At 31.9% G+C, this 72,089-nt stretch overlaps 6 protein-coding genes across 6 annotated transcripts; 2 read left to right on the plus strand and 4 right to left on the minus strand.

Moving 5' to 3' along the window:
* Positions 1-18,337: 18,337 nt before the first annotated feature.
* LOC130798547 (protein SPIRRIG-like) lies at positions 18,338-26,681 on the minus strand. Its single transcript, XM_057661585.1, has 4 exons — positions 26,245-26,681; positions 22,645-23,672; positions 20,615-22,235; positions 18,338-20,230 (listed from the first exon to the last, which is right to left on the minus strand). The coding sequence occupies exons 1-4, from the start codon at positions 26,421-26,423 to the stop codon at positions 18,808-18,810; spliced, it is 4,251 nt and encodes a 1,416-aa protein (XP_057517568.1). The 5' UTR covers positions 26,424-26,681; the 3' UTR covers positions 18,338-18,807.
* A 2,545-nt stretch (positions 26,682-29,226) lies between these two features.
* On the minus strand, positions 29,227-32,824 carry LOC130798548 (calcium-transporting ATPase 12, plasma membrane-type). The gene has a single exon (XM_057661586.1). The coding sequence runs from the start codon at positions 32,616-32,618 to the stop codon at positions 29,532-29,534; it is 3,087 nt and encodes a 1,028-aa protein (XP_057517569.1). The 5' UTR covers positions 32,619-32,824; the 3' UTR covers positions 29,227-29,531.
* A 13,771-nt stretch (positions 32,825-46,595) lies between these two features.
* On the plus strand, positions 46,596-48,076 carry LOC130798549 (repetitive proline-rich cell wall protein 2-like). The gene is made up of 2 exons (XM_057661587.1): positions 46,596-46,675; positions 47,241-48,076. Exons 1-2 carry the CDS (start codon positions 46,609-46,611, stop codon positions 47,882-47,884), a joined length of 711 nt encoding a protein of 236 aa, XP_057517570.1. The 5' UTR covers positions 46,596-46,608; the 3' UTR covers positions 47,885-48,076.
* An 858-nt stretch (positions 48,077-48,934) lies between these two features.
* LOC130798554 (uncharacterized) lies at positions 48,935-52,902 on the minus strand. Its single transcript, XM_057661591.1, has 2 exons — positions 51,762-52,902; positions 48,935-49,926 (listed from the first exon to the last, which is right to left on the minus strand). The coding sequence occupies exon 1, from the start codon at positions 52,775-52,777 to the stop codon at positions 52,175-52,177; it is 603 nt and encodes a 200-aa protein (XP_057517574.1). The 5' UTR covers positions 52,778-52,902; the 3' UTR covers positions 48,935-49,926; positions 51,762-52,174.
* Positions 52,903-53,671: 769 nt separating this feature from the next.
* Positions 53,672-60,764, plus strand: LOC130798550 (peptidyl-prolyl cis-trans isomerase CYP63). The gene is made up of 14 exons (XM_057661588.1): positions 53,672-53,828; positions 54,531-54,628; positions 54,728-54,782; positions 55,014-55,102; positions 56,529-56,553; positions 56,662-56,700; positions 56,784-56,901; positions 57,214-57,374; positions 57,468-57,816; positions 57,913-58,010; positions 58,395-58,581; positions 58,760-59,086; positions 59,179-59,256; positions 60,001-60,764. Exons 2-14 carry the CDS (start codon positions 54,551-54,553, stop codon positions 60,293-60,295), a joined length of 1,899 nt encoding a protein of 632 aa, XP_057517571.1. The 5' UTR covers positions 53,672-53,828; positions 54,531-54,550; the 3' UTR covers positions 60,296-60,764.
* Positions 60,765-61,998: 1,234 nt separating this feature from the next.
* Positions 61,999-66,239, minus strand: LOC130798551 (2-methyl-6-phytyl-1,4-hydroquinone methyltransferase, chloroplastic-like). The gene is made up of 3 exons (XM_057661589.1): positions 65,518-66,239; positions 63,964-64,270; positions 61,999-62,335 (listed from the first exon to the last, which is right to left on the minus strand). The coding sequence occupies exons 1-3, from the start codon at positions 66,153-66,155 to the stop codon at positions 62,180-62,182; spliced, it is 1,101 nt and encodes a 366-aa protein (XP_057517572.1). The 5' UTR covers positions 66,156-66,239; the 3' UTR covers positions 61,999-62,179.
* Positions 66,240-72,089: the final 5,850 nt, after the last annotated feature.

A 72,089-nucleotide genomic window follows, 5' to 3' on the forward strand; every position in this document is an offset into this window, starting at 1 on the left:
ATATAATTAATTATATAAGACTATAATTATTAGCAAACCAACTTAATTAAATGCTTTAGCTAACATTGTAACTACAGTAAGTATATGCTATATTTATCTAATAGTATAAATAGTTGCTATATACTCTTTCTGGTCAATTAAAAGCAAAGAAATAAATTGTAAAGGGGATAAAAAAAAAATATAGTAAGTATTATGAATCGGAAAACTATTTAGTAATTTGATAAATACTAATATTTGGAAGAAAAAAAAACTTTTGTTATAATTTGATATATTATAGGAGTAATAAAAATCAATACTCAAAAAGGTAACACATACCTTTAAATGGTTGAATGGTTAATCATGATATCGTGATCCCATCAACAGATGAAGCTAGCAACATGATCTGATCTTTCCTTGAAGCTGATGATCGATGATGATCATATATAATAATGAAGCAGCTAGCTAGGAAAGCTAAGGCAAGTTGAGATCATGCTGGCAGCTTCATCAGCTAGTGGTGCACGTCAATGTACAGGATCATAAACTTGTAGAGAGAGAAAGTGAGTGTTCTTTTAAGAGAGAGAAGGGAATTGAATAGTTAGTAGGGAAGAAATGAAGAACTAGGAAGGTATTTATATATAGGGGGGCCATGGGAGATCAATAATTAGTTATTTTCTGGGAATTTGTTTTATGCTATATAGTTTTCCGTTAGAGAGAAATTTAATTAATATTTTTCACATATTATTTAAAAGATAAAATATATATATATACGTGAAATCTCGTTAGATTCGTTTTAATACATACTTTTTTATTGTGTATTTTTTATAATTTTGTATTATATGTATTTAGAGATATTGAAGTTTAAAATTTACATTGAAAACTGTGAGAAAGTAAATGGAGAAAACAAAAGAAAATGAAGAGGTACTTAAATTTTCATCACATATCAGTATTATCATATGATTATAATTAGATCAAGACTCAACATCGATATGATCCGTACCGTTGAAAAATGCACAATATTTTTATATTTAGTTTGTTTAATATACTTCATCCATTCTCAAATGTTTTTTTATTAGGAATATTCTATCTTAAAGAGAGAGAAATTTAATTAATATTTTTAAGACATATTTAGAAAACAAACAATATCCACGTGAGATTTTATTAGATTCGTCTTAACGTATACTTTTTTAAGAAAATATTTATTAGGCTGAAGTAATGTAAACAAATATTTATTGCTATTTAATTTAATGAGTCATGTATAGTCTCACTACTAATAAATAAAAGATAATATTCGGAAATCCGAACCACTCTTGATGATATTTTAGTGTAGAAGCGGCCTAATTTTTTATTTTTAATAATTTTCGCAAATCATGTACTTAAATATATATTTAGAATTATACTATTTTTTGAGATATTGTCTTACATTAAGATGAACTTAAAACAATAAACTTATATTCTTATAATTTGTATTAGTTAGATTATTGATGAACTTATATATAAGATATGTCTCATAGTGAGACAGGCCTAGAGCTGTTCATTGGGTCATCGATCGGATTAATTTTGAGTCTTGTGTCCAAATTAAATTTTACATAATATTAAGTTAATTTTAAAGTCAGGTTAAGTTGAGTTCGATTACAAAATTGCATAAATATTAAGTCGTCGGATCTATTTTAAACATTTATAGAGACAGCTTTATACAATAATTTTTCTATAATTTTTGTAATTTGTCAACTTGATACTTCTATTAGTTTTTCATATTTGTTTCGATTTTTCATTTATTATTTTCGTATAATATTTAAGGATCACACATCACCGTAAAAATAGGGCTAAAATACAAGTACACAGCTAAGATCAGTTGGTTATGCTGATATGATAGGATCTAATGCGTAATCGTACAAGGATAAATATATCATGCTAATAGCTTTGAGTTAATTGATTACATAGCGGCGGGCTCATAATTTTATTTATGAGTTCTTAAAATTGACTTAATTATTGGACGAAAACAAAAAGTTGGAAAGTCATGACATTTTTATAAAGATAATCAACACTTTTAAGGACTTTTTTTTTAGTTCAATACTTCCTCCGCACATTTAATTTTTTACGCAATTTAATATAATGTGTTATTTTGATTATTTATATATTGAACTATACACGTCTAAAAATAAAAAAAAAATTAATATTACGAAAATATCTAATTAGACGAATCAAATAAGATTTCACTTACCTATTGTTTTCTAACACATTAGTAGCAATATATAAAATAAAGTTGACCGATAAATAATGTCAAAAATTATAATGTAGCGAGTATTTCAAAATGAAATAAGTATAATTTATATTTTATAATGGACCCTGGTTTCTAAACATTGCCAAAATCTTTATATACGTCTACATAAAGTTGTCATGCATACTATCACCTAGAACCTTTGTCGCGAATGGAATATGTCTCATTCCTTTTATTCACACTTTGTTTGACATCATTTTAATATGAAAGTATGCAGAAAAATTTAGCTTGAAAAAATATATTTATATTTGGTTTAACTGTTATTAATTAATAAAAGCCACATTGTCGAATTCCAAAAAAAATAAAAGTAATATAAAATAATAACCATATTGTCTTAAATATGCACTTGTCTATATTTACGTACCATAATCATCTTAATTTATGAAGATGTATATATAATTAGGGCTTAAGGGTTACACTAACTATTTAGTATTCACTATTTAATTAAATTGGACACGTTGAATCAGCTAAACTAAATTAAATAGCCCCTATATCTCAAAAATAAATTTTACTTTATTCATATGAATTTATTATTTTAATCGATTAAGATCAAATCCTTAGAAAATACTTTATAATATTCAATCAAGCCTTTCAAATAAAACTATTCTATAACTTTTTTAGTTGCAAAATTTTATTAGCTAATTTAAATGATGACATTTACACACTGATTATTCTAACTATTAATTTAGACAAGTTTAAGACAGTGATACAATATAAGTCTCTTCATACACAAAATTAATTAAGCATAATTAATTAAAGCCATCAATATCATATCATTTCATATAAATATTAACGCTAAAATCACTTTCAATTCCACCTCAATGGACTACAAATATCGACAATATTCCCTATTAATTTTATATATTTTATGAGAAAAAAAAAAAGAAATATTATAATTTAATTATTAGCTAGGGGACCATATTTGCACATAGTTTTGTTGTTAAAGTAGGGCAAGGTATCTCAACGTAACAACATGATCATGTGATCTTCATCCAACTCTATGCATGAGTCGTTTTCTTTTCCTTTCCTTTTTATAGGTTTTTTCCCTTTTCAAGTCCCCTTTACTTTTTTCAATATATACTAATAAAGATATTTGATAAAAGGTTGTAGCTTATAGTTGGTAACTGATTGACGTGGCTAACATAAACAATTAATTTTACTAATTAGTTTTATTAGCTGAATTTGAATAAGATTTTAAATCCGCTGTTCAGAACAACTTGCTCAAAAATAGCTTAGCTAATATATAATAATAAATTGTTTCAACAAACTAATTTACTAAACACTGGAAGTTAGATGGCCGGTTTGACCACTCAATTCTCTATTTATACCTAAATACGCTAAAATTGTTCTATTATACTAAAGACCCATTGTTTGAAATAAAATAAATTCATTAATAAAATAATCATACTATATTGACTTCTAATTATCAATAAATAATTGATTAAAATGTGATCAAGCGGCACTTTAAATTAATTACAAAGTGTAATTAAAATCAATTATTCAACAACGCAAAGATATTTATCTGTCAGAATATATGTATATTTAGTTTATTCTTAATATTTTATTACCTTAGTTATCTTGTAATATTAGGGTAATATTCTTTTCCTAGAATAGTTGTTTCCTTAGTTAACTCATAATCAGTTGTATAAATTAGGGCTGTATCATTCATTCAAAGTAATATACAAAACAATATTCATTGACCCTAAATTCCGCTTTCTTAAATTCTTCATGGTATCAGAGCCAAAGGTGTTTTCCGGGACCGGCAACACCGTTAGTTATTATCATTTACCTTAAACTACCCCACCTGAAACAATGGCAGAAACCGATTCAAATCAACTCATAACCATAGAACAGATGGAACATATGTTCAAACTGTTTCAACAAATGCACAAATCAAACACAACCCTTGAAACTATATCACCAGGAATTAAAATTGGCCGAAAAACTAAACTACTAGAATTACACAACTTGGTGTAAAATGATGCAGATAGCTTTAGAATGCAGGGGACGTCTCAGCCACATCATAGACGATCCTCCTAGCATCACGGACCCCAATTACAGAACATGGAAGCAGAAGGACTCGATAGTTCTATCATGGATTATCTCAAATATCGACACCGACCTCATAAACTAGTTCTTAGACTACACAATTGCAAGGGACTTATGGAGAGGGATTGAAGTCCTACTGAGCAGTGGAAGGGACGAACTCCAGATCTTTGATCTGAGTTCACAAGCCAACAGTTTAAAACAGAATCAAAACCCTTTGAAGGTCTTCTATGGAAAACTTACCACAATCTGGAAAGAAATGGACCGACGGCAACCGAATCCAATGATACATGCTGAAGGTATCACAATCTTCAACACTTTCATTCAAAAGCAACGATTATTCCAGTTTTTGGCCGGGATCACGATACTTTTGACAAAGAAAAAAGAGATTTGTTAAATCAAGACCCACTCCCAACAGTTGAAATGGCCTATGCTACAATTAGTTGTGAAATCTCAAGGCGTGGGATTATGAACCACACTTCATCACCGGGAAAAATTCCCTCAGAAATAGGGAATGGGTTGACCTTTAAACGCCTGTCAGATGTCTCATTCCGGTGTGATATGGAGGACAAAACTCACCTAAGATGTAGTCACTGTGGAGGAAGCCGTCACACAAAGGAGGGATGTTTCAAATTAATCGGCTTCCCTGAGTGGTGGGAGGAACACCGGCAAAGGAAAGCTGCCACCAAGGTTCAGTCAACTAGAACCGGCGGCAAGGCTCACTTGGTCACCGGCGTTCTTCCTTCCACCAGCAAACCAACCCACTACGCAGAGACAAAAGAAGACATTAATGGCGTCGAAGGTGAAACAGAACACAGAAAAGGAGACGGACCAGAAGAGAGAGAAAAGGGGAAGGGTCTAGAAACAACACAGCCCTCAAAACACTCCCAATCCCGCCCATTTATACCACAACACTCTCACAACCCTAAGCCCATAAATAACCACCGACCCATTTATAAATCCACCCATAATCTCACAAAACCCAAAACCTCATGTGACACCCATTAACTTGGTCTCTTATGTAAACCTTATTTTTCATCCCGATGGATATTTGATTGCGGGGCCACCGATACTATGACTTTTGACTCTTGTGATCTTTTATCCACTAATCCAAAAACTCGCACCTACATTCAAACGGCTAATGGAGAGTGTGTGAGTATTGATCAAGCTGGGCTCGTTACCATTTCTCCCTCTCTCAAAATTAACAATTGTCTTTTAATTCCTAGCTTATCTCATAAGTTATTGTCTATTAGCCAGTTGACTCGGGAATTATATTGTACTGTGCTTATGTCTTCTTCTGGTTGTGTTGTGCAGGATGCTCAGACAGGGAGCATTATTGGTCATGGTACTGATTGAGATGGTTTGTACTATGTGGACAAGGCGATTCAAACGAGTCACACTTTGCTTACCCATGGGTTCTCTGATCAATAGTTATGGACTTGGCATCGACGTCTAGGACATCCATCATTAGGGTATCTGAAACGTCTTTTTCCGTCATTAACTAAAAGTAATGTAGTCTTGGATTGTTAAGCTTGTGTCCTTGCGAAAAGTCACAAAAATTCTTACTCTCCTAGTTCTAATCATAGCAGTGAACCTTTTGTTTTGATACATTCTGACGTTTGTGGCCCTGCTCCTGAGTTTAGTAAACAAAGTTATTCATATTTTGTTTCATTTATTGATGATTGTACTGGAATGTATTGTATATATTTCTTGAAACACAAATTTGAGGTTTTTGATGTTTTTTTCAAGTTCTATAATATGATTGTCACACAATTTAAAGCTAAACCTCAAATACTTCGATCCGACAATAGGGGGGAATACATGAACCAACACATGGAAAATTTCTTTACCTCCCATGGCCTCATTCACCAAACTTTTTGTCCCCACACACCACAACATAACGGCATAGCTGAACGGAAAAATCGTACTCTCCTTGAAATAGGTCGAGCCCTTATGTTTGAAGCCCATGTCCCATCTTATTTTTGGCCCGAAGCTATTGCCTCTGCCACCTACCTCACAAACAGACTACCCTCCAAAACTCTTAAGTTCAGAACCCCCCTCGAAGTCCTTCGTATCCACACTACTGTTCCCTCTTTCCACTCCTTACCCCTTTGGATCTTTGGGTGTGTTATGTATGTCCATTTACCCAAACTTGCTCGGAATAAACTAGAACCCCGGGCTGTTAAGTGTATCTTTATGGGCTATGGTACTAATCAAAAGGGAAATCGCTGCTTTGATCTGACTCAGAATAAGTTGTATACCACAATGGATTGTGACTTCTTTGAGCATTCCTATTTTTACTCCCAGCTTCGTCCTCAGAGGGAGACTACATGTGATGACTTGAGCTGGCTTACACACTCAGTAACTAATGATCTGAACGCCGAAGAGCAAGTAGGTAATTCCACAGACATTGCTACGGAAAACATATTATTACTTTCTCCTCAGGCCTCCCCTACCTTGTCTGAAGAATCTAATGATCAAGAAGTTGTCTGTGAGCCGCAAGAGGTATTAACTGAGCCTGAACCTCAAACTAATGATGATATATCTGGTATTGTTAATTCACCCTGCAGATATGGATTACCTCTAAGGAGCAAAAGAGGTGTTCCACCAAGAAGGTATGATCCAGAATTCGAATCACAGAGATCTCGATATCCTATTAACCGAGAGTTGAGTAACTTGGCACAGACAGCTGTAGCATTCCAAGCCAGTCTATACTCAAGTTCCCTGCCTCGGAGTATTGAAGAAGTCCTCCGAAACCCAAGGTGGAAAGAAGCAATGGAAGATGAGATCTCGGCTTTAAAAAAAAATAGCACATGGGACAAGTGTATGCTACCTAAAGGAAAAGAACCAGTAGGTTGCAAATGGGTTTTTACAATAAAGTATCATGCAAACGGAACTATTGAGAGATATAAAGTTCGCCTTGTGGCAAAGGGGTATACACAGACTTACGGGATTGATTACTCCGAAACCTTCTCTCCAGTTGCCAAGATAGACACCATTAGGGTCATATTCTTCATAGCTGCTAATAAAGATTGGCCCCTCTACCAGTTCGATGTAAAGAACGCATTCCTATATGGCGAGATCGAAGAAGAGGTGTATATGCATGCTCCACCCGGTTTTTCAGATGAATTCGCTCCAGGAGAAGGATGTAGACTTAAAAGAGCGTTGTATGGCTTGAAACAGTCTCCAAGAGCTTGGTTTGGTAGGTTTACCACAACAATGAAAAATTTGGGTATGAACAGAGTCATTCCGACCATACTCTGTTCCTGAAGAAAGGGGATGGTCAGATCACATGTCTAATCATCTAAGTAGATGATATGGTAATAACTGGGAATAATGAAAGGGAGATAAAGGAGCTTAAGAGGAAATTATTCATGGAGTTCGAGATGAAGGATTTAGGGAACTTAAAATACTTCCTTGGTATAGAAGTTTTTCGGTCCAAGAAGGGAATCTTCATCAATCAAAAGAAATATGTCTTAGATATGTTAGCAGAGGTAGGTATGCTTGACTGCAAACTAGTAGAAACACCAATTGTTGCTAATCATAAACTCCAGACAACACCTGGAGAAGAACCAGCTGACAAGGAGAAGTATCAGAAACTGGTGGGCAAACTGATCTATCTATCTCACACTAGACCCGACATATCATATGCAGTTGGGGTTGTGAGTCGATTCATGCACTTACCACAAACTCCACATATAGAAGCAGTGGTAAGAATCTTGAGATACTTGAAAGGCACGAGTGATAAAGGAGTCTTCTTTGGAAAAAACCATCACCTTGACCTCGTAGCTTACACAGATGCTGACTGGGCAGGCGATCGAGACAGTAGAAAATCTACATCTGGATACTTCACTCTTGTAGGGGGTAACTTGGTTACTTGGAGGAGTAAGAAACAAAATATAATATATAGACCTTTAAAAATTATTATACATCATTCATTGGTCATTATGATCAATCAACTATTAAATATATGTAGTACCAAATAGAAAAAATATAGGAGTACTTCACAAAACAATAATAATTAATGATAATAAAATAAGTTCATCTATATAAAGCAATATAAACCATATATGTTAAACCCACATAAAATAAAATATTTTTTCTTAGAATAACTTAATAATATACTTATAGGCTACTAAAATAATCTATGCTTTGTCTTTCCTTAACATACCTTTTGTTTTGATTCCTTTGGTGGGTTTTGGGCAAAAATGGAACCTTTAGATGCATATAGAGACTAGAGTCATATCTTTTCCCCACAAAATCAAAGTATCAATAAAGTGGAAATAAGATGAGTTAGGACAAGAAAAAGGTTGTCCAAGTTATTAGCTTTAAATGGAGCATGCACACATCATAGGAATGATTCACTTTGAGTGCATCCAAATTCCAAAACATAGGCACCATATTTTCATTATATTCCAATCTCCTCTTTGATTTCTTCATATTGTTAATAACTCCTTTTTTTAAATTGATGAAACTAAACGAGTGAAACTAAACTAATTTAATTAGATGAAACTAAAAAAAATTTATGTAGGCCTTAGATTTGTATGAAGTCTTAGATTATCTTACCAAAATGTCATTTATGAATTAACAATATATTGTGTGCAAAAAATATCAACTATAAATATAATGAAACTGATTAAGGAAATATTACTTTATTTATAACTCTTTTATTACAAGTACATAGTTAAAGGGCTATCATAAAATATTTTTATTCTTCCAACAAATAAAATAGAAATAACAAACTTATCTATATTTGTTAAAGGAGTAAGAATTACATGTTGAAATGGGTTAATATCAAAACAAATAAAGAAAGAGAATTCACATGAATGACAAGTAAAACTGATCTATCTATTTGTTCATCTTATCCTCCATTTCCTTTTAATAGGTATAATTAAGCTCTTGCATAGATAGAAGTGTAAATATTAAAAATGTAAATATTAAAAAGAAACATATTGGCCCTAGTATTACTTTTAATGAGCGCTCTTCACACGACATATATTGCTTATCAAAATCTAATTTAATTTAATTATGAAGTAATTAAGATAATCACTAGGAGGTAATTGTCTCTATCCGTACCAGCAAGACAGAAATAGCATACTTTACTCGATTGAACCTTCTTTCTTCTTGTTTAGCAAACTAAAAATATGTTGGGAGACAAGTCCATGTATGTATTATTGCCTACTAATTGCCCATTAATAACCCTCCAAGAAATCAAACATGATAATTAAATAAATTTAAGGGTTATGATATACTTTTTATATAGTTATTAGATCACGTATGATAAATATTAATTATATTATCTGAAAGAATATTAAATCAAAAACAGATATCAAATTACATATCCATCGGTGTAAATTAATGCTTAATGTTATATATGCATTTAATTCTTTATCCTTTAAAAAAAAATTTATAAATCTCGGTAAGAAATATAATTTTTAAAATTTAATTTTAGAAAGAAGATAAACAAAAGCATAACTATTAAAAAGTTATCAAGAGATGTACTTACCTTCTATTACCTTTTTGTTTATTATTATTTTTTTATTAGATGGTAGGCTAGATAAATCCAACAGGCAAAAAGAAATATAATCAAAATCTTGCTATAAAAATAGTAAAAATTGAATTCTTGTCATAAAGATAAAAATAAGACTTTAACTATATATTAGGTTAACCCATATTTCTCTTCTTATTTAGTTCAAATAATTAATTAAAGGTGATATAATGTTATTTTGTTACAACCTTATAAATATATGGTGTATATGATATTTTAAGTAGTTCTCTAAAGTGTTTTGTGATTGTTCTCTTAAACAAGAGATTTGTACCCTTTGATTCATATTATATTTTATAAATAATTGATGACTTGGACACTTGAGTAAGAGTTATAAAGGCTCCTAACATGGCATCCCTTTAAGTGGGCATATGAAATTAAAAGTAAATTAATAAGAGATACAAACGTCAATGATTTAATATGAAAAATTACAATCCACTTTCTTTCATGATCTACGAAATTTTTTTGATAATGCGCCAGCTATCTTATAATGTTAGTCAAAAATCAAATTAATATGATTCAAATTTCATTTCAATTAAGAAATCCTAGGCTAAACTTTTAGCAGATTTACACATGTGTTATGGTCGAAATTAATATATTTTAAAACGGATTAAAATTATAGGGTTGGATATATTAGAATTTCTATTAATATTAAATTTGATGACAATTAAGTCGATTCAGTCTATATATATATATATATATATATATATATATATATATATATATATATATATATATATATATATATATATATATATATATATATATATATTGAGAGAAATACATGGTTATTAGGTTTATCCTATACTAGAGGGTATGAAAATTGCCACTTCTTGAACATTAGGTTTATAACAATTACCACTTCATGAACATAGTATATTACTCCTATTATCTTAGACTTACCAATTTCAAATACATCATCAAAATTCTAATAACTAGACTCAATCTGATCTAAAATCAATTAATTGACTCATTTTTAAGTTACAACTTAACTTCTTTTTATTAGTATTTAGAATTTAGGTGAATGTTTTAGTGATTAAAATTTTATAACAGTAAAGAAAAAATAGTAATAAATTTTTATCAGTGAGAAATTAAACACCAAATCAACCGTTTTGACAAGTCCATTCGAAAAAATATACTAGTAGTATTAAAAAAAAAACATTAAAAAACTTACATAGTTGCTCCATCATGCAGGAAATATATATTGATGTGGATGATCTGTTAACATGTTCCAACATGTCCACCCCCAAAACAAGGAAGGAGTGAGGCTGTCACAGCATGACCTAACCACAGCTACCAATAAATCAAACATGGAGTTTTTTAATCACAATTCTTAAAACATCGCCCCGTTAATGAAATTACAATTTTGTCTCTGGATTTAAAATTTCTTACATATACTCTAATCTCACTAAATAACACCTTTATTACACTTAAAAAACAAAGTTACAACATAAAATTTTTGAAGCAAAAGCTAAGGAATTCAATCTGCAAATAAATAATCGAGGTAATTTTTATTCGAACCGTATTATTTTTTTAAAAAAAAAAAAAAGCAAAAAAAAAAGTGAATCGCACACGACTTGACCGCGGGTCAGTCACACGAAACTCGCGACTCACCCAATTATTTTTTTTTCCTTTTTTTTACAATAATATACTTAATATTATTATTATTATTATTATTATTATTATTATTATTATTAGTTTTTATTATTATTATTATTATTATTATTATTATTATTATTATTATTATTATTATTATTATTATTGTGCTTGTTATTATTATTATTATTATTATTATTATTATTATTATTATTATTAACTTTTATTTTTCCTTTGAATATTATTTTTATTATTTTTGTTGGTGATGTTGTTGTTATTATTGTTATTGTTAGTAAATTTTTCTTTAATGTTATTTTTAAATATTATTTTTGTTATTATTATTATTATTATTATTATTATTATTATTATTATTATTATTATTATTGTTTTTGTTATTATTATTATTATTGTTATTTTTATTATTATTGTTATTATTATTGTTATTATTATGATGATTATTGTTAATTTAGAAAATTAATTTCAATAATAGTAATTAATATTTTGTTAAATTATATTTGTTGATAATGAATAGTTTAATATGTTAATTAATTATTGTCTTTTGTTTATGTGGTTAATTTAACGTAACGTTTGATTATTTTTATTTATTATTAATAGTTAATTAAATTATTGAAATTGTAGTAAATGGTTGGTAGTCAAGGGAAAGGAAAGGGTTTTTTTAGATACTTGTTGAGCGGGAATAGTTCTAGGCCTACCCTACTCAGAGGGGACCCTCATGAGAGGGGGGTAACGGGTTCTGCTAGGAGGGCTAGGCGGGAAGAGGCTGCCAGGCACAGTGAGGCCCAACAGTCGAGTACGCTGCACCATGTGCGCACTCGGTTTGATGACCAAGCTAGCGTGCAGAGTAGTTAGGGGGTTTCTAGTGATGATGATGATGTTGATTACCAAGGCGCTTGTTGGTCGCCCAGTGGATTGGACTGTTGTCCGCGGGGTTGACGGTAAATTTACACGTGCCGCCCGTAGTTCTGCAGGCGCATCTGAGCATGCCGAACGTAGTCACGTTGATGATGAGCCGTCACGGGGGAGCAGGCACTCACAGTCTGCTGGAACGGACTGGTTGGTCACATCGCCCCAGCCCGGGTGACCTACAGATACGCGCTTGATACCCAGCTATGGCGGGCACATAGCTAAAGCTATTTTAGACGGCTCTGAGCGTACGCCTCCGGTTCTGGAGTGTCGTAGTAGAAAGAAGCCGTTGGAGGCGATCATCGGACTGCGGGATATGTCTGATGCGCTTTATGATGTTCTACCTGCCACTCCCCTCGGCCGGCTACCCTATATTATGCACCAGCACATTGACTGTGCTTTGATAACGGCCTTCGTGGAGAGGTGGCAACCGAATACGAACACCTTCCACATGCCATGGGGGAGATGACGATTATGTTGCACGACGTGCAACGCATATTGGGCATAGGTATTGAAGGTTCGCTGCCGGCTGAACCTGCTGAGGGGGAGTGAAAGGGCACTATTGCCGGTCTGTTTGGGGAGCCCATGTCCGAGCTAAGACGGAAAGGGATATTCGCCAGCGGTGGCATCAACGTTGCTAAAGTTATGCAGTTGTGCCACCAGTCCCAGGCTATGGAGAACCAGTGTAGACCCAGCGGTGGCATTAACTATTAATAATAAATAAAAATAATCAAACATTACGTTAAATTAACCACATGAACAAAAGACAATAATTAATTAACATATTAAACTACTCATTATCAACAAATATAATTTAACAACAACAATATTTAACTAATCATTATCAACAAATATAAAACAAATATAATTTAAAAAAATATTAATTATTATTATTGTAATTAATTTTCTAAATTAACAATAATAATAATAATAATAACAATAATATTAAAAATAACAATAATAATAATCATAATAATAATAACAAAAAAAATAATAATAATCATAACACTAATAACAAAAACAATATTTAAAAATGACATTAAAGAAAAATTTAATAATAATAACAATAATAACAACAACATCACCAACAAAAATAATAAAAATAATATTTAAAGGAAAAATAAAAAGTTAATAATAATAATAATAATAATAATAATAATAATAATAACAATCACAATAATAATAATAATAATAATAATAATAATAATAATAATAATAATAATAATAATAATAATAATAATAATAATAATAATAACACTAATAACAAAAACAATATTTAAAAATAACATTAAAGAAAAATAATAATAATAATAATAATAATAATAATAATAATAATAATAATAATAATAATAATAATCACAATAATAAATTAAAAACAATAACAATAATAATATCAATATTTAAAAAAAATTAAAAACAATAATAATAATAACATCAACAATAATAATAATAATAATAATAATAATAATAATAATAATAATAATAATAATAATAATAATAATAATAACAATAATAATAATAATAATAATAATAATAATAATAATAATAATAATAATAATAATAATAATAATAATAATATCAAGTATATTATTTTTAAAAAAGGAAAAGAAAATAATTGGGTGAGTTGCGGGTTTCGTGTGACTGACCCGCGGCGGAGTCGTGTGTGACTAACTTTTTTTTAATAAATAATACGATTCGAATAAAAATTACCTCGATTATTTGTTTGCGGATTGAATTTCTTAGCTTTTGCTCTAAAAATTTTATGTTGTAATTTTGTTTTTTAAGTGTGATAAAGGTGTTATTTAGTGAGGTTAAAGTATATGTAAGAAATTTTAAGTTCAGGGACAAAATCGTAATTTTATTAGAGGAGTAGTGATAAAATAAAAAGGGTAGCGATGAATAATAATACTTTTTAATACTTGTTTGATAAAATAATTCAAGCTAGCCAAGGATAGATCATGTAGGCAGCTTCACTTCTTCCTTTCCTGAGCAATCTTTTGACCTAAATTCATTAAATCATCTGTGTACACCCTCTGTCCCCTTATATATGTATATTAAGAAAATGGTAAGGATACGTAAATGGTGTATATGTATAAGACTGAAAATAAAGAAAAAAATTTGTGAATAAAAATAAAAAAAAGTATTGATCGATAAGAATATTATTCAAAATAGAAATATTATAATATATGATATTAAGGAACAAAACAAAACAAAAAAAATATTGGCAAATTCATAATAAGAGGAGGAGTATATTAAAAAAATGTTGATTGGAAACAGCATATGTTGTTGAAAAGTGAAAATCCATGGGATTTAAGTGTAGAGTGTTTAAAATATAATATGTAATCCTTTGAACTTAATTACATAATACGTCTACTACTACAATAGGTAGGTAGCTACAAAAAAATGATAGGACATGGAACCAACATATATATATATAACAAAAACAAATAAAAAAAGAAAAAACACCATCATATAAACATGAACTTTGCTTTAAAAGTCGAAAAGAGGAATCCAGAAAAGTTTAAATAATAACACAGTTGAAGAAGCCAAACAAATAAAGAATTTCAAACAAATTAGTGGCAATAAATTAAATGGGATTTCATTGAAAATCTATTCAATTTATCAGAAAATAGAATGAGTTTGAGGAGGTTTTGGCAAATAAGATATCTTTCTATAGATGAATCAGAAGACTCAATAATAAACAGAGAAAAATATTTTTTTATTATAAAGTAAACTGATAGTTGTTAGGGTTTTGTTTAGCAAAATACTTGTATTAAGTGATTAATAATTAGTTAAGTTGATTTTTTCAATTATATTTATTTTTTCGGTCATAATAAAATCCCTACATATACACAAAAACGTGTATTTATTTTGACTATAAAACATGTTTTCCAAACGAATTGTGTTTTAGAATATATATATATATATATATATAAATATTATACTTTAGTCTCTAGGTCCTATTTATTTTAGGTCTTTTTAAAATTTGAACTAAAAGAATAAATAATTAAACTTAAGCAAAATTAATATAATTAATACTATAAGTTAATATTAAGATATAGTTGTGAATTGGCTAAAAAAAAAAAGGTATAGTTGTGAATTGGACGCCTTGTATATATTTAGAAAGTACCGTGTGTTGAGAAATGAGAATTGAGATATTGGATGTAGTAGACTTAGTAGTCAGTGATAATAAGTGATGAGCACAAATTAAATGTCTTTATTAATATTGGGTTGTTGTAAAAGCAATCTTCTTCCTACTCCCTTTTATTAACTCTTGTACTTTTGGATCATTCTTTCATCAGTGCACGGACATTCTTTTTTTCAGTAATAAATACATCTTTTACATTATATATATATTGCTTATATGAAGTACATCTCTTCTTTCCTAAATAATCTTTATATTGTGGCAATGCAATGAGTGAAAAATAAAAAGAAACTACAATAAATATTAAAATAAAAACATTGTAGTTAAAGATAATGGAGGGAGTAACTTTTTGTTTCATAGGAGTATTAAATTTTGTTTTAAAATTGGTTGTATCTGATCTAATATTATATTTAATATTTTCCGGTCATAAAAAGTACAACTAGATTAAGGGGGAGATCGAGGATGACACATTATACTTTTACCATAGGAGATGAGGAGGAAACATGCAAGCAAATTAAACCTTCAACTCGAGAGAACATGCAAACAAAACCAAATGCAAGATGATACAAGGCTATACAAGTATACTAATAACACAAACCAAATAGAAAAGAAACAATCTTATAGTCAAAAATTAATAATAAACAAGACATAGATGAATATGACATTAAAAAAATATTTTCTCGATCCGTTCATTACACTTGTTATATTTTCGTATTTAACAATTTTAAATTACTTGCTATATTAATATTTTCAGCAAAAAATAACTATATTAATATCTATGTTGCCCTTGATTTTTTCCTTACTCACACCTCATTAACTTTTACACTTATTTTTTTTATAGGTTATAATAGTCTTTTTAACACAAAAATACAATGTTCTTAGTTGTTGTGCAAAAGTGTTATATAACGGGTAAAATAAAATGGAAGTAATGGGAAATGAAAAGAGAATAAAAGAGTATATAGTTATTTATGAAGATGATGGAACAAAGTAGGTGACAATGTAGGTATAAATGTAAAAGAGGATGAGAACCATTAATTGTCTTTGGATTCCAATAGGCTAAAGGCTACACTGTAGTTGGCAATGGTTAATGCAATTTGCTCACCAAGGTGTGTTCACTGTTCATAAGTAGAGTGGTCCTTAAAGCAACTTAGCTTCACCTAGATAGTGCTGTGCCTAGGCTGTGCATGCAAATTTCAGATGACAGTGATTAATTAAAACCCAATCTTTAAACTTTAAAACCTTTTTATTATATCGCCTTTTTTTTTAATAAAATTATTAAAATGTTTTTAAATTTATTTTTAATTATAAAATCAACCATTATTATTACTAAACTAAATTTATTAATAATAATAAAAATAAAATAAAAAATATTAATTTTGGAAAAGAAAACAATTTTTTAAAATCGGAAAATAAACCTAATCACACGTTTTGTGTTGAAATTTAATACATAATCACTCTTTTGGCCAAAACTTTTGATAAGAAAATCAAATTACTGCAATATTTGCAGCATTAGAACCTAGACTTCAAAATTTTTCCAATGATATATTATATGCCCAATTCCGATAACCGAGCGAGAAATGACAATCGTTTAAAGTTTGTTTGTGCTGAAATTTGATATATGTTCAATCTTTTAGGCATAACTTTTTATAGAAAAATTGTATTGATGTATGGTTTACGGCATTAGAAACTAGACTTATAGAGCTTTCCAACGACATATTATATGCCCAATTCTGACAATTGAGCGAGAAATGACAATCGTTTAAAGTTTGCAAGGATTTTTAACATCTAGTCGCGCGCGACTGAACCGCGGTATGGTCGCGTGAAATGCGCGACCGGACCGCGGTATAGTCTCGTAAAACGCGAGACTCTATAGTTGTCCGGTCGCGCGTTTTTCGCGACCATACCGCGGTCCGGTCGCACACGACTAAATGTAAGAAATCACTGTAAATTTTATACGGTCGTCATTTCTTACTCAATTGTCAAAATTAGGCATATAATATGTCGTTGGAAAGCTTCTGATGTCTAGTTTCTAATGCCACAAATCTTGCATTAATACAATTTTTCTATAGAAAGTTATACCAAAAAAATTGAACATGTATCAAATTTCAACACAAACAAACTTTAAACGATCGTCATTTCTCGCTCGGTTATCGGAATTGAGCATATAATATATCATTGGAAAGATCTTAAAGTCTAGGTTCTAATGAACCAAACATTGAAATTATATGATTTTTCTTTTTAAAGTTATAGCCAAAAGAGTGAACATGCATCAAATTTTAACACAATATATTGATGCCACAAACATATTAATGCTCATTTTTGTTGGCCATTGTAATTCCATTTTAGTGTTAGCTTGTTTTATCAATGAGTGTTTGGAGAGAGTTTTTAGAGAGTTGTTAGAAATTAACGGTTTGAAAAGTAACAAGGGGCAATCTTGAAAGTTTAATATATAAGGGTGGCGATAAAAATAAAAAGGGTTGCGAACTGTAATAATACTCTAATTAAATAAGCAAGATTCAAATACTCTCTTCTATTGAAATCTTTGGGAACACCAAATATTTTATCTTTCATCTAATTAGTCTTAATTACTATGGTGCAAATTTTAAGGAACGACGTTTTTCTATCTAATTTAGTTAGTCTTTATTAGCATAGTGTAAATTCAACGGAACGACGTTTTTCTATCTTCATCTGATTAGTCTTCATTAAGATGGTGCAAATTTAAAAGGAAGCGAGAAGTGATAAACAAGAGAGATCCCTTCTAAATTTGAAAATTTTATTATAATTAAAACTAAAATAAATAAAAGATAAAAAAATTTAGGGTTTTCAAGGATTACAAGAAAAAAAGAGTTCTTAAATATTTGAGTCATTATATAATGTAAACAGAGTATTTGACTTTTTTTATGACTTCTTGTATGTATTTCGTTGTTTTGACATTTCAATGAGACGTATCATGTCAATTTCATATTAATAGAAATTCATCTTTAGATGTGTTTTTTTTCCAAAGTTCTCATTGAAGTAGAGACGTAACCAGAATTCTAGTGACAAAAACTTTATCACCGTTATCATTTTTTGACACCGTATGCCAAACAAGGTGTAGAGAGACATCTTGTTCTTCATAAGCTCCTCGTTCATGTGGATCATACAGTTATTATTTGACACTATACAATCAAATCTAACATGTACTCTTCAAAATCTATTAAAAATAGAGCACATTAAGCCCTAATGACAATACCATGAACAAATTCAAATGCACATAAACCCCAAATTGAGAATATAGAACCAAAAATTAAGAGATTACAAAGGCCAGTAATCCTCCCAAACCAAAGAACTAATGAGATCACTCTTATGTTCATGCCCAAGTTGTTCGAACCGACTTCTCCATTCACTCTCGGCATGAACAACGAACTCATTTTTCTTCTGATAAAAAACGTCGAACTCAGTGCACACCGAACTTTGTATCGCTGCAAGAGCAGATCTCCGTTCAATGTACTGAACCCAATACATACGATCAACTTTCAAAGCAAGCTCTACTTTTTCACCCATCTTAGCCGTCCAATGATCTTCTAACAACACCAATCTATCTCTTCTAAACTTTTCCGATTCTGCAATGAATTGTGACCATCGGATGCTTGCGTATTTCTGTAACACATGCTTGATATCATGCTCGTAGTTCCGAAACCACGCCAAGAAAGTAGACGTGTTTTCTGTTAAGAGTTTGTCGAATCCCCCATTTAGTACATCCGTGGTTTTTCCGTTTTCTGCTTTAGAGATGAGCATTTCTTGAAGGGAGGCTCGGCAATGCACCAACAAGTACTTTAGGATACTCATCGCAGAGTTTCTTGCTTGTGTTTGCTCGTCAGATAAGAGACTGATAAGATTAATGCACAAAGAGCAGTAAAGATCGGTATTTACATTGCCCGAATGGAAAATGATGTCTTTATGAGCGTGTATTAGTTCCAAGACGATGTTCATATTCACCCTTCTTTCGTCTTGTAAAATGAGAGGATTTTCTCGAATGGTTGGTAGGGACGGAAGAAAGCAATACAGTATCATCCGATTGGTGCATTTGAGGATAATATCAAATGGCTTGCTTCCTCTCAAAACAGATAGTAGGCCCGTCCAAGGAAGAGACGATTCCTCTATTTTACAGTCTTTCTTTGCTGAATGCAGCATCGATAAACAGAATTCTAGCACTCTATTCACAGCAGAAGGCTGAGGAAAAACACCCAAATAAACACGATCAATGATCAGATTGCAAAATGATCCCAAATTCGACCACAATTTATTCTTATCCAAAATTTGTTCATTTTTCTCATCACCATATAATAACCGCCTTTCCAAGTAACTCATAACTCTACCGAGGCAGAGTGCCTGGAACGTTAGAGCGGATTCAGAATCCAAATACAAAGGAACACTACCCAAAACGTCTTCCATTATTTCAACTGCATTAGTGTGCTCAATCATAATAACAGACAGGACTTCTGCTATAAGATCCAAGATAGTTGTTGCTCCGACTGAAGTTGTTTCACCACTATGCCGAGAATTGTCGATTTCAAGCAGTAGATGAGAGGTTGTTTGAAAACCCGAATCTTCACTAGAAGTCGTTTGAGAATCAGACGTTGTAGAAGGGAGTTCATTACCTTCAATATCGAGTATAGAATAATTGGTGGAAGTTGGAACATTAAGTTCTTTGGTTAGCTTGAAAGCCATGTATGCCCTGGAGGAACAAAAGAAGTGTAAGGTTGAGTATAATAGAAGCAAATGCTCAAAATAAACCTGAAGTATGAACATAGTGTCAAAGAATCAATTCAACCAAAAGCTTAAGCTGATGATTGAGGCCCTATGATATGTTATATACTTTGACAAGCCCCCTCACACGAGAGCCTTTGGACTAGAAGTGTGAATGCAGCACAGACCCACCTCATACTTGGCGTTAAGTATTTCACTTTAAATGAAGGGTGGTTGAGATTCAAACCCATGACCGCTTGTCACGCTGGCTCTGATATCATGTCAAGTAACCAATTCAACCAAAAGCTTATGTTGATGGTTGAGATCCGGAATATGTTATATAACACATAGAAGAGAACAAGAATAGATATACCTCACTATAGAGAAGTAAAGATCAACACAAATTTCAAGAAATTCTGTTCTCGCGCACATTTTAGAGAAAGAGGGTGACATTTTAGCCGAATTAGCCATAAGTTTCAAAACTGAAGTGGCGTCAACAGCAGAGGCTTCCCAGCCAAGAAGGGATGTGTCATGCATCTTGTTCTTTGAACATTCTTCGGCTAATTCTTCAATAATATCTGTGTCTCCCTCTAGAAGATCTACAGCAGAAGTTTCAGAGGGATTTACAGATTGCCCAGCAATCTTTGGTTGAACTCTTAGTTGATCAAATACAGATTTCACCATTGAAACTACAGAATCCAAAAGGCCAGCAAATCTCAAGTTACCGAAGTCTTCACTGTTGAGCATCAATGCTTCAAAGTCCAAAACTCCAACTTCGGGTAACTTTGGATATATAGGCTTGCCAAATATCAAACAGAAAAGAGTGTAATATATGTCAAGAAAATCACGGAAACTTGGAAGTACACGAGCCAGAGCTTGATAGCCCTCAGCATTCTCGAATTTAAGAGCAAATGTAGCGGATGATGTGAGACATAAACCGAGAAAGGTAATGATCCATATCATACTCGTAGGAGTAACAGACTCATCAAGAAAATATGTGACGAGTTTCGATGAGACTAATGTATGCCATTGCTCAAGCAACTCCTCTGAACATATAGTCACTTGCAAATCGATGAGCGTCTCAAGGAGAATATTTCTCACCGTGACACGCTTACTCTTTGTCTCCCTCGTGACTTGATGCGGTTTCATTACTTCAGGGGGATTAAAAGTTCTAAGCACGAATTTCGTAACACTTTCCAACTCGGAGCCCAGGAACTTGTGCTCTAAGATGATTGCGAGTAGGGTGATTAATTTCTCTAAGACAAGTACTTCAAAATCATCCCTATGTAGACCAGCAAGCAAATGATGGACGATGTTTCTTTCACGCAGAACGGTGAGGTTATGATCCTTGTACATGTACACAGAGATCAAATTCTCTAAGAAGTTCAGTATTTTAAGCTGGATGGAAACAGGCAGACTCAACCAGAGTGTCCAGTCCAGTAAAACATGCTCCACTATATCAGCATCAGATAGTGCACCCGAGAAAGATGAAACTGTTACAGAATTAGCTAATGGTCGAAACTCATGACTAGAAGTTTCTCCGTCTTTGGAGAAACAATGTAGATTTTCATCATATTCTGTAGGAGAAAGATTGTCATGATTGATTGTATATGGTTCCGGAGAAGTGATCAAAGGCATCACTTCTTCAGTTCGAGAAGTAGTTTGGCTATCACTTGGTTTCAATGGATCCTCGGAAACAGCAATCTTGAAGAGAATATCAAGACATTGATCGTCAAATAAGGATATTTTCCTTTGAAGGAATAGTGACAGCAACTGATAACCATGGCAAGCTTTCATATGTTGAACAGCATGAGAATGTCGATGAAGAGTGGATGCAAGTAACGTCAAGGCTATATGAAGCATGTTACTTGTTTCAGCATTTTCAATAAGAGCTAAGATAGTAGCTATCCCAGTAACCGGGCTGATGACATTTCCAATTATACATCTTCTACAAATGGATACATCACCATACAGATGCCCAAAGCATGGCATGCCTGAAATAGATGCAATCAAGAAACATTTGAGAAAATAAAGAGTTAAACTACCGGCCTGTTTGGTAGGTGGTAATATACGGTAGTAATGGGAATGAAAACTAGAGTAAGTTTGGTTGAAAATTTTCTTGGCTACCTTGATGGCCATGCTTGTCCAACTTCAATCATCTCATTTTCTTCATAAAATTCATTCCCGTGCATTACCATTGGGAGAGGTGTTAAATGGAAATTTGTAAACAAAAAATTTTTGATCAAACTTTCATGGTCCCATGGAAATGACATGTAACTTTTGATGAAATTTTATACTATAGATCATTCCCACTACCACCATTTAGTACCATTAACCAAACAGGCCGTAAATGAAATTAAAAGAATCTCAAGAACTTCATCAAAAAATAAATAACAAATTTACAAGTTGTTCCTTGATCGCTTGGAGGAGCAACAACCAACTCCGGATCAACAAGATTGAGCAAGGCCAAAGTCTGCGTTGTTTGCATAGCTTCTATTCGTGCAGCATTGAATGCACAAAGAAGTTTTTTTCCGCAAAGTTCTAACCACAGTTTATCTAGAATCCCCAAATTCCTAATCATCCCCGAGTAATCTTCCTCTCGTCTCTTAAGTTGTCCAGAAGTTTCTAACATTTGGATTGCAGAATCAGAACTTGAGTCCAATACGCTGACATTAAATTCAGAATTATTTGAGCCTTGACGTAAAACTTTGCATCCACAAACAAGTATGTACATGAAGTAGATTAATTCAGAAGAGAGCGGTTCAATGAAAAGATAGCAACTTCGGAGTCTCCATTTTAAGTCGCTCACCCTTGCATAATTAGCAGGTGTCCCAATGGTTATCTGCAATCCCATCTCAACACGCTTCGGAGTGTATGCAAGTTCACTAGCATCAATCAGCTTCCCATTAAGATATGTGTATACAACACAAGAAAATTTCTCGGCAGCAACAGAATCTTTCCTACTCTGGACTATGGCAAGATGGTACCATTCATCTTCTTCAAGTTCCAGACTAGAGCAGGACAGTAGAGAAGTATTGTTTATTACAAGAGTCAGCTGGCCATCCTCTTGCAGATACAGTTCTTCGCTAAATGTATTCTCACTATTCGTTGAACCAACAGAAAACAACCTCAGTTTCGTCACCCCTCGATGTTCTGTTTGCAGTGACTTTAATCCCATAGACTGAAACCAGCAAATAAAAGAGTAACCGCCATCAGGTGGCCATGCCGTCTCCCCAAGTGACGTTGTTATACAAGCATGCCCTATTTTGCTCATGTCAAATTCTAAACAAGGTGCGGAAGAAGCCCTTTCGGAGGCCAAATGCTCCAAGAATATCAATCTTCCCAATATGTTAATAAGATTATGGCTTGTTTTTATGAGTCTCATTTGATTAACATAATCAATAAGTAACTGAAGTTCTGGAGGCAACAACCTGCGACCGGATGTTGAAAAGGCATTACATTTGACGGAATTAAATCACACAATGGGTAGAAAAATAAATGATTCTCATAATATACTCTGTACAAGTAAAAAATAGCAGAAGTTCACTTATCAAAAAAACAAGAATAAACCATCTCTAGCTATAGACTCAAGCATCTCAAAATTCTAAAAATTTTAACTTGAACTGTGCATATTTCTTCTAACTTCTAAGGAATAGCACCCATAAAATGGATGTGAATAGTCAACTGGAAACTGATCAGTTGACTACCCTATTACATTATGCACACTTTTTGGTTACACGGTAGACCGAGGGAGAGGGGGGGCTAGGTGAGATTCAATCCCAGGACTTTGTCTGGAAAAGGCGGTACTTGCTCTAACCGAGGCATGACCCAATTCTCACATGATGCAAACTTAAAAGTACCAAGTTTGAGTTCAAAATTTGACTTTTGTACAGCGATTATCTAGAAAACTTGCTTCCCAATCTATGATAATGTGATATTGCGAGCTAATGTATCAACTTTCATATGTAAAGCCAAGAACCAAATCCTGTCAAGATACTCGGGCAAGCATACAAGGTCAAACAGAAAGGATGTAGGTAAAAACTAAGAAGATGAGAATCTCAATCAAGCAGCCTGGTGCAGTGGTGCTCGGTCAAGCATGCTGTGAGCGGTGTGTTCTTACTGTATGTTACAGTGTTAGTGTTTGGTCAAGCAACTAAGGTGCTTAAACTAGCACCTGAGATCGGGGGAAATCGAAAAGGGTTTATCGAGGGGTGTTGAACTTGGAGTCGTAAAGAAGCTCAATAGGAATGTGAAGGTCACAATTGCGAAGGAAAAATGGATAAGGTTATGAAGAAAACCACAATGAAGAAGAGGATGTGAGTCAAGAACAAGGATCCAAAGAAGGAGTGCACTCCAAATGCGCTTGTTGTTAAAAGGGGGAGTTCCCCATTGATGACAGGGATAATATCATGATGGACAAGGATGATGATGAGAAAGGTGAATGGGTGTATGACTTGAGCATTCATTTCACACTTGTGCGATTAGGAAGATATTCACAAGTTGAGAACTTGTGATAATGAGAGAATGACCAATTGAATAGAGAGAAGATTCAGGTTAAGGTCATTAGAGAGGTGCCTTTAGAACTTGTGTTGATGTAGTCTTGAGGGTGTCTACAGGAGCATGGCGCTCTCAAGGGATTTTAAGAGAAGCAACACTGAGTATGTGTTTGAATGTGAAGGAAGCCAACAATAAGTGAAGGATGTTGTGAGGTTTTTTAAGTCACCAAGGAGCGTGATATTTAAGGAGGTAGCGGTGAGGACCGTCAATATGAAGGTTGATTAGTAGGCTAGGGAGGAACAGAGAATTGGTATAAATGGAGAGATGGTAAAGTCAAGAACAAAATCCCATCAAGATGTTTGGGCAAGCATTGGGGCATCGAGCATACAAGATTAAAAACACTGGAAGAAGGTAGAATTTTGGAAAATGAGGTGCTCGGTCGAGCAAATGAGGTGCTAGAACTAGAACTTGACATTTATGGTAATCAGAGGAGGGTTTTGTTGAAAAGCTTAAATTTTTTAAGGGCCTTTAAAAGGTCATATTGGAGAATAAACCAAAAATGTTGCCTTCAAGTGACCTTACACTCTAAAGGAGTGAAAATTCAGAAAACCACCATTTGAGAGGGACTAAGCTTCAACTTTTCAAGTTTTCTTAAAGAGACTTAGAAGAATGATTTCTTCACTGATGAAAGTTTGTGAATGAACTCCATAGAAGACCTAGTGAGCTAGTTAGAGTTTGCTATTGAGGAGAGGAGTGTGAGCCACATAAAAAGGGCTAGCTAGAATGTACTTACTCTCATAGTATTTCTATTGATGTCATTAGTAGAAAAGTTTTAATCGAGGAGGGGTAACTAAGCTCCTCATAATTTGTGTGATTGTAGTTGATACTTTGTTACTACTATTGTTGCATGTATTGATTGTTGTAGTTCTAATTCCTTATAATCCTAATTTTTCCCAATTCATAACATCAGACATCACAAGATTAATGCTAAACAAGAAACTAATCATTTATTTTTCTTTACAAATATCATTCCCTTCCATTACCAATTGGAAAAATGGTAAATGAAAATTGTTAATAAAACACATGATTGGCAATGAGAACTTCATCACCATAGGAATAACACCATTTGTGGAAATTAACACTAAAACTCGTTCTCATTTCCGCTTTTTAATACCACTAACAAAACGAGAGTTACGACTATGTTCCTTTAATAAACCCAATAAGAAATATGTTATCAATGAACATTACCTACTTTGTTCTTAGCACTTAAAGTAGTTTAACATCATCATCAGTTGCTCACCACTATGAACACTATGAAACAATCAAACCAACATAACCTCAAGCAACAAAATTAATCAACAAGGAGCCAAACAATCCCTTAAAAGAACTAACTAATTCAATTCACAGCCAACATTTTAAACAAAATCTTAATCTTAAATCAATACAATTAGTCTATAAAATCAAGGGTTTCTTCCAATTAAAAAAAATCAAATTAAGCAACTTTACCTAAAAGGAAAATAATCAATAGAAGATACTGTTTCTGTTCTTGTCGTTGGTACAACTTCAAGTTCATTCTGTTTAGATAATAGAGACAAAAGGGGGTTAATTGTTGTAGCTGATGAAGTCGCAGAAAGTACAACCTTTTCTTTGATATCTTTGAGCAGTGTTCCTACCCAGGACTCCATTGTTGAAATTGGATTAATTGTTTAATGGGTATGAATTTTTTGCAGATTCTAAAGGTTGATGATGAAGAATCAGTAAAGAAATTGAGTGGCATGATCATGGAGTTTAATAGAATGATAAAAGGGTTTCGATACTTCTTCCACGGCAAAGACTACAACGTGTTAACAACACTTCAATTTTCTTTTCTTGCGCAAATTCAGGAGTAACTCAATATAATTTGCATAGTTTGACATTTGGTTATTGGAGTAACTTGTTTATGGTCATTGAATCCAAGACTTGAAAAGTGGTATTTTGGTTGTATGTTTATAGAATAATTTTAATAATAGTTTTGAATTTTTTTTCTTGAAATATAGATTTCATGTTATTTTTCAAATTGAAAAAATCAAAGTATTAATGTCTACTTCATGTTGATAAATTTTGGCCCTTTTAACTTAAGAGTCAGACAACTAATATGATTAAAATTTTGTGGATATTGATATTTTGATGATTGTAATTAAAAAATATATATTAAGGCTCTAATTCACAAAAAGCCTAAACTTAAATATGTAATTTGCAAATAATTGCTAAAAATAGTAAATTGATTTTCATTTAAATTTTAAAAAACATAAAAAATTTACCAAAACTAGAAAAAAAAAGGTGTGTTTATGGCTCTTACGAATTGCACTTGTTCACTTTAAACCGTTAGAAATATTTTTTTAATTTTAATGATTTTATGTATGTAAACTTTAGTTCGCTACTTGAAGAGTTACGTTCATAAAATTACTTTAAATTTGTATGGTATTTTCTAATGCTTTTTTTTTTTAAGAATTGATTCAACATTTGGTCTCACTTTAATTTAAATATACATAGCATCGTAATTATCGTCATCATCATATTCAATGTTTTTGGTTCATATAAACTACAATAATTAATAATTTTAATTTCTTTGAACTCTATTTAATTTAATTTTTAGTACATTATTTAACTTTACTCTCACTTGTCATTAATCTTTTCAATATACTAACATTATTTTCTTTCAAAAAATTTCCCTCCAAATGATCATTTTGATGTCATCATTATTATCATATTTTCACATTAGAGATCACTTCTCATACAAGAATTTGATCACTTCTCGTACAAGAATTTGTGTGAGACAGTTTCATCATGAGACGAGTCCATATAAAAATTTCATTATGCTAAAATATTTTATTATTAGGCTATTTAAAATCCAAATATAAGACACGTCTCACGGTGAGAACGTCTCATACAAGAATTTTTATTATTAATTTAACTAAGTTCACTATTATCAATATTGAATTATTTGAATAGTTAGTTAAAAGTAAAAAGTAATAACAACATTATTTTTAAAATTTTCCCAAATATATTTTACTCAACTATTCATAAAAGATTGACTTTATATACGAGGGTTTTGCGTCAATAATCCCACTTTCCAATTCCATTGAATAAGATTATCATCAAAGCCGGTGCATGCGTCAATGGTTAATGTAAGAATTTTCTCCACTTTCCGGTTTACTTTATCATACACTTTCCAGTATCCACCCTGTTTTTAAGTATGATTTATTTTCTACCTTTGCATTTGTCCTTAAATATGGTTGAATTATGGAGAAGAATATATGTAGATACTAAATGGTCATTGGAATTGATTTTTTTGGTGGTAAAATACACTATTTATTTATCACTCTTAAATTGTATTTTATTATTAATTTATAAGTTAAAACATACTCACGTGGATAGAGTGTATAAAGTAAATGAGATACTTAATAGGAGAGAGTATTAAATAGGTTCTATACTATGTAATCATTGATTTGCTATTGATGATTTTTATGTTTATTTTTTTTGGTTATGTATTGGAGTAACTAGTAAGGCTTACCCTTTGGTTGCAAGATGATTATTAGGATTTAGATGATGATTTATCTCATTTTTCTCTTTGATAATGTTTATGCTTTATTATTTATACTATTTTTGGATTCCAGTATTCATGTTCGTGTATTTAAGCGAATATTATGGTTTGTTAATGTTTTGGTGCCTTGAGTCTTGGACTCATGTGTGAGTATGAGGGTGCAATGAAAATAAGTATATGTAGTATAGTATTATTTGGAAAGCAATAAGGTGGCTTTTGGATAAAAATTTAAGTTTTGAAATAGTCAAAAGTCAAGTCGGCTTTTCTGTCTGATCAACAAATTACCATATGAATATAACGTGGTCTAAACTTCTAGTTAAAGTTAATAAGAAAATTTAATTTTGGATGTTGAAGAAGAAACAGTGGATTAGAATCCAATCAGAGAAGGAATACAATGTGGCTTTAATTATAGTTGTTGTTTAGGTAATACTTTGCTATTGCACATGATATTTGCTACAAAGGTTAGTCCAAAACAACCTTTTTGTTAGTGTCATCACTGACAAGGGTAAGGTTGCGTATATCTAAACCCTCAAACTTCAACATAGGTGAGAGTCGTTTAATGACATTGAGGTAATGTAATATTAATGTATATATATAGGTTAGACCTATGTTACTCGGACTCTTCATTTTGCTTTACTTACCCATGTTTGATGTTTGATCTTCGGACATTGGTATGGCATTTAGACACTTAATTTTAGTAGATATATATATAGGTTAGACCTATGTTACTCGGACTCTTCATTTTGCTTCACTTACCCATGTTTGATCTTTGATCTTCGGACATTGGTATGGCACTTAGACACTTAGTTTTAGATATAGAATTGAATATTTTAGACGTATCCGACACTTGAATACGTACCAATATTCTACATCAGAATCCGAGTCCAAGTAAGTGAGTAACATAGGGTTACACAATAGACAGTGACCGACCTTCGTCCACTTGTAGCTCTGGCCCTGTGTGATAGGTTAGACAATAATGCAATGTGATGTAGCATGATGCTTAAAGTTCAAGTTCACAATGTAAATACCAATCCTGAATGTATAAAGCCTTAAATGTACCAAGTTTACAATGAAAATTAACAATTCTGAATGTATTCTATTGGCGAGGGAGGTCAAGATTTACAGGCAAGGGTCTTATCCTAACCAATCCAAACTAGTAGATACAAAAATTCACAAATACAAAGTACAAAAATTATTGTATAAGTCTGTTTTATACAACAATTTTGGAGCTAAATATCAACTTTCTGGTTCGGGCTGCTAATCTTGGTAGAGAACTGAAGATGGGTTCTTCTGGAACTGGAATGAATTTAACTAGAAAACCAATAGGCCATGTAACAAATGCAATGATAATACAAGCAGCCCATTGTTTCCAATTTAAATTCACAGTATTAGCAAAATTTTTCAAAAACATTACCATTATGACCTGAAGAATGAGTGTTATGGCAATAATTCCAATAAACAAAGGAGTTCTGTGAATACCTTGGAATATATTTTTCTTTTCCATCCTTCTCGAATTGAATTCGTTGAAAACTTGGCATAAAACAAAGGTGTTGAATATGAGCGTATTCTTTTTTTTCGTGTCGACGTTGAAGATGTCCATACCTCGGAACTGCAATACTAGGAGCACGGTGATCTGATACAAGGCTTGGGATAGGAGATTTCTCCACATAATGTTGGTTATGAGAGGTGCTGTTCTTCCAACCGGGGGCTTGTCGAGTAGCTCTTTAGTAGGGCGTTCCGTAGCGAGGGCAAGAGCTCCTAATGTATCCATTATGAGATTCACCCATAAAAGTTGAACTGCTGTCAAAGGAACTTCTCCTGCTGATATTGCTGCTATAAAGTTGATTACAAGTGCGGCCACATTTACTGTAAGTTGGAATTGAATGAACTTTTGTATGTTGTTAAAAACACATCGCCCCCATCTTAATACGTTTGTAACAGTGCTGAAATCGTCATCTAGGATGATGATATCTGAACTCTCTTTAGCTACCTCGGTTCCTTGGATTCCCATTGAAAGTCCGATATCTGCTTCTTTGAGAGCTGGTGCATCATTTGTGCCGTCTCCAGTAACTGCAACGACTTCACCCTTTTGCTTTAAGCATTGAACCATTAATAGCTTATCGAGGGGTGATGATCTTGCCATTACACATATTCTGTCAACCTTTTGCATTCGTTCTTCGTGTGTGTAGTTTCGAAATTCGACTCCTTCGACAACTTCGCCTTCCTGTTGTTGATATCCAAGTATGCCGCACTCTGCAGCTATGGCTTTTGCTGTGAAAATGTTGTCTCCTGTGATCATTTTGATTTTTACTCCGGCTCTTTTGCAGACATCTACCGCCTTCCTAACCTCTGGACGACATGGATCCTTTAGACCTACAATCCCCAATAAGGTCAAATCATCTTCTGTAAGCTTTGGCTTATTGTTTTCATCTTCATACACTAAATCTTTATGGGAGACCTCTCTATGAGCAAACGCAATACAGCGGAGACTGCTAGCTGCCATGCCCTCAATTAGTAGTCCGATTCTTCTCCTTGCAACTTCATCCATCTCCGTTTTTATTCCTGCAGCAGTGTAATAGTACGCGCACATTGATAGAATTATTTCTGCTGCTCCTTTCCAGTGCACATATATAGTGTCATCAAACTCTTTCTTTATCATTACCCCACTTCTTTTCTTCGTTGAGTTGAAACTCTCGACCTGAAGAATTGAACAACTTTGCTTTATCGTCTCCATATTCATGTCCAATTCCTTGATTGCCCAAGAAAGAATTGCTTTCTCAGTTGGGCTTCCTGAAATCTCCGGTACTCCTCCTTCGTATGGTATGTATACTACACCCGTTGTGTTTAAAGCAACTCCTTGTCGGAGATACTCAAGAACACTAGGATTAGTTGCTCGAGAGCATTCTTCTTCCCCAATCCATGCCTTAGTCACTTGCATCTGATTCAATGTCAGAGTTCCGGTTTTATCAGTGCAAATGACCGTGGCAGACCCCATTGTCTCACAAGCCGAGAGTTTTCTCACCATCGCATGATCTGCCATCATCCTTTTCATCGAATAAGCAAGTGTGAGTGTTACAGCCAATGGCAAGCCCTCTGGAATTGCTACAACCACAATTGTGACTGCAGCAGAGATTATACGAACCACAGAACTAAGTACCGAGTTAATATCCTTTTTACTATCAGTAAACTTCTTGTTTCCGTCCTCTTCGCTTGTATTTCCGGTGAAATACCTAACAAACAACACTACAAGAACAAGAAAAGCAACAAGCAAACCAACCTTCCCTATTGCTGATGTTAACCCATCGAGTCTCACTTGTAACGGAGTTTGTTCTGTTATATCACGATTAATCGAACTCATCATCTCGCCCCATGAAGTATTCATCCCAACCGAAGTAACCATCATCCTTCCATACCCATCACCAACTTTTGAACCCGAATGAAGAAACGGGTTACTCGTAGAATTCACCTCAATATGATCACTTTCCCCTGTCATACTAGACTCATCTATCAGCAAAGATTGTCCATCTATGTACAACCCATCAGCTGGTATTTGATCCCCAATCTTTAAAATCACAACATCTCCAACAACAATATCGAAAATCGAGATTTGTTGTGGCCTACTATCCCGCACAACACTAATCATTATATTATCACTAATTTTTGACAGTTTGTTAAACTGTCTATCTTGTTTAAAGTTACTTATAGCAGTAACAAAAACAACAAGAAAAACAGCCACAAATATACTTCCTCCTTCATACCACCCTTTTTCAATACCATGTAGTTTAACCCCAAAACCAAAAGCAAGAATTGCACAAACCAAAAGTATAATAAGGGTAAGATCCTTAAAGGCATTCCATACAAAATAAAGGAATCCTTTCGAAGAAGGCCTCTTATACGTATTCAACCCAAACCTATCTTTTCTCCACCCAATATCATGTTCGCTCCCTGAAATGCCACTTGCCTCATTAGTCCTCAGAGCGGTAGCAATCTTGTGCACACCGCCAATCGTTCGAAGTGCATCGATATTCTTCTCCTTCACGATGTCAGCTAGCTTTGTTGCATCGACACAAGACGAAGGTGGTGTTGCAGGACTATCAGGTTCAACATCAAGTGCTGTATAAGACTGCTGATAAGTGATACTCTGGTTAGTGTTTTTAAGGACAGAAAGAAATGCCCGAATGGAATAGATGGCTGCACCAGCAAAGTGCCAACGTTTCCTCGCACGTGTCATGGTTGTGCTCATGGTACTAAGCAAAGTACAATAATCAGTATGCAGGGCATATGATTTTATAACCATTTTTGTTGGTTTTTTCTCTCAGGAATGTGGAATTGGTTGGTGATAATCAATAATGGGTGCAACTTTCTTGTATGGGAATTCTCTAAGTTTGAATGATTCTTTTGTTTAAGTGAACGTCTGCCGGATTTGTTGCACGATTATTTAAGGACTGTACTTTAGGAACTTTCCCCGCTTCTTTTTTTGCTTATGTTGAAGAATCACCGGCCTTCTATTAGCTTTCCGTTGAATATATATTGAATGAATCACCGGCCTTCCTTAATACTTGCTACATTTTTTCATTTTTGGCAATTTTATTTTACTTGCTACACTTTTATTTTTAGTAATAAAACAACCATATAAATATACTTTACCCCTATTTTTATCCTACTTTATACCTCATTAACTTTTTTTCCTTTTCAATTAAGAATTAAAAAGGAGAGTATGTTGTATTTTATATAATGTGTCTACCTTTTCTTAATTCTCATTCTCATGCAAATGTAGCAACAATATCATAACAGAAAAAGTATGATTTATTTTTAGATATGATGTTTTGATTTACAAGTATTAACTTGGTTTCTTTTAAATGTAATCATTCAGAGTGTTGACCTTGTTTGGTCTACTTTTTGATATATCAACATAAATAAGATATCATGTGCTGCAACTGGTTTCTTGACATAGTATTCGAAGTCAATGTGACAAAAAATTTACGTGGTTGAATCTCATCCACCCTCAACCCCTCGTTCAAATGGGATATTTAACTTCAATTTTTATTGTATCGACACTTCTTGCCCAAAAGCTTTTGTGTGGGGTGCGTGTTAGAGTATATATTTTGGAGCCTATTAGGTTAAACTTTTGATTAAGTCAACCAAAAACTTAATTTTATGATTGAGGCCCCAAAGTACGTTAAATTGAACAAAGTTAGTGCGTTATTTAGTGAACAAATTGATCATGATCCTAGTGGCTAATGCCTAGTGGAGAGTTGCTTATTTTGAGAGGTCTAGTACAATTTGGTATTGACTTACACGACAAACAATGGGATTAAGAAGACCAAGATATGTTCAATCATCCCAATCAATTTGATGAAGTTTCCTAGAAATCACATTTTCGATAATTGTATATACCATTGACTTTGGAATATAATACTTCTATGAATGTAAGATAATGGTGGACCGAACCTGTTTGGCAAATGGCTATAAGCTAGAATTGTTGGCTGATTTGACAAGATGAAAGTATTAGTTAAAAAGCCAGATGATAGTATAGTTATTAGAAAAAAAAAGATTAACATCTAAAAGCTAATGAAAAAAAACTATTATGATTAGTTTTTTAGTTTTGTTTTCAACTTTTCAGTTAGTTTAAAAGTGATTTATTAAACATTTTTTAAAAATTGTTTGACCAATAAAAAATTTAAAAGTCAAAAATAAAACAAAAAAACCAAGAAAAAAGTTGATTATTAAACACCCTATACTAATAAGTAAATAGCTCAAAATATGCCGTCGAGATAATTTTAATGACATTAAAAATACTAGAAAATTAGTGAAATACACGTTATCTTGTCTTTTTCTGTTCTTGTCAAAGACTTTCCAAAAAATAGCAATATCATGGTCAAATTCAAAATATTAATATACTAAGAATTGAACACTCATCTTTATATGCATATTATCTTATTGATTATTAAATTAACTTGATTATGATTCTTGTTTGATATATATTACAAAGCTCAATATTTAGAACTTTTAATCAAATTATAAGAATCATTAAAATTATAAGAACTCTAGCTAATGCGTGGTTGCTTCAGCAGTCCATCTTAAGGCAAGTCATGAGCAACTAAATCAGAGAAATGTATGAAGTGGCCTTTCTGATGTAAACAGCCAAACACGGTTTATCAAACATCTTGCAATAATTAGTGCTTAATTGTTGCCACCACGTTCCTTAAGCAATTAAATATATTTAGATTAGTTGCTGACTATCCCCAATAACCATGTTACGTGATTTCCTCAATTATTTCAGGTCGGTTCTAACAGTGTCGTAACCGGCGAGGATATATATATATATATATATGTATATATATATAAATATATATATAACGTATAATCATTTTTAGATAATTAATATAAGAAAAAATTATCTAGAATAATCTAACTTATTCATAATTTTTCTATATTAATCTCACCTATTGATTAATCATTAATAATAACAATTTTGAGGGGTATTTTCGTAAAGTAAACCCGGTAATCGGATGACTTACTATTGTAAGTTTTAATTTTATAAAAAAAGATAAATTAAAATAAAATATCGAAAAAATGTTAAAAAAATATTTTAAAAATTATATGATTTTTTTATTATTCTAAAATTTTTATGTAAATTTTTAAAATGTTTCTCTAATATTAAATTAATTTTTAGTTTACTATTTTGGTGAATTACCTACTATAGCAGGTCATTGGGTTACCTAAGTTTACTCTATGCAAATACTCCTTAAAATTGGGATTATATTCTAGGTAATTTTTCCTTAATACAATTTTGTAACTTAGTATATGTTTATACCATCGAATTGTAGTGAATTTTTAAATTTTGTATCGTTTTTTGAAATTTTGCTTTTTACTTGAGGTTTTAACTTAGGTTCAGAATATAGTATACGATTTATTATACTCCTATATATTTTTAACAAAGAGTTATTTTTTGTAGGTAATTTTTAATCGTTTTATACAAATATTTCTTTTGTTTTTGAATATCATGACTCTATCAACATGTGCATTTGGCTTCTATGTTGTGCATGACATCATTCTTTGTCGTATCACTAAAATATCTTGTTATAAATCAAATTTGGATTTAAATTCTTGATAAAATTGTGGCCTCTAATCTTGTGTATACACCACAAAAGAAAAATGACTTTTCAATTATTAGAAAGAGTAAATCAAATAGAAGTTATATATATATATATATATATATATATATATATATATATATATATATATATATATATATATATATATATATATATATATATATATATATATATATATATATATATATAATACACAATTTATATAATGCCCTAAACATTGAACTGTTGTAGAAGTATCTTATTGATGAGGTATAATCAAATATATTATTTGAATTTAATCCAGCCACTTGTCTACATGAAAAAAAAAATATGAAAATGATTTGTTTCTAAGTGGCAAATATACTTGAAATAATATACCTTATCAAGTTTAAAAGATGACAACGATTAACCATGTTTTAAACATTATGCTAAAACGTTGCATCATGACAATATAAATATTAACTATTTTTGTGAGAGATTGTCACTTATAATAAAATCTTCTTATAAAATAATTTGTATCCGTTGGTTTCAAAGTTGAAAGCTATGTTGGGTTTTGAACTTTTGATTAGCTTTGGAATTGTCCTAAATATTTTGACCAAGTATATGTACGTTCGTACGGATATTTATATAGGAGTGTACGTATAACCTTGACTTTGAAATTACGGCACCACATTGTTAGTAGCATAGTACTCCTAAACTACTACATTTCGTGTCGTTTTCTAAGAAAAATATATAAATATTGAAAATAAATAGAAAAATTAAATTGCCGATGAAATCAAAAAAATATAATATAGAAATGATATTTAAAGAAAATAGTAGATCAATTTTTAAATGTAAAAATAATGTGCAAAATAAGTAAGGCAATCCAAAATAGCAAATTAAATGAAGTGATATTTACTTATTTGTTAAATTGGCTCGCTTATTGAGAAAATACTGAATGCACACACGGAAATAAATCGTCAGTTCACTTAGATTTTATAAAAGCAATTATTTATTGAAATTTTCTAACTTACAGCTCGGGGTCACAAATGATGAGGGCTATTGGTAATTTGGTACTAGTAGCTTTGAAGAACATTCCAATAATGAAAGTTGTGGCCCGAATTAGGCCTTGACAATTCTTATATACTTGGTTTAATAGTGGTGATTTGGTCTATTGAAAAGGACGAAAGATGCTTATCAACAATAAGGCGTTTTTGGAATTCAATCATTCATAATTTCATACTCATGTTTGCCTCAGTTGATGGCGATGTAATTCTTCAATATTAATTGCTTTAGTGGCATGAAACTTCGTTGTAATTTCTCCTTATGTTAGCTTGGTTTTAGTCTAAGTATATATATATTATATATACATACATGAAGATGAGAATTTTTTTTAAATACTCATTTGTTTTCATTTGAGTTGATACATTAAATGATCAAATAGAGTAATCTAAATGGAACTAGGGGCGGAGTAAAGATTATAAAGACCCTATTTTTAGGCAATTTCTTTTAAAATGGAGCTCTTATGTCTTTATGAATGATTAAAGAAAATTGCATCAAGTATTAAAATACTTTACACCAAAATGTACAATTACATTCGAAATGAAATAACTTATGCTTGAATATTCGTTCATAAACAGCAATAACAACACAAAATTAATCTCGTAATCAAACAAATTTATTAAAGCGAAAAATTAAATATGAACTGCAAAACTTGATTATAAAAAAAAATTTTAAGACCTTTAATTTCAATGGCCTTAAGCAGTCAAACGCTCAAAATATGCTTGAAATCGCCTATAAATAAGACGAAAGAGTATATGTTTTACGGCATTATTAAAGATGGAGAGTGGCAAGTGACGACTGAGGACGAATCATGCATGCATGCATAATGAACATTAAAATAGTACAATATACAAGTATTATTGAAGTTCAAAGCACAATGGACTATTTTTAGGCTTTTAGCCATGGGCAGATCCTGAAAAAAAAATAAGTGAAGTCACAAATAAGTAATAACCATAAAACAAATATAAATGGGGATGGAATTTTTTTGCTAATAGTAGGGTTTGGACCTTAGAAATTTGTGTAGAAGGTGACTATCTAACCAACTCTATCAAGTGTTGTCACTTCTCTATCCAATGTACTTTTTAAATCGCCCATGTGATTTCGGCTATAATTCTTACTATTATATGAACATTTGGGATTAAGAAATTGGATATTTACAAAACAATTTCACATGAGAAATTAACATTAGTAGTGAAGTAGACTTGACTATTGGCAGTTGCCACTATAAAAAGCAGGTTTTGTTCTAATTAAATTTCAACAAGCGAAGCAGGCTTATAAAGCTCGACCCCGGCCCAACGAGCCTTTTACTAGTAGGCAGGTTTATAAGGGGAAAAAATTGAAATTAATAATTTAATATTTTATACAATTGCTGTTAATTATTTTAACAGCAATTCTTGTGAGAGATATAAAGAGATCACATTAAAATAAAAAGCTCACATTTTTATTTTCTTTTTAATTGTATTAATTGGGCTATTTAGCTCATATATCTAACGCGTCTCTCGGACAGACCGTCTCTCACAACAATTTGCATTATTTTAATTATAGATTATTTTCTAATAATCAAATATTTATTTTGAGTTCACAGTAAATAATTCAATCTTTATCTTAATTTACTGACAGCATACCCTATTATTATCTATTAATAGACAAAAATAATAATTTTAACTATCAACAATTTTATAGTGGTAATGCAAAGTATCAAAAATTTTATATTGGTGCAACGGTAAGCTCTTTCGTCAAACATAAAAGTGGTATGTCAGGTATAAGGTTCGATTCTTGTGAGGGTTGGAACTTTTTTTTTTTTTAGTTTGTGTCACAAACTAAAACTATAACTAGGTATTTAACCGTGTTATGCACGGGATTATAGAATTATTTTATAAAAAAATGTAATATTAATTTAGACATTGTTGTTAAATTAATACAAATGTTATTTTGAACAATTATATCTATAAAAGTTTCAACATAACAAAAAAAAAATCAACTAATTATAAAACAAAATATCTTCAATTTGTGTTAAGTTTATCAAATAATTTAATATTAATATTTTTAATCAAAAATATTTACTAACCCTTGAAAAGAAGTGATACTTAAAACAAAAGTTATTCAATCAATATGTTTACTAAACTTGATCATCATATATCATAACAACATATATTTGATTATTATGACATCCATAACTACACAACATGTCAACATGAAAATAAATTAAACATCATCTTCATAAATATCTTATTTCTCTTTGCTTCCATTTCACCTCAACTTAACTCTTCAAAATTTGATCTCAATTTATAAATCTTATTTTATCCCACATCTACACCCATAAAAGTTATATGAGATAAAATTGCATATTCACATAGCAACGAAACAAAAACTCATATCTTTCTCCAGTTTTATCTTAATTTTCATACTAATTGAAATAATTAATAAACTTAACTCTTAAAACACCATCTACTCTTTCTTAAATATGTGGGATGCACTAAATGAAGACTTTAGAATTGAAACATATAAATAAGACAAGTTATTTATATGGTAAAATTTTATCTTTTCATCTTTTGTATAATTAAATTTAGAAAATAAAGAGTTTTATTTTCTAGCATATATATGTTTATACAAAGAAAGATGAATTAAATCGATGAGAACTAAGAGTTTCAATATTATTAAAATTAATTGTTATTTAAGATTTTCAATGCAAAAAAGACATGTGAAAATGAAAATTGCATTAATCTGAGCGGTAAATTGTATTGTATATGAATGTCATATGGCACAAAATTTCCTTGATTATAATATGTATATGATTGATTCTTAGGCTTTATTAAATACTTTCAATTATAATTATAGTTCTTAATTATTATCAAATAACATTTAATTAATTATAGCTCATAAGAAGTAATTAGAATGTTAAAAAAATTATACTAACTCTTAGTTATTATTAAATACTTTAACTTATAATTATATATAGTTCATAGATAGCACTAGATGAATTAATTTAATTGCCCTATATTTTTTGGTTTAGTTTTGTTTTATTTAAGAGATAAATTATATTTTCTAGCTTATGTGATCCATTTATTTTGGACAATATTCACTCACTACTCTTTAATTCGTCACCATGTAAATTATATTAACATTAATTATTTATAGGTTTTTATTATGCAAAATTTGAGAATTAAAGATATTAAGGTAGTGATTCATAATCATTATTAAATAATTTTTAATGAATCTCACAATAACACTAATTAAAGTAGCTGGATTATTAAAGTAATCAATTCTATCATCAAAAATTATTCTATTTTTTATTAATTCGTACACTCAAAACACAAATCTGAATTCAATATTTTCATCTTTATGAAATGAGATTTTTTAATAATTAAATTTTACGAAGTAGATTGTTCGTTGATCATATAAGTATATACTAGTGGTCTCTAATTTTTATCAACTTCGATGCTATCCTTTTAACGAAATTCAATGTGCTAATTTTTTGTCTATAATTTACCTTAACATTGTTATCTTATAATTCAGTTTTACAAAAAATAATTTAATAAATAACAAAAAATTTTTCTAAAGAACACTACTCCCTTTATTTTCAAATGTTCTTTCTATTTTTTTTTTGCAGATCCCAATGCAAACTTTAAAATCAAATAATTTTAATTGTGAGTTTTTAAAAATTCTAAAAAGTTAATATAGAGAAAGTATATACAGAGACGAATCTACAAAATTCCACATGAATATGTTTTTTTCTTATAGATTGATGAGTAATCGTAGTTAAAGTTTGACAATAAAATTCGTAAATTTTATTTAAGAAGGATATATGAAAACGAAGGGAGTATAAAGTTTTAGAAATTCAACAAATAGAGGATGAAGGGCCAATTTTACTATTCGTAAAAGGCCTCTAATTCCTTCGAGACGGCCCTCATCGAGAGCAAAGGGTTGAGGGAGGGGGTAATTGTCTTTAGTGAGAGGTGAGAGAATATAAAAAAATATACTCATTCGTCGTGATAGGATTGAATCAAAGATAAAGAAAGTGGTAATAAATGAACAGAAAGAATAAATTGTATGGATGAAATTAAAAAAGAGTTTAAACGTATGAATGAGATTAAAAATAAGTGATGAATTATTGTATAAAAATAGAAATAATATAAATTAAATGCGACAAATCAAAATAGAAAATGATTTAAATTTAGTGTGACGAGGAGAGTATAAAAAAAAATCTTGGACATTGAAGTTAAATATAACGTGAAATTGTAAACAGACGACGTGGTACAACCGTATTAGTTATTATCATGTTGCTTTTAGTTCAAAAAATGATGCATACGCTGCTAAGTACGAGTAATAATAAATTAATAATGGTTATATACTCCCAAGTAGATGGAAGAAGATAAGTATTATGGGACTCGTGTATGCTGCAAATCTTATCAATTCGTAAATAAAACCGTCAACTTTTTGAAGTCAAACCTTCATCCTTAATTCAGTGGTTAAGTCTGACGCTACTCCGATCCAGCATATCTACATATTTGACGATATATATCTTGATCGATTATTTACGCCCATCTTCTTCGTGTCTTCCACAATGGATTGGTATTTAATTTGGTGCTGTAATAACTAACCATGCTCATCCTTTAAAAATACGGAACTCAAATACATTGCTTGAACCGATAGATTTGTAATTCTTACTTCCTCGGTCCATTTTAATTTATATTTCTTTTTATTTTATTTTGTCTCACTTTTTTCTTTAAGTTTCTACTACAAATTAATTTATTTTCTCTTTCTATTTTAAGCACTCATTTTTAACGTTCATTTGTTTTTTGTCTTATTTTTCAACTAAATTTCACTTTTCACTAAATTTCACCAAAAATAATTTGATTGCATCCTCAAGCACAGAGAAAATAATTTTTTTTTATTTTAAGGACATGTTTTTTACTTTTCAACATGGTAAATAGAATGTTTTTGTTATTTTTTATTTTGTTGCTACATGGTGATCCTGCGTATGATGAGACGATGATGGTGATACTGTGTTTTTGAAATTATTTCATCATGACCGTTTTTCTTATAAAAAAATTTATATTTGCGTGAGTTAAACCTTTTTGATAACCTAACTAAAGATATGTGTACACGTAGAATCCCTGTTTTTGACTATTGATAGATTCCTTTCACTTGCTCCTTTTTATCCTTGTTGTTTTCCTAATTAGTATTTACATATATACTCATTTTTTTTATCTATTTATTTGTTCATTCATATGTATTCTATATTCGAACGTGATATTGAATCGATAACGACTATGACTACCCATGATCGACTAATTACCACACTACCCATTGTCTTTAAATCATTGCACCTTAAACACATCACCCCATCCAGGCATAGACTTCATTTTAGCCTCTTTTAATAAGGGCCGAAGAGGATTAGAAGAGGCAAAAATGGAGTCTAGGTGTGGATGTGGTGATGTATCTAGGGTACAAGAGGTTGAAGACAATGGATAGTGTAGTAATTGCCCACATATATAATAACAATCTATTGTTATTTCAGTAAAAAAAACCATTACACAATAATTCCAAAAACACAAGGTGATCACCATGCTAAGTAAAAAAAATTATTAAATAGCAAAAAACACCATCATCAAAGCGGTGGATTCAGGAAAAATAAAAATAAAGTTGAAAATATTTTTATGTAAAATGCGCTTTATAGGCTTCAAACCTTGGTAACTCATATAGAAGACAATATGCTAACCACTCATCTAGGGTATATTTACATATATTACTTGATTTTATTTTCAATTTAAGAAATGTCAACTGAGCTCAATAATTACACAACATCCGCCATTAGTTATAATATATAATTTTCTATTATTTTAAGGAATGAAATAGTACTGTGCATGTTTTTTATCCTAGTGATTTTCAATTTGAAACAAACTTCCATGAAATACCATGTGCATTAACTGTTTAATTAACATGAAGATTTAATTTGTTGTTTATATGTTTTAGCTTAAAAATCACGTAACTCTCTAACGCAGCTTTTTAGGACTTTGCATTGATAGTCCACATACATTATTTATTAATTGATAGTCCACATACATTATTTATTAATCTCATTATTAGTAATTTTGACACTTTTATTATATACCTCTCGCTATAAATACTTCATTCAAGGGCACAAAATTTTCAGAGATCTTCAAGTAATTTCAATCATATAAAATAATACTACAATCATGGAGAGAGTTTCAACAAAGCTAGCATCTCTTGTTATCCTTGTGGCTTGTGCATCATGTAGGCTCCACTCTACACAAATGAAAAATATTTGTAAAATAAAAGATCGTTTTTATCGTCTTAAATTTTAGAGATTATATTTTGTTTGAATGGAGAAAGATAGAGGACAAATAGAAAAGATTTGGAAAGATAAAAGATTTATTGTTTAGCTAATAAAAAAAGACAGAGAGATTTGAAGGGAAAATATTGACAAAATTTATTAACTATACAATCTTTTTTAAAGTGAAAAGATTTAAAAGAAAAACACTTATTTTTTCTTTGTTTTCTCTTTCCATCCCTTCTAACAAATAAGATGTACTCTCCTTCATCACTCATTTCTTTTCTTTTCCTTCCTCTTTGTTTCTTTTTTTTTGTTTTCTCTCTTAATTTGCTATCTAAAATAGCATAAATGAGCTAAATCTTTGCTCCAAAGTCCAAAGCAAAGGTTTAAGGAAATGATCCTTTTTTTTCACTCTAATAGTCCCATTAGGCTTTTGACGCTGTTCATCAATCAATCTTAATTTTTATTTCATTTTTAATCTATAACATAATCAAGTGCAATAATTGTCTGATTTATTTCAGTGCAAAAATTATTAATATTAATTTTTTTCAAATTTTAATTATTCACAATTAGAAATATTAATAATAGAATTATTACATTCATAAATATAATCCGTCAAATTGAAACTATTAGAATAAATAAGAGCGACTAAAAGGGAGCACACTAGAAGTTGGAATCTAAACCTTTTTATGTGTCGATTATTGTTTTGCAGTTCTCGTGCCCTTCGCAGCTGAAGCAAGAAACAAGAAGCATGCATGTCCACCAATATCAACACCACCGCTGCCGCCGCCGGCTCCAGCACCAGCGATAGCACCCTATCAAATTCATGGGTGTGGCTTTAAATGCAGCGACTCTAATGACTGTGATTGGCCATGTACAGTTTGTTGCGCCAACCAAACATGTTGCTTTGAAGAACCTTTTATTCTACCGCCGCCACCGCCACCACCACCAGTGTTATCTCCGGCACCAGCACCTTATCAAATTCATGGGTGTGGTTACAAATGCAATGACTCCAATGACTGTGATTGGCCATGCACTTATTGTTGTTGGCAAAACCAAACTTGTTGCAATGAGCCGTCTTTCGAACGACGATAGACTCATAAGCAAATAAGTACTTTAATTACTTAATTACTTCGACAATAAATTAAGTAAATCATTTAAATATAAACTATATAATTAATGATCCATATAAATAACTTATTAAATAAATATCTAATAAAAATAAATAAATTAAATAGTATAATAAGAAATTGAAAGAGTGAGCTTAGAGTCTTTATCAAGTAAATAAATAAATAAATAAATAATAATGTTATCATACAATTTATTATTAGCTATAAGTAAAATTATATATAAAGTATATGTACACTAGATCTATCGACTACTTAGTCGTCGTATTTCTGCTCATCCATTGTACGTCAATTAGTATGGGCACATTGGATGCTCTAATTGTTTACATCTATTGTACAATCCGGTTTAATTTGTTCATGACTTTGTTTTTAACATCTGTCAATGCAAATGTATTGTTTGATTTGAAGTAATACATATTATAAGTTTAATTAATATATAACTTTAATAAATTATCTTAAGCATCGATATATCAAAGAGAATATGTCTCAACTAACTCAACCATATCAATTAGCAAGTGTCCTCTGTTATAATTATTTTTCATAATTTTATCCGTGCATGCCAATTAATTTAGCAAGCCTTGTATGAAACCGTCTTATCGTGAGACGAGTCCATATAAGCAGCCCATAAGTACAAAAGTAATTGTAAAAACAATAAAATTTGAATTGTATAGAGCAACAGTTTTTTTAAAGCATTTGGACTGACGCAATTAAGGTCGTCTCATAATGAGACGGTTTCAATAAAAAATTAGGGCAATTAAAAATATATATTTCACAAAGTATCGGTGATATTGAAAGGATACCTCAATAAATATAGTTCAAAATCAAATAACTCTTCAATTGGTAATCATTAATATTTATTTAGTGGAGAAAGGTTTAAACGGATATTGATGTTACAGATGGAGTTATTTGTATCAAATTGAAGCAATTATGAATTTTTTTAATTTATGATGAATATTAGGAGTCTACATCATTATTGTTGTTAATTTTATCATCATAGTCATCATCATTATCATCATCATATTGGTAAAAGTGTTTGATCAATGGTAAATTAAATATATATTAAAATTTATTTCAATTAGTAAAAACAAGTTTCAATCAGTAAAAATCTATTACAATTAGTAAAATTCAGTTTCAATTATTAAAGATTAGTGCAATAAATAAAAATCAATTAATCTAAATAGAATCTTTAAAATGGTCAAACTTATGCAACTTTGACCAAATATCTTCATATCAATTTAGATTATAAATTATGTCGTCATCATCATCCTACCTAGTGTATCCCGCTCATAGAAAAATTATGGACAGGGTTTGCGGAGGAAAGGACAGAGGCAACTCATACCTATAAAGGAGAGCGCGGCTAAAGGAGTCCCCCCGCTCGAGAACGATAAAGGTGTAACCACACGGGAAAGATAAATTCAATGCTTATAAAAAATAAATAAGTAGAACCAACTACAAAATAAAACAAAACAAAAACTAATAGTAAAAGAAACGAGAGAAGCAAAAACCAAGAACACCAAAAGGTAATCAAAGAGGACATCAGTAGTCCGAAACATGGATATATGGCGCCTCCAACTACTCCTATCCATGGTCAGGCCTTCAGAAAAATTTAACTCATGCAAGTTAACTCTTGTTTGCTCATCCCAAGTTCTCCTGGGTGTTCCTCGACTCCTCTTACTTTCTACTATAATGCTTTCTACCCTCCTCACAGGGGCGTCGAAATATTATTATGTGATAAAGTATTATTAACCAGTTTCCATTAAAATATAATTTTTTTTAAACCAATCACATAATTTTATTTTTATTTAGAGTTAATGATAATCAAAGTTAAAAAATAATTTTTTTTTTTTGCACATGAAGAATGAGGGGGCTTATCCATCCTAAATTGTGAGTTTCTTCTTCACACTGATGCAATATCAAGTTGGTGGTTGGTCTCTTTGTTTGTGTGTTGCATTTGGCTTGGTTGGATATGTGAAAATTTTTCATTTTCAAAACAAAAAAAGTTAAAATAATAACAAAAAAATTAGAGGAAGTACATGTAATATGGGACTTGTATATAGATTGTTGAGTTATAAGTGGCGTTTATGAAGTTAATTAAACATGTTGATTCAAGTTCAAGCGTATTGTTAGCTTTGCTTAAAGATGCCATAAAAGCAAAAAGTATGTAATATGCAAGAGAGCTTTGGATCAAACTTGAATATCTAGGGCGGAAACAGTCTTATATTCAATGCTGACAACGCAACTGACAATATTTAATAAGTTATATTTCACTAAATATGCTAATAAGTGTATTGATTAACTTGTTAAAATATTGGTGTGTGATAGTATTATCTCAAGTTCAAGCCTTATTATTAATATTTTTTAAAAACAATACTTAATACATTAACATCATTTAATTTTATTTTAGATTCGTCATGTTAATTATCAGACTAATAATACTTTAAAATATAATGCTTCACCTTTAATCAACTCAATGCATAAGGCCTAGATTCAGTAAGATGAACAAAAATTAGAGATATAAAATCAATTAATTTGCAGTATGGTAGTACAGTGGTATGGTGCATGGTGCAGTAATAACTAATTTATGCATATAAAAGTCAACTCGAATAATACGCATAAATTTCTTTGAAATTGCATCATCATTAAGGGTCTCCATGATATAATTTCACTATAAATTGTCCAATCAAGATTTCAAAATTTTCAGCAATCTACACAAATAATATCGCCATGGAAGGAGGTTCATTTCTCAACTTTACTTTTCTGCTGCTTGTACTGGCTCTCGCTTCTTCATCATGTAAGTGTCTCTCTCTTCTACTAAACCATGCAGTATGAACTTATGTTTAAGTATTTCTTTCCTTCCAAAAAACTTAGTTACGTTGTTATTATTGAAACTATTCATCGTTTAAGCTTATTTTATGCATTATGATTAATATATAAAAAAAACATAATCAAGTGATTTTTTATTTGAATGATCTAATTGCATATCATGATATATATTAACTTTTTAAAGTTTGTAGTTATGTATAATTCAATATATATGTAAATAATGTGACACTGACCATAATTTTAATATATTTCTTATGTAGCCTGTAGGAAAAAATATAGTCAAGTAGAAAAAAACATAATTTGTTAATTAATTCACCTTTTAATATGTGATTAAGTTAAAATGGTTCAAAAATATTCTAAAATTGATTATAATTTAATTTTTTTTATTTGATCCATACAACTAGATAACTTTCTCAAAATAATCCCCAACATATTTAAAATTATTTTTTAACTAATTTTGGTAAGTGAATTAACGAACAATAAAGTTTTTACTATGATTGTCTATTTATCGATGGATGGCATATCTGTTGCAGTGATTTCTCCATTTATAGCAGAAGCAAGACAAAAGCAAGTGCATCAAAACAATGGCCACCACCATGTGAAGCCTTCCCCTGTACCACCACCACTGCTGTCACCAACTGAAACACCACCAACTGAAACACCACCGACTGAGACACCACCAACTCAAACACCGCCAACTGAAACACCACCGACCGAGACACCACCAACTGAAACACCACCAACTGAGACACCACCAACTGAAACACCGCCAACTGAAACACCACCAACTGAGACACCACCAACTGAAACACCGCCAACTGAAACACCACCAACTGAGACACCACCAACTGAAACACCGCCAACTGAAACACCACCAACTGAAACACCACCGACTGAGACACCACCAACTGAAACACCGCCAACTGAAACACCACCGACCGAGACACCACCAACTGAGACACCGGCAACAGGTACACCATGGGCACCACCGAATCCATATGACATAGGAGTGCCAGGACCAGATCCACCACCAGGATACGTGATTCCCCCGTATCAAACCCATGGTTGTCACTACCCCTGCATGGACTCTAATGACTGTGATTGGCCATGTACAGTCTGTTGTTGGAATAACACTTGTTGCTATGACTGGCCAGAAGACCCCCCTATGTTTCGTTAACTCTGTAACTCAAAACATTAGATTTCTCTAAACAACTATGCTTAACTGTACTGTTTTTTTCTTCCGTCAATAAACAACATATAATCACATATTTTCTCTTACAAAAAGTGATTAAATTTATGGATGAATAGAGTAATTCACCAAAACAAAAGCAATTTCTACTTCCTTCATTTTAATATAGTCGCAATATTGAAAAACAAGCACTATTCAATTAATTTATGATTAATTATAGTTATCACTTATTAAGAATTGAATTAGTATATTGAACCACGTGAAAAAGTAAATATTGCAAGTATTTTAAAACAGAGAAAGTATTATTTTTTATGTAAACGTTATTATATTACAATTATGTGCTTTATTATATTTTATTCACAATTAAAGAGAGTATTTAATTAAATATTTACATTTAATCTATCACACCCCAGCTGAGACTAATTCTAAAATCATCAAAGAGTACTTAATTAGTAAAAATGTCAGCATTTTGAAAAAACGAATACCTGTTTGCCTCATTGGATGACAATTTAAATGTTCAATATCTTAAGCTTCATTTGGTGAAAAGTATAATTGCACAAGCCGGGACTTGAACCCGGGTGGTACCGTGGCAGGGTACTATTCTACCACTAGACCACTGGTGCTTAATTGCTTTTAGTATTAACTACTATAATACTTGGTCCTAATCTTCCTATTTATCCCATTTATTTTTAAATTATTATTCACTAATCTCTTTTAATTTGTATTTTATTATTAATCTATAAGTTATAATATAGTCAAATAAGATCTTGTTTCATTTGTTTCAACGAAAAGATTATTATCATCATCTTTTCATAATTTTAAATTTTACACAATTAGAGATATTAAAGGTTAAAATATTACCTCGACAAGTGTAAAAAAGATAAATAGGACAAATAGGTTAAATAGAAAAGAGTATTACTTTTTAGCACTTAAAAAATATATGCTTCTCGATAATTTTCTGTATTTAATTCATCAATGAATATAATAAAGAAACAAAAGCATAAAAAGAATTGAAAACACATTAATTAAGTCCTCAGAAACAAATCAAATCATTTTCTTTCAATGAATCTTCAGTCTTTACAAATTGGTTTTTTGTTGCAAGTATACATAAATACTCCTATTAAACTTCCTTTGATTCTCTCTATCTTATTCCTCAAATATGTAGCTTTTTATCATGTATTTTTTTTTATTTTTTTATGATACATATTTCGAAATATTAAGCTAAAAAATTACTTTGAATATTACGCAAAAAAATTAAATAGAAAGAATAATAAAGAACAAATAGAGAGTATATGACAATAGTATTCTTTTACTATCACCTTCAAATACTCCATCATCTCTCTCAGTAAGATTGCTACAGTATAAATATTAATGTCGGAACTTTTTAGAATTAAACTAAAACCTCCTTAAACACCACCTAGCACCTACCATCGCCAGAGCACCACTTCAATTCCAACTACAGCAACCATCTCACAACAGGCATCACCAACCAATATCTCCGTCTTTTCTCCTCCGTCAGCACCTACACACTACAAGCCCGTTCCTTCTCCTAATCTCAGGCTTTCCCCGCCATCCACTTTGGTGGATTTCTGCAGCTTGTTGCAACGGGTATGTCGTATGTCGTACCACTATGCAGCATATCAACGGAGAACTTAAGAAACCTCACCACAGCAATGCAGTCAAGTCAGGAGAAGGCCATTGCCTGATCACAATTAAAAGAGTGCAATGAAGCTCAGACTGTCATTGATGGTAGAACTTGGTTGCAGTGAAAAGGATCGGCAAATAAGCGAAGTAAATCACCCAAGGGATTTGTGAATGCAAGTCTTGAGTGATGAGGGTTAAGACACCCTAGTACATGCTCATCATCTGTCCCGAGTTCTCGACCCTAATCACAGCTCTCATCGAGCTGTTGACAATTTAGTCCTTGTCCAAAACGATGCACTATTGACACAATACAGCACGCCAGTAACAATCAGCAGATCACAACAATCAGCATCCTTTGGCGCTAAACCAGCAGAAATCGCTAGCACCTTATCAAAATTTATCAACAATTGACATCAGTGACAACATTGACAACAAAGAAGCATCCTTCAACTTAATGACCAAGTACGCACAAAATCAAAAATTAACCCACCCAAAATAAGTTATTAATATCTAGCTCAATGACCTAAATTCCCAACTTTGAGAACATTACCCAAACCCAATAAATACATTTTTTTGACTGGTAAGAAAAAGGATAAAGCATAAGGATCCCCTCTGAATAAGGGAAATTCGTAACACATCTTGGTACATAATTTTTTCAAATTGCAAATGGGAAAAACAACCAATACACACATCATCATTGCAAAGTAGATGACCTTGATTAGGATCCATTCAAGTGCTTGATTGCTTCTCTCTAGATATGAGTTTTTTTATTAATAAATTGAGAGGGAAAACATGCAATATCTTATTTAAGGTAGTAAAGCCTCTAGGAATAAGGGGCGCAATGAGACCATTCAACGAAAGTAAGTAGATCACAACTTGTTCAAGGAGGTGTTTTAGAAAGTAAGAGCATTCCACTCTTACCAAAAACTCCAAAGAAGTAAAATAAATTTGGAGGGGGTGGGCTTATCCGCTTATGGTTTTGAGGAGATTAAGGTTGTAACAACTGGCGAGTGGTTGAGAGAAGGGAAGCTTTTGTGTCTAGATCCAACGTCCACACTTCAATAGCATGAGAAGATTAAAAGAATTCATGATGAAGAATTGCTTCATACAGGTTTCAAGAGGCATAGTGGCCAGTGGAGCTTCCAAGAAATATACGACTCTTGAACCGAGTGTTGGTAATTTGTAGATGGATTTTTGCAACAGAAAATAGATAAATGGCTAGTATGGGAGGGATATCAAGTTTCAAAATGGAGTAGAAAGGCAATTACTCAGATGCGAAACTAGGTTGCTGACCCAAATTACTACAAATAGTCATGGCTCAAAAAGGGAAACTCAAGTATTATAAAGAAACAACAACTAAACTTGAATCGAATTGACCCAATCCAAAGTAAAACAAAAATCAATATGACTCAACCCAATATCAACCCGAAACAAAGTGTAATTGACTCTAAGTCTCCGACACAAACCTAATATTGTACCTATCTAGTATCTCAATATTGAACCAAACTGAGCCCAACCCGATCTTAACTCACAATGATCTGGCTTGGTATCAACTCAACTCAAAGGATGTAAACTTGAACCAAACAAAGCTCAAATTTGATATGACCCAATATGAAAAACCCCATTCGAAACTTGATCAAGTAGTCAAATCTAAACCGTACTTACCGTTAAATATTCTACTTAGTTAAGGAGGATTAATAAACAATATCCACCACTCAATAAGTATACAGCTTATCCCAAATGTTGCACTTAAAAAGTAGTTTTTCAACAAAATAAGCTCATCATTTCCTACTCCCAATTCCTAAATAATGTTTCCTATAAATAGTTATACTAAACCACTAGTATAGTCATATCCATCCCCTCTTGGCAACCAAAGAACCACCACCACATAGATGATGACACAAACATATGACAAACAACGGTCAAATGTATATCATAACTACCACTACAAAGCACAAAAGTAACCAGCAACACAACAATACCCATCACACAATGATTTTTTTTAATCAATGCCAGCACAAATTGTCAAGGAACCAACTCAACCAAAAAGCTTGAACTGATAGTAAGGTTGAGACCCCAGGATATCTTATATACTCTAAACTGGGGCATCATATTACTAAGATGCAATGTAAAGATAAAGAGCAAACACCTCACTAACCAAAATTACAAAAACAGAAAACATATAATAGACAATTTTATCAAGAAAACAGATGTAACTTACAAACTAAATAGTCACTCTCAAGTCTCATGGCATGTCTTCAACAAGGTTCCTATACATGGACTATGGACAGCACAGATGAACTCATCTCCACAATCCAATCAAATTCAATAACACTCTAAAATCAGATTAAAAAATGGAACTTTCTCTTATCATTTAGGTAAAATTTCCATCACCCAATATATATTTTATTTTATTTAGTAACTTCATGACAAAACTGGAACTATTCAATCTTCCTATACAATCCAACTTTCTCTATTCATCAACACACAATTTTTGATAACACCTATAACCCTAGAAAGTTCAAATTGAATAACCCACAAGAATCCATATGAAAAAGATCAAATCCTGTAAAGCAAGTCGAATAACCCATATGTAAGTTCAAATTGAATAACCCACAATAATCCAGATAAATATCAATTGAGTTGATTTTCATCTCCCATTATCTCCGACCCTCTATAATACATAGTTTCCGAACTCAAATTCAACTCATAAAGTAATCCTGATTGATTCCCATTCCAAAACCCCAAACCGGAAACCCAAGAAATCAATCGACCCACTTCCTTCTTGCCCATCTTTTTCTTTGGCGCAGCAATCCGGGCCCACTTGAACGGATCCAAACTCTTCTCCAACGCAAAAGTTTCACATTTTTCCTTAGAATCTTGAAGACAGGCAACCATTTCTCTCTCCTCACACGCGCTTCTTTCCTTAAAATCGACTTTCCCAGAAAGGGTTTTCCACCATGGAGGTTTACACTTCTCAGAAGCGATTAAGGAGCACCCAATTCGTAACCCAGATTCGCACTGCTCTCGAAGCTTTGATTGACAGAATTTGAAAGATGAGAAGAAGGATTGTTGCGTTGGGAATGCTAGAACGTATGGGCCTAGGTTTGGATCGTCGGTTGGGCCGGCGGGGATCGGTCCACGAAGGAGTGGAAGAGGGTGGTCGTAGTAGATTAGGGTTGCTGAGGCTGAGTAGTCCACTTCGTTGTAGGGGATGTTTGGTGATGGTTTCGCCATTGTTTTTGAGTTCTGGTTTGCAAACTCACGTGTAACGGTATAAGTGAAGCACTTTTTGAAAGATATAGCCTTCACAACTTCTCGGACATTGACGTTTTGATACAATGTAAATTGTAAACTCGTCTCTAGCCATCTATTTTTGGTCAATTGTCATCTTGTTCTGTTTATTTATTCACAAAAATTTAGACGAAAACTTGGGCCAATTAAATTCATGGATATTTTATTATTTTGGGCATATATTAATTTTGATCTTAAATTGATATCTTTAAGATCAAAATTAAAAAATGCTCAGTAAATAAAAAATATTCAGGTTGTTATACGTGCGAATCGGGCCAGCCCAAATTGATAGTCTCATTATGAGGTTGTATCGTCCAAAACCAGCTATATTTATTTTGCATTATTTTTTATTTTTGGACTTGGCCCATCAATTTTTTCTTATCTCATTCATACATTTTTGCTCTATTTTAAATTTATCCATGCAATGTATTCACTCTTCTTATTTACTACCAATATCCATTGTTTTTCTTAAAATATTTTATTTCTCTTTTATCCAAAATGAGTGAGACGGAGGAAGTACTTATTAATTACCTTCTTAAGTATTAGAGTAATTAATTATAACCTTAAAGTAATTATTTACGATTTTAAAGTGATTAATTAGAAAAATAGATTAATTATATAGATACATACTCTGTCTCATCTACATACATCTCTTACTTTCCTATAACATACTACTTATAATTACTTTAAAACTATCAAAAATAATCACTTTATAAATTATAAAATAATCAATTTAACATAAAAGTATACATTAAACCAATCAAATACAAATGATCTCACGGGTGTGACATGAAAATTTGTGAAAAATTAAAATTAGGCAAAAAGTAAAAGAGAAGACATAAAATAGGAGAGCACACTAGCAAAAAGAAAAGAACACTAATTATATCGGTGAAGCTGAGCAGTTAGCAGCCTGTTTCTCTCATCTCTAATGTTTTCCGCTTTTCTTCTCCCTTGAATCTCTCCGACTCCCAATAATCTTTCTTTCTGATTATAGGTAAATCCTCTATGCTTCGTCTACTTGGATCTCTATATAAAAAAATCAAATCGTTTGTGCTTATAATTTGCACGAGCTGCTTTAAATTTAAGCTGTGGGTATATGTTTTCCTTAAATCAGAGATATTCGTCACTAAATTTCCGTGCTTTAAACTATTTTAAATTGCATCTATTCTTTGAATTTGAATTTTGCAGATGAATTGATATTTTAGGGGTTTAGGGTTTTAGGTATTTAGGGTTTTAGGTTTTTTAGGGTTTTTCTCATTCTATGACCCTGAAAATCGGCGGATTGTTCCATGTTATATCATGGGTTATTATTGTTATTATCATTATTGTTGTTGTTGCTGTTGTTGTTGTTACTATTATTATTATCACCGTTGTTGTTATTCAGATTAATTTCAGATGCTCTACCCATAGAATGTTGATGGGTTATGTAGTGTTTTTCTCGATAATAGCCTTAAATTGTTGAGTAATTATTCATCATTACCTTAAAAATTACAATTGGGTAACTTTTGTAAGTTGCATTGTGATGGAGATGTATTGAATTTCTTCCCCTTATCAATGATGATTTGTTGAGACTCCATAGCTAAAGCTGGTCATTGGACGCTAGTTTAAGGATTAAAGTCTCATTTTGTAGATGACTAGTATTTTACCTTGATAGAATATGGAATTTATTCTTATTCTGACATAAACTTTTTTTCAGGTTCTGTAGTCTGAGAGGATATGGCTAAGAAGAAGAACCCTAATGTGTTTCTAGATGTGTCAATTGGTGGGGATCCTGTCCAAAGGATTGTTATTGAGGTTGATTTGATTTAATCCATTCTTTCTAGTGTTAGAAACTTCCTCAGTTTTCCTAAGAAGGCTTCCTAAAAAAAAAACTTTTTTTTGCCATGCTTGTAGCTTTTTGAAGATGTTGTTCCTAAAACAGCTGAAAACTTCCGAGTACTATGTACAGGTAAGTGGTTACTCATCTTCATCGCCTTGTTCATAGAAATGTACTTTGCAGTGCTTTCATTTAACCCTTTTCATATCTATAATTGATGGCATTTCATACTCCTAGCAATGCTGCTTCTTTTGAAGAGTATAAATTGAAGAATTTTTGTCTTAGGTTTTCTTTTTGAGTTCCATGTCTTCCATATTTATTGCAATGATTACACATATGTATGTTAATGATGTGATGTCTCAGGTGAGAAAGGCGTTGGAGCTGCTACAGGGAAACCTTTACACTTCAAGGGATCAAGTTTTCATCGCATCATTAAAGGATTTATGGCCCAAGTATTTCCTTAACCTTTTACATATTTTATTTTTATATCATCGTTTTTCATCCACCCTCAACTCCTTCCATGTAATATGTTGAGGAATAATTGTGGTCATGTTGATCATTATTCTTGAATTTTGCAACTACGAGTCTTTTTCAATATGTTTGTGCTTATTTAAGAAAAAAAAATTTCAGATTGGAGTTAGGTTTTGATTAGATTTTCCCAAAGTCAATTTAAAACCATGAGAGGTTTAGTCAAGTTAAAAATGGTTCACATAAGTTGAAATAAACAGGCTTTTGCGAGAGTTTCCATTTTTGTAGTTTATTCTTTTCATGGAAAAAAACCGCGGCCGCAGATGCATTTACGGAAACGGTCATAGTGTCATGTTAAATGGCTATGATGACCGATGCAATGTGATTTTTGAAAAAAAATGTGTTAGAGGAGTTTTAAACTTATAATTACATTTTTGATGTTGTACTACTATTATGCAATATAATGCCTATAACTATTATAATTGTACTATTAAAGGTACTTTGTAGTTAATTATTTTGTTTATCTACTAAAATTATGAGTAACTATAATTTAAGTGATCGTAATAATAAAAATAATAAAAGTTAATGGATATTAATGAAATTTTAACGGGGAGACAATAATTTTGTAACGGTATAATATCGTTATATATATGGTGAAATAACGGGCATTACACGTTATGGAACAATCAAAGCGCAAGCGGTTTTGACCGTGAAAATTCATGCACCGTTTGTAATTGGATTCAACGCGCGACAACTCTCAAACAAGTTATATAACAGGAGTTACGTAATGTAACGAGGGAGTTTTTATGCCATGATTCTTTCTAGTATGAAAATTATCTCATTTTGCTTGTTTTTCTTTGTTTGATGCATTATTTACATTTATCAGTAATTATGTGCGGACTTTTCTGAGCATCGTTTGTTCTGTTTCTCTTAGATTTTTCCATGAAATTTGTACAGATCCTGTGAACTCACAGTTCAGCCATAGGGTGCACTTGTGCTAGTCTTACCTTTTCTTATATCTAATTCCTTTGCCTTGTTACCCAAGCCTTAACTCTGTAATGCCCAACATATCCCTCTCTTATCAATTCATAGCGCTTGAAGTCATCCATGATTATACATTAATTGCTTTTAGTTTGATCAAATGTGGCTGTGTGGTCTGTTGATTTTCTTAAGAGGTTTCCAGCCTGTCCACATCAGTAAGATTTGCAGCTGGAATGCTTCAAACTGGCTACTTGTATCAACTTTCTTCGATTGATGCTGTAAAATAACACATAGCGCTGATAGTGCTGTTGTATTTCATGCATGCTTGTGATCACTTGGATGCATACATGACTTGTCGGCTTTCTTCTACATTATACTTTGAGACATCACACATTATATAGAAGGCTGACCATCTTGTTTATCGTACAGGGAGGTGATTTTTCAAAGGGAGATGGTATGGTGTATTCTTCTGTTGTTATCCTTGCTTTGAAATGATGCAGATGTTTGTGTGACTTTAATGTTGATGCCCAGATGTAAGGATCAAAATTTTACTGCTTTGCAGGCACTGGTGGAGAAAGTATCTATGGTGGCAAATTTGCAGGTAACATCTATTTCTCCATTTTCCTAATAGTTGTGGTTTCTTTTTTAATGGGTGTATGATTGTCGGTTTTCTTTAACTTACAGATGAAAATTTCAAATTGGAGCATAATGGACCTGGACTTCTCTCTATGGCGAACAGTGGACGCGATACGAATGGATCCCAGTTCTTTGTAACCTTCAAACGCACACCTCATCTTGATGGGTACATAAAAATCTATACACTGTTTTCTCAAATGTGATGTTTATAGGACATATTCCCTTAGTCCTGTTGGGTTTCCCCCCACTTACCGAATTCAGTTGTCTCTTTAAATATGCCCCTCTACTCTGGCGGCATTTGGGACCGTTTTCTCTCTCTCTTTCTCCCTCTTAGGGAACCACGAATGGGAAGCAATTGAGGAGAATCTAAAAAAAGTAACGTTGAGGAAATATGGGAGTATGCTATCATGTGCACCTACATAGATTCTTCCTATTTAGTTGAATTTCAATAATCGTTGTTTGGCATGTCGTGGGACAGGAAGCACGTTGTCTTTGGAAAGGTGGTGAAAGGGATGGATGTTGTGAAGAAAATGGAACAAGTTGGGACTTCTGATGGTCGTCCTTCTGAACAAGTGAAAATAGTAGAATGTGGTGAAGTTTTTGCTGGTAAAAATGAAACTCCTGTTAGGCCAGAGAAAGGTGAGTTCAGAAATCTGTAATTGTGAGTTCTAAGATTAGAATTTCATATGCTTGCTGCTTGACTTTGTGCTGCATTTTTTTGTTTTGCTTTAGGAAAAGTAAAAAGATTAAAGAAACCTTCAGGTTCTGATGATTGTTTGGACGGCAAGGCTCGAGGACGGCGTAAGAAATCTCCAAAAGACAGAAGGAGAAAGAGGAGGAGACACACATCGTCTGACTCATATAGCAGCTCATCTTATTCTGATTCAGATTCTGATTCCTACTCTTCAGACTCGGATTCTTCGAGTTCTGGTTCAGAGTCTGATGACTCCAGTTCTTCCAGTGATGGAAGGCGCCGTAAGAGGAAGAGATCCTCTAAAGTCCCTAAGCGGGTGCCAAAAAAGCGCGGTGGGAACAAAAAGAGAAGTGAACATAATGGGAAATCAAGACGCAAGTCTAGACAGTGAGTATATGATACACAGTCTATATATCATGGCTTCTCTTAGTTTTATGTATTTTGCATCTTAAGTCATGATATACTCTACCTGTCTGTTTCCAGGAGTTCTGAAAGCTCCAGTGCGAGTGACAGTGACAGTGAAACAAGCAGTAGCAAGAGTGGCTCCAAGGAAGAGAAGCCTAGACGTCATACGTCTTCAAGTAAGATGAGATGGTTTTAAACTTTGATATGATCTTAATATGACTTGTGATTTTACATTCCTGTTTCTGGATATTGGCTGCTTGCAAATTCTATCCCTGTATCAAGCTATCATCTACATTTTTGCATGGAGTCTAAGGATTGGGAGTAGAGAGAATGAGAGGGGAAATGGTTGTATACTTGTATGGCACAACTTTTAGAGAAAAGGTAGAGATAATTATTGTGGGACATTCCAATATGAACGTTGTTAAATGTATTAGGATCAGCGGGAGTGCATGGTTTTTAGAAATTTAAAGTTCTCATTTTTCCCTTCCATGCTCACAAGTTTATACAAATGCAATATGAGGTCAATATCCTCTTAACTGTTTTACTTGTTGATATTGCAGAGTTGGAAAAGAAATCTTCTGACAAGCAAGAGGTGGTATATGAGCAGAGAGTGGTGGATGACCCAAAAGATGTGGAGGGTGCTTCTCACAAAATAAATCATGTTTCAAACGATGCTAATGGCAAAGAATCTGAATCTAGGAAAGATTTTGAATTACTTTCTTCTGATGATGGCAGAGAGCAACCTAGGTTCGTTGCTGAATAACCTGTACCCTACTTGGTGTTGTTGCTTTCTAATCCCTTTTTTTTGTGTTATATTGTTGCGTACTTTATCATGTGTGGTTAAACAGGGATCAGGATTCCCTCTTCCGATTGGAGGCTTTATTTTGTGCAAATATTAAACAAAATTTTATTTTTATTTTCCCAGGGGAAAATATCATAGTCCAAAGAGAAGTGTTAGTCCAAGGAGGAACTCTAGTGTAAGCCCTGATAAGGAGCGAAAATGGAGTCCCGAGCCAAGACATGAGGATATACCTCCTCCTGCGGACCCTGTTATACCTCCTGCTTCTGCCCAGGATCAAGAAGCTTCTAAAGCAACTTCTGACGATGGTCAACCTAAACGTGTCAGAAAGGGGCGAGGATTTACCGAGAAGTTTGCCTTTGCACGCCGATACAAAACCCCTTCTCCAGAGCGCTCGCCCTGCAGGCCTTTCAACTATGGTGGTAGGAATTACTATGACAGCAATCGTGATAGGTGAAGTATTGGAACTTGCTTCTTAATTTAAAAAGAAAGTAAGACTGCCACTTGGTCATAGCTTGAACTTCAACCTTTCTCATTTGTCACAGGGTTTCGAGCTACAGGGGTAGTTATGATCGCTCAGATCGTCGGCGATACAGGAGCCCTATAAGAAGACGATCCCCAAGGTTTTTTCTCACACATGGATAAGTTTTTTCCCTTTTAGGACATGCTTGGATTGAGCGTAAATATTTAAGGGGGAAATAAAGTCAAACTAATGAGATGAAAGCAAATAGAGATGCATTTGAAGTAGTTTAGATGGTTGTGAGGAAGGTAAAATAAACATAAAATAAAAATACTGAAGAAAAAAGAAGGTAATTTTCCTTTAATATATTCCCCACCCTCTCCTAGGATAAATATTTACCGTACAAAATTAAGAGCTCCCTTCATTTGTCATTTTTTTGCAACCATTCTTTCTCCTCTTCTACAACAATTAAATTTCACTAATTTCTCATTTATCAACTTTATTTTCTTACATTGACTTTTTTACCCTTAAATATTTACATCAAATCCAAGCATGCTCTTATTTTATTCTGTTAAGTTTACCAAACAGGGTAGTTAGGCTGTGTTGGTCAGGTTCTCAGGTTATGTGCGATGCTGGTTTAATTTTTAAGTTCTGGCCCGGGTTTGGGAATTGGGGCCAAATTTTGATTTCTGGATAGAGCGCATTTGTCATTTGTGAACTACTTTTTTTTCCTCTTATTTTCGATGGACTTTTTTTGAACTTCTATTGGCTTTCAAGTAATTGGGTGGATGTTCATATGGTTATGGGAGGAGGGGATGCTCTTCTGTTAATATATGTCCTTTCCAAACATATTTTCTCATGTATCGATGATTGATATTGACAAGATGATGATGGTATTTTGATTCAGGAGAAGCCGAAGTCCATCTCGCAGTCCAACTAATAACCGTGGACCCAGACGAGATCGGAGCCGGAGTCCCATTCGTGCTGTCAGTCCAAGGGACAAGCGCCCAGCAATCAGCGATAGGTTACGGTCCCGTCTTGGCCCGCAAGCTGACAATCGGCGTTCTCCCAAAGCAAGATCAAGATCTAGAGATTGTTCATTGAAGCACCGGAAAAGAGGTTCTGGATCTCCTACCCGGTCAACCTCAAACTCACCCATCGAGCAGAGAGGTCTGGTATCTTATGCAGACATTAGCCCCTGAGATTGGTTGAGATGGTGGATCAAGGTAGATTGTGGCCATTAAGTCAACAGTTATGCACACATCATTTTGCTGCACTCGAATCTGAATCTATGTTTTAAGTTGTAATATTGGGTAGTAGTGTAACACTACTCTTCGTGCCAAGTTTTTTATCAAACTCTGCTGCAGAATTTAAGTTTCGCTTTTAGGTAGTGTTTTCGACATGAAGATATAAAATCCTTAGCTCGTCGGGTATGTCAAATGTTACTGATGTTTATTAGTTATCGTTTGTCGGCATTCATTATTTGGTTGATTCAATTGCATAATTTGAGAGGATCAGAGACTAAGTAGTGATCACTGATGAACCAAAGAGATCCTTTTTTGTTTTAGCACTTGGGATGTTGACTGTCTCGATGTAAACCGAATTTTCTTATCTACTATGTTACCTCTTATTGTTGGATTGAATATTTGTAATTTTGATATTTTAACTTAACTTCCCGTCCGTCGAAAGCCAATGAAAAATAACTTGTGATATTTGATATCTCGTGATTATCTAATTTTTATAACTTATACTGTTTCTCCTTCACTTTTATATCATTCTTTCATTCCATAAATTACAAATGTTCGTCAAGTGAAGCTTTACAATGAGGTATACTGCATATGAAAACTTTTGGGCATAAATTGTACAACTAAAATTAAAGTAAATGGAATAATTATAATTTTTAAAATTAATACAAAAAAAAAGCTTTGATAAATTTCATGATAAAGGGACAAATAATAAATATAGTTTTACTTTCAATTTAATGTTTGGGCATTAATTTATCAATTGTTGCGAAAGATGGTCTCTCCGAGAGACGTATTAGATATATGGGCTAAATGGCCCAATTTATACAAAATAAAGAGAAAATAAGAATGTGGACTTCTTGTTTTGAGATCGTCTCTTAATAGACGGTCTCTTACAAGAGTAGTTGTTTATTTATTGTATCATACCATATTAAAGACCTAGCAAGCTATTAAATTGAAAATTTTGTTTGGAACAGCTTTTTTTATATAAGTTTCAATATACAAAAATATTGTGCAATAAAAATATGATCATCGAGCTAACTTTAACTCTTAAGTAATTCATAATTCGGGTTTTAGAAGAGATCATTGTAGTTGATGAGGAGTAGCTATACGTTGCTTGAAAGTTGGAACGTAGAGGGAGAATCTAACTGAAGTTGGGGCGTAATCAGTAATTTTAACACAGGCCGAGGCGTAGACACTAAAGCAGTGGTTTTAATCCAACATCACATTCAAATTTTGACGGAATAACAGCTATATCAGTCCCACAAACAACCCGTAGCCATGACTCACGACTCACAAGCACGAAGCATTTATCCATTTTCTCTCAGACCCACAATATAGTAGTACATCAGAAAACTAACCTTCAAGTGTTAGGAATCACAATGGACAGATACAAACCAGTATGTTTAAGGTGTGACAGAAATTTTCAGCAAGCAACAATATTCTAACAAATGAACAAAAGAATCAATCTTACGGATGCTTCAGCTTTTGAGTATTCCCAGCTAAAACGGGATACATTGGGGAAATTCCTCAGATTCACGCTTTTTCGTAGACGAGGTTATCAAAAATCCATCACAATTCACGTCGATGGACCCTGAAATGCGCATACTCTTGGTTCGAGAGACGGGAGACAAAAGACCTTTACATTGCCAAAACCACCGTAATTCACAAGTAAAGACAGTACTCTGAGGTTTTGTTCCTCCCTCATTCTAAGCAGAATTACTACACAGTGCATAGTTTCTCCAAGCTAACTATATCAAAATGCATGAACTTGCTCAAACAAATTCAGGAACTCTAATTACATGACTACCAATAATATCTATGTTTTTTCTAAATTTTGATACCTTATAAGGGCATTCCCTTTGGGACAATTTTGTCTTTGATCCACATGTAAATCGGAACCAGCACATAGTATGTTGATGCCAACCCTCCGAGGATGAAACGGTAGATAAACACAAGTGGGTTAACTGGTTTTGCCACATCCTCGGCTTTTGGACCAAGCTGCATCACATAAATTTCAAATGATAATCAATGATAAAATCAATGCAATTCTGTATGAATTAATGCATGATACTCCAATGGTGTACAAAGTCACATTTCATTTTCACCAGAAGCATATTATACCATTCTAAGTCCTTGATTGAAAGAGCTTACAAGGGAAGTTGAAGTTCTAAGGAAGTGGAGAGTTTGGTTTATCAAAAACACACACGTTACCGTCCGGTGGAAAAGTTTCTGATACGTAATCCCCCCTTGGTATGTGGAAATTCTTTCGCGAATTTAAGCTACTTTTGTTCAATCAAACACATTAATTTAGCGCTTCATAAGAATTGAAAAATGCTAGGGAATGGCAACTTCACCAATACAACTTCCAAATGCCTAAGCAGACAACTAGTTACGGCCTGTTTGGTTAACGGTACTAATTTGAGGTAATGAAAATGATTTGTAGTGTAAATTTTCATGATATGTATTGTTGATGATTGGTGACTCGAATCGAGTCTTGATCGTGATTGTAAATGAATTTAAGAAGAACGAGTAAAGATATGGGTCAGAGGCTAGGCGACGAGTCGTCGCTTCTGGAGTAGAGAAAGCAACGAATCGTCTCTTCCTCTCTAAAGTCGCATATTTGGGTCAGAATGTTTGCCACGAGTTGTGGCTTTTTTGGGGACAACTCGTTGCTTTTTCAACGAGTCGTTGCTCACTGGAGATGACTCGTCGCTTTTGACGGTTATGCATTTTGTCTTAATTTTTCATGGGCTTTTTACAGTTATTTGAGTTTCTTGGAGCCCAAGTATCTTTTAATTAGGTTTTAGTATATATATCTCCTTCTTTTAGTGCTAAGGTTTCGTTATTCACAAATAGAGAGACACAAGAGAGCCATTGTAATTTGTGAGTGAAATTCTTGATTCATCTTGTAATTCTTTGCGATCATAGTGAAATTATTTGATCTCGGTGCTGGTGGACGTAGCTATCACATTGGTAGTGAACCATGTTAAATCTCTTGTGTCATTTTCTAATTGTTTGCATTGAATTTCTTTATTATTTCATTATTGTTTATCGATCTTGCTTCCGTTGTCGCACAACATGTATCATGGGATTTCCACGGTAATGAAGCTTTAACTATAAAAAATATTTTTTGTTCATAATTTTCCATTACCACCTAATACCACATGTTCAAATGCTAATGTATTAGAATGAATTTTGAGAAGAGAATAAGATTGTTGAAAGAGAATAAGCAGTCATCAAATTTATCAAGAGATATATACCAAAATCACACTGACTTTTCATTCTCATTCCCACCATTTAGTACCGATTACCAAACTGGTGATCCACTTGCAAAATCTGAACGAGCTACCCAACCAAGAACACTCTACATATAACTTGACTGCCTATTACACAATGATGGTCCTAGTTTTCAGAAGATATATTCATTTGCTTACGAATGAAACAGATGGTCTTAACTCTTAAACGAGGAAACCGGTATTCGATATTTCTAATATTCAAATGTGTGAAAACATAGGCTAACTCTAGAACTGCATGGAATGAGACGACCAAATACAAACAACAGCAAGTGAAAAGCAAGCGTCTACTTCTCAATCTATATACATACATGAGAATAGAAGAACTTTTACCTGCAAGGGAGAATCTCCGGCGAAACGTTTCACGCCTGTCACAGAACAACCCATGATGAGTCCATGACGGCGAACCCCACGGTACCACTCAGGGCCAATCCTTTTTATCTGAACATCCTCAAAACCTGCTTTTGTAAACCATTCAATATACTCTTCCTCCTTTGGAAAGAGCATCCAAACATCAGCAAAGAAGCGAGAGAGCCAAAATGTGGGATAAACAGGACCGATCACACATGCTTTCCCTCCCAACTTTAGCACCCTGTATGCTTCCCTTATGCCTCGTTGTGGGTCAGGCCAGTACTCAATACTGCAATCAATCAAGTAACATAATACAAATTAAACTTCATTTTTCGATGGCCATACCCCCAACAAAATCCGTTAAGCAGGCATTGCTCAAACCTAAGTAAGAATTATACTTCTCTATACCCAAATGCATATAACCCCTCAATACTTTAAGAACCATAAAACTAAGAATTTACAGTGTCTTAACTCTAGCATCTTGCCAATGTAGAAGTATATAAGCTACTTATTCGATCAGCACGAGATACCTTTACTGTAATAACAAAGGAAAAATCGTTCCAAAAGAAAAATACAGTCGTACAAACTCTTGCCAGTTACCAATTCAAATTCCCTTCAAAATTTGAAATGCTTCCAAAACATTATACTATAAGACTAAATCTCTATCACACAAAAAAACACTTTCAACTTGACCTGAAATTTCACCTATAACTTCACACATATAACCTATACTACATTCAGGACCCCATCACTCATGAACTCATGCACAATGTTAAGCCCTCAGGAAAATTAGTCTACCATTTTGGTCTCAAACTATAATCCCTGAACTTGCTTAAGCTATTATCCTTAAACATCACCATCACTTTAAGAGTGTTTCTTCTTAAAAGTTAACAAAAGAAATACCATGTTTAATTTAATCATCTTGCTCCAAAGGTTGCATTTATCTTAAGGTGACAACAATACATCAGAATTAGTAAGCAAGCACAATGGGTCACACCACTTAATGCCTATGTCTATAAAACACATTATAGTCACAAATAAACAGGCCCAAGAAAGTACAGTCATTTTTAAAATATACAAAGGCAACCAAAATTCTGCTTCACTAAAGTAGATACAAAAACAATACCAAAACTAGAGGGGTTCATTTAGGTTATCGGGTTAATTTCGTGTCAGATGTTTCTAATCGATTCAAAATTGGGTTTTGTGTCCATATTGATTTTTATATTTTTAAAATTCATTTTGAAATCAGATTAAGTCAAAGTCAGGTAAATATTGGATCATGGGCACTATTTTGAAACCTCTAACAAAAACCATAATTTCAACAAAATGGGGATTCATAAATTTGACAACACCACCACCACAACAATGCCAAAGCACTTGAAGCTTAAGGCAATATACCAGTGTCAATGATCATCCACATAAATTCTCTTCCTCCTTTTTTATTAATCTTTTACCATCTTATCATAACTAAATTAGACGATCAACAAAATTTAAACAACCACAAACCACAAAACACTTGTAGTTAAGGCAATATACCTTCCAGCAGACACATATCTATCAGCATAATCAGTAGGAAAAGGAAGATCCTCAGCATCACCCTCAATAATCCTACACTCTCTCAATGGCTCCTTTTGCTTTGCCTTAGCAAGTTGATGTGGTGACTGATCTAAAATGGTAACATTCTTAGCATCAACATGTTTGACTATACCCAAAGTACAAAACCCAGTTCCCCCACCAACATCAACCACTAACATATTTCTATCAAACAAATCAGCAGGTTCTAAAGCCTCATCTCTCATATCTTCAGTCCAATGCCCAGGATTTATAATGTGGTCATAAACAATGGATAAAAACCTATAAAACCAGAATGCTTCCTTTTTGTGTTGTATAAATCTGGGTTGTGATGCAGGCCTTGAAGCTGAAACACTGCATTTTGTGATAAGGGTTTTTGTCCTCAAATTCTTCGAATTTGGGGAAAATGTTAAAGTGGGAATTTGGTGTTTTCCACTATAATCTGACCCAGAAAATCGCAACTTACTTGGGGCGGTTTTATTGATTAGGGTAAGTTTATCAGCACTAATTAGCATTGAACAAGCCATGGATTGATTAAATGATGAAAACCCAGATGAAAATTCAGGATAACCGACAGTATCCAGAAGCTTTTTTAGCACCATAGACGCTATTTTATGGACTGAAATGATGCTGAGTGGCCTACGGTCAAAGAAACTTCATTCTTGAATCTTGAGTATACTTGTCATCTACGGTGTTTGTGAAAATAAGTTAAAATTGTCAAATAAGTTATTTTATATTATTTAAAATATCATAATCATAATTATAAATATTAATGAAAGAATTGAAAAGTAATACATGCGATTTCTTAGAGTTTGTCAAATATATAAATATTAATTTAATATGACTATAATTGATTGTGCTCATGACACAAGTTAAATTAAGTAAGTATTTAAAATATATTTTTTCAAAAATTTTTTATATCTAAATAAAAATCTTAATGAGATTATTATTTTCAAAAAAATTATCTTATACGTTAGTCTGAAATTTTTTTGAAAAATATATTGATTTAAATTATCATTATAATCATGAAAATTAATAGAATACAAATTATTTTATTTATATATGTCTCTATAGTAAACTCCGTGCATTGCACGGGGTTCTAAATTAGTTTAACCTAAATAGAGTGTTGAATGGTCATATCATTTAATGCTATTTTATGTTAAATTAATTGATGAAATAATTTATTGTAATGAATAAATTATTTTAACTCAATCTGCTCATAACAGAGATTTAAAATTAGCTAGTCAAACTAATTGTTGAAATAAGTTGATCATATCAAATTGCATATCAAAGGGACAAAAATAGTAATTTTAAATTGTTATACGTTTCATATAACAACCTGATTAGTACGCGTGTGATATATAATGATGAGTTTGATGACAGTTTCTATCTAAAATATTTTAAATTTTTTAAAAAAATAATGTTGTTTGCAGTGAATAAACAAGTATACCATTTGTCTTTGATTATAAAAAACATCTAGCAGGATATAGTAAACTCATTTAAATAATAATTATATAATAGGAGTATTCAATAATAATACTCTAAAATATAATAATAATAATAATAATAATAATAATAATAATAATAATAATAATAATAATGACATCAACAGGATAAATTAAAGAAAAAATTTCATAACAAATTGAAACAAACATTTTTAAAAGAAGATCATGCTTGCATTTTAGTTTGGTTATATTTATTTATGTATTATCATTCATCAATTATATTAAGCCATTCCTTTTAATATTATATTCCACTTTTATTGTGCTATGACTTTTTTGCATTTAAGTGGGGGTCATTGCAACATATACTTTTACAAAATATCAATAAAAATAAAAGAAAGTAATTATGTGAAGTATTTATTTTGATAAAAGCAAAAAATAATAAAGAAAGTTGAATTATGGAAACACTTCTATCAGTACATATAGCCCCTCTTGTATGAGATCATCTTATTACGAGACGAATTCAAATAAAAACTTCATTGTGCTAAAAATTTTTATTATTAGACTATTTAATCCAAGTGAAGGTCGCATCGAATGGTCGAATTGGTGTAAGGAAATTGGGCTTGCAAAAGTGTGTAGCCTAGTTTTCGTCTGTAGAAATTCTGGGCTTCATTTTTTGCACGATGAGGTTAGCGAGATTGGAAAAGGATTGGGCTGGGCTGGATTTTTGTTCATCGAATGAGACAAGTTCCAAACAAATAATCATCTCATCTTGTATGATAGTCTCACGATGAGACAACTTCAAAATAAAATGCTCATTAGCTAAAAGCTTCTATTATTAAGCTATTTAACTCAAGTATGAGGCATATTTCACGGTGAGACCATCTCATACAAGAATTTGTGCAAATTATTCAAGAAGTCTATTGAATATTTGTGCACAAATTGTTGTATAAGACAGTTTCATTGTAATTTGTAAGACACATTATATACATAGATTAACTGACTTAATTAATACAATTAATGAGATTGTAGTTTCTTGTTTAAGATCGTCTCAGCAAAGGACAATCTCTTGTAAGAGTGCTGCTATCTATAGGCTAGGCTGGATGTTTAAGAATGGAAATTAATACATGGGTTTACGTTTATTTTTCATTTGTTTTACAATACTTGCTACATTGTTGTACATGTCATAAAGCAACTTATAAATTATCATATTTACCTCTATCTTATTCCTAGTCCATATATCTCTCAATAATCCTAACACTATTGTTACTTCTTATTAAAGGATAATAATGATCTTTTTAACACAAAGATACTGATTTTGTAATATTTATGCAAAGTTGTTGTGTAGCGAGAAAAACGAATAAAATAAAATAGAATTGAACTAAGTAGTACTACCTACTATTCACATTAATACTTATATTTGACTGGATACATTTGTCAATACAATAATTCTATTATTAATATCTCTAATTATATATAATTAAAATTATAAAAATTACTACTAATTAATGATCTTTATATTGGAACGAATCAAATAAAGTATTACTTTACAATATTATAAATTATAGATTACGCATAAACTACTACTATAAGTAAAGAATAATTGTGAAGGATGTCAAAAAACAAATAGGTCTAATAATATGGTGAATAGAAGAAAGTATTAATAAATTATTTGGGCCTTTGGCAGAGAAAAACTGAAAATTCGTTATCTGTAAACTCTGTAAGCTCTGGTCATATAATATCCTGACAATATTTAAATAGAGTGGTTACTGTAATCTTAAATTAAATAAAGTTAAACAGTTAATTAAATAATGACCTGCACTGACAAATCTGCGCAGATCAGTATTAGAAATTTAGAAGTAATAAATTATGAGTACATCAGAATTGCACTAAATTTTTAGTCTCCCCCAGCAAGCAAGGACTGCATCACTCATTCATATTCTACTCTTATAGACTACTTTTTGTTCATTTTAAAATTCTCAAAATGGCTAGGTTTTATAGTTTTCTTATTTTTTCCTATAGGACTAATGAAATTAATACTCCTAAAATATTTTCTCATATTCAAGCTACTACTCACATAGATAATATATTAATTTTTAATATTTTTAATTGTTCTTAATTAAAATCTTTAATAGATGATATTAATAATCTTTGTATTGAGACGAATCAAACAAGATCCAACGTGACTATGTTTTAATTTATAGATTAAGAATAAAATATAAATTAAAGGTGATAAGTGAACAGTGACCAAAAATTAAATGGGACTACTAACTTGAATTTGTTTCAGTTTGTTTGATTTACTTCTATTTAAAATTTACATTAATTAATAAGTCTTGCAAACACGATATAGATTCATCTTCACTCTTCAGTTGGTTCAAGTTGTTGTTTCTTAAACTGTTATTACATATCTTGTTAAGTGATAATAATTTCAATATCACATTGCAGTTAATTGAAGTCACTCAATAATATTGAGTTAATTGAATATAAAACAATTGTACAAGGCCGTAAGCCAAGTTGCCTTATTTCTTTTACAAATACATAAACTTGGGAATTGGGACTTGGGAGTCTAAGCTACTTGCTAGGCGGTTTTTCTACAAATGAAGTGTAAACTTATTGTAATTGTTCTAACCTTTGAGTAAGGCTCTAACAAATGGAGTCAAGTTCACCTACAAATCAAACCATCCATCTCTTTGGTATATATACACGTACACACTACTCTGTCTCTTTGAGTTTGTCCCTTTTAATCATTTTTATGAGAATTTTTATATTAAGTGTGATAAATTCCAAATAATATTCAAAGTTTAAAGAGTTAAATAACACAATCTAACCTTAAAACAAAAACTTTTTTTAATTACAAGTGATAACTAAGCCTAAGTCTTACCAAATATAAAAGAAAAACAGTATACATCATCATACATAACTCAAGTGTGCAGAAACATTAGTCTCTCTCCATCATTTCGATTTTACTATTTTTTTATCCGTCTTATAAAATTTATTACTTCTACCTTTTTATTTTTTCTTATAACCTACACACTTCCGCATCAATTATAATTTATTATTCATTTTTAACCCTTTTTCCTTGTTATCTCATCTTTTGTTTTTGTAGCAAATGGTATGGAATAGGCACAATACTATACCTAGTACTTACTCCTATTAATTAATTAAATGGTCTATGAAAATGAGGGATGTAGAGGCATGTGGAGAAGGGAAGTTCCAAAGCTAATTGCCAGCCTAGAAGACCATTAATAGACTCTTTCTCAACTCTCACATTCCTTAAATAATTCTCATTCATCCTCCTCTAATAATAAAGAAATGTCTACACTCTACACTTGAGATTGGAGCTCAACTCTTGTAAGGAGATGGGTACATGATTACAAGTGAGATGCCGTATCATGTACACGCAAATGTATTTATACAAGCCTCAGCACTCCTAGTGTTTGTTCCTGACTATTTTTGAACTTTAGACGAAGTATAAAAAAGGAAATTGTATAATTAATGTTATAGTTATTTTTTCTTTAACTATGCATCATATAGTTTATTTTTTTTCCAACATATTAATGTCAAATAAATGTACAAATTTAAGATCATATAATGATAAGGTACTTATACATAAATTAAATTTTAATAATAAGGATTAACTCAATTTGAACCCCTTTATAAATTGGACTCTAAGTGATTGCACTTCAAAACTACCCTTAAGAACGGCCTTAAGCCTTAGCTTGTCACTATTATTTTAGTGACATATTACAATGCAGCAAAAAATATCACTATTAACAATAAAATAAAAAACAAATCATAGATACACGCATATAGAATATAACTTATTATCAGTGTTATATTTAGAGTCAAACTTACTAAATTGAATTACTGAATTGAACTTTTCATCTATCAACCCCATTATTGCATATTCATACTTAAAAGAGAACTTAATTTTACACTAATTTTTATAAAAACTTACTTTTGAAGTTTAAATTTAATTTTTATTTGACTTAGTTTAATACGCATTTTTCTATATTTAGTTTACTATCGGTTTATAGAAATCAAAGTTGCGTAAAGCCATAATACTAATACAATGTACGTGTGTTTAACGAACTTAAAATAATAAATGTTTTAATTAATTAATTTAAGACATGACTTAAGAAGATTCGAGTCAAAATTCAGAGTTAAAATACATCTAAATTGTGAGTACTCTCCTACTTAACTACTCTTATTGATTGGTTTATTAAGAGTGTAGAAAATCAAAATAATGACGTGCATGTAATATTCCTTGGTCTGACTTTTGGATTAAGAAAATCTAATTTGGGCCTATCATGGGAGGATAAAATGGTTTAAGACTTAAAATCAGAGGGTACTAATAAGTAAACTTATCATGTGCTGAAGTTCTGCAAGATTAACTGATAATAACATAATTAATTTATTATATTCTCTAATAATGATTATAAATTAATAAATTTAAGATGATACCTTCAACATTACTGGACAAACATGCCAACTGCTGTTACTCAATCACTGTTAAGGGTGATCACTAGAAAATAAGAGTGGATTGTGTTCAGCTATTTTTATTCTGAGTAAATATTTTAATTGATATTAGAAACTATACTTTTGTTACATAATTAAGAAAATTGAGAGTATATTAATTTAAAAAATTAATTTAAATTGAGAGTATATTTTAATTGTGTTCAGGTGTTACAATTTTAAAAATTTTAATTTTAAGAATCATAACTTTTGATCAAAGGCATTTTATTCAAAAAAATCTCTAAATTCAAGTTTAATTTAAAATCCTAACTTTTTTATAAAAAAAATTTTAAAAAATAAACATAGACCAATCATATTGTGATGACACGTATGTGTTTTTACCTATTTTAGTTGTCATAAATAAATAAATAGGTTAGTTGTTTTGAAATAAAATATCCCAAAAATTTTAGATTTTTAGATACAAAGATAAGGTCAAAAATTTCTAAACTAAGTTTGGAGTTTTAAAATATTTTTTCTGTATTAAATATAATATATATTGGTATTTGTGTAATTTACAATGAAATTATTAAATAATTTTAGTTTAGTTTATGAATTTAATGCTTATTTATAGCCAAAAGA

This window comes from Amaranthus tricolor, chromosome 13, assembly GCF_026212465.1.
Source record: "Amaranthus tricolor cultivar Red isolate AtriRed21 chromosome 13, ASM2621246v1, whole genome shotgun sequence".
Taxonomy (NCBI): Eukaryota; Viridiplantae; Streptophyta; class Magnoliopsida; order Caryophyllales; family Amaranthaceae; genus Amaranthus; species Amaranthus tricolor.

Coding starts and splice junctions, on each gene's coding strand:
- LOC130798549 (XM_057661587.1), top strand. CDS start 46,609: ATGGAAGGAGGTTCATTTCTCAACTTTACTTTTCTGCTGCTTGTACTG. Junction 46,676..47,240: donor GGCTCTCGCTTCTTCATCAT/GTAAGTGTCTCT, acceptor TATCTGTTGCAG/TGATTTCTCCATTTATAGCA.
- LOC130798550 (XM_057661588.1), top strand. CDS start 54,551: ATGGCTAAGAAGAAGAACCCTAATGTGTTTCTAGATGTGTCAATTGGT. Junction 54,629..54,727: donor TCCAAAGGATTGTTATTGAG/GTTGATTTGATT, acceptor CCATGCTTGTAG/CTTTTTGAAGATGTTGTTCC. Junction 59,087..59,178: donor TATGACAGCAATCGTGATAG/GTGAAGTATTGG, acceptor CATTTGTCACAG/GGTTTCGAGCTACAGGGGTA.
- LOC130798547 (XM_057661585.1), bottom strand. CDS start 26,423: ATGGAGTCCTGGGTAGGAACACTGCTCAAAGATATCAAAGAAAAGGTT. Junction 22,236..22,644: donor AAGCGATCAAGGAACAACTT/GTAAATTTGTTA, acceptor CATCTATTTCAG/GCATGCCATGCTTTGGGCAT. Junction 20,231..20,614: donor CTTTACTTCTCTATAGTGAG/GTATATCTATTC, acceptor TTGTTCCTCCAG/GGCATACATGGCTTTCAAGC.
- LOC130798551 (XM_057661589.1), bottom strand. CDS start 66,155: ATGGTGCTAAAAAAGCTTCTGGATACTGTCGGTTATCCTGAATTTTCA. Junction 64,271..65,517: donor AGATATGTGTCTGCTGGAAG/GTATATTGCCTT, acceptor GATTGATTGCAG/TATTGAGTACTGGCCTGACC. Junction 62,336..63,963: donor CCGGAGATTCTCCCTTGCAG/GTAAAAGTTCTT, acceptor TATGTGATGCAG/CTTGGTCCAAAAGCCGAGGA.
- LOC130798548 (XM_057661586.1), bottom strand. CDS start 32,618: ATGGTTATAAAATCATATGCCCTGCATACTGATTATTGTACTTTGCTT.
- LOC130798554 (XM_057661591.1), bottom strand. CDS start 52,777: ATGGCGAAACCATCACCAAACATCCCCTACAACGAAGTGGACTACTCA.